Consider the following 63,396-nt stretch of genomic DNA (forward strand, 5'->3'; position numbering starts at 1 on the left):
CAGAGGTAAAAATGGCAGAGGTGAAAATGTCAGAGGTAATAATGGCAGAGGTAAATAATTAAGACAGTGGTACAAATGTCAGAGGTAAAGTTGTCAGTGGTCGAAATGTCAGTGGTCAAAATGCCAGAGATAAAAATGTCATTGATAAAAATTTAGTCGTAGAAATGCAAGATGACGAGGTAAAAGTGACAGAGATTTTATTTTCCTTCATGTTTCTGGCACCTTTCTAGCAATATGCGCTTTTCGTGCCTTCTCCTGAAATAAATAAAGCACGGGGGAGACCGGGGAGAAATGGGACACGGGGAGAAATATAAACTCATGTATATAAGTTGAAAAATGGTCGGCAAGTTGGGATCTTTTACTGTTTTTGTTATCACTGGGAGAAATTTAATAGGGCATAGTGTTACATTTCTCCCCGCAGCACATGTAAATCCTACTTTGGTCATGATGGTTATCTAATTTCTCTCCAGGTTGTCTCAGCGCTTGATGTCCCATTTCCCCCAAAATTAGGGGTTAAACAAATCATTAATTACACGAAAATGTTATATATATGAGTATATGAATATAAGAACGACCCAAGTCCAATTTTTGGCCAAATTCAGTTTGACATGGGAAATTGTAGCTTATGCATGGACTCATCTTGTATATAAATGATAAATCCTAATTACCCCCGGAAGTGCCTGAAATAAATGAGTTAAATCTTATATGAATGTAAGAATAAAGGACTTGGGTCATTCTTACATTCATATTATAGCGCCCTCTCTCGTGCTTCTCTCATCTCTATAGCAGAATTTCATGTATATGAATCAAAGAACGACCCAAGTCCATATGAATCAAAGAACGACCCAAGTCCATCACACAAAATGGCGTCTCCACAATTACTGTTAATGTCAATTGTCATAATGATATATGTTCTAATTTGTATATACAATGTTGCCTTCCCATCACAGTTAAATAGAATATTATTGGACAAACAAAAAAGATATGAAGTTTTTTTTTAGTTTACTCGAAATGGTCTTCCATGGACTTGGGTCGTTCTTATATTCATATACTCATATATATATATATATATATATATATATATATAGGGGTATCACAAAATGCTCTACTAATGTTCCTACACTCCTGTGCTACATACTCTCTCTAAAAAAATCGAGTGAAAATATTCACTCTTAAAGGAGTGAATACAAAAAAGAGTGAATTTAGAGTGAAATTGGAGTGAATTTTGAGTGAAAATGTTCATTTTCACTCATTTTGGAGTGACCTCAGGGATCACTCCTAAATCTTTGAACAATGTAATGAAATATTTTGCAAGAGCCTACTGATGTCTGCCGATACATCTAGCTGTAGTTTGTTTTTTGCGTTTTGTATTTTTACTTCTACATTATGTCGTGATCAGGGCTTGTGAGAAAGATATAGGCTCCTACGAAACCTGAATGTGAGAAAACAACATAGAACAGGTGAAAAATTAGCGGTTCACTTCGACAATGTCTCCTTCACTTCTTTACACTAAACAGTTCAAAAAATGAAAAATGATGACAATATACTAGTCTGGAAGTGAGCGGAATTCGTTTGTGTAAGAGTGTGTATGTGAGAGTAAATGTTGTATATCTGCGTATAGAAGTATATGTTTATACCAAAAGTGGGTTCGTGCGTGTGTGTGTGTTTGTGTGTTTGTGTGTGTGTGTGTGTGTGTGTGTGTGTTTGTGTGTGTGATAACTTCATTGGGCGAAACAACGTATAGGATTATACTGTTTAAGGGCTATGCAGCATTGTTGAAACCCCCTTTAGTAATAATAATAATAATGATAATAATAATGATAATTTACCATAGGCCTATACTAGGCTCTTTATTAGCTGCTTTATTATTCCTCTGAACAGGCAGATTACGCCACTGCACTTGAATCAAAATCAGAATAATGAGAGTGCTGTCATCTTTTTAAAACATAATTCAATAAATATTCTTCAAATCTGCAATTTGGATTTGATAATTTGATAAATACAGTTTGCTCTGGCTATAGGTCATTATTCAAAACCTCTTCATTATACGTTTACCTCTGACGAAATCGCTCTCATTACTTCTGCCATTTTTACCTCTGCCATTTTACTGAGACTAAGAAAAATGCACTTAGAGGATAAATGTGTCTGAAAGAGAGAGACTTTGATAGAGAAAAAAGTGGAAGAGAGGGAGAGAGAATGTGGCACAGACAGAATGAGTAGAATTTACATGTACACCAATTCGACTTTGCCATAGAAAATTGGTTAATGTACTTCGGGGGGGGGGGGAGTACAAATGGGATATACTGTAAAAAGTGGGGGAGAGGCATGCCCCCTCAATTTTTTTTTCTGGGGGATCCCCCCCCCCCCCTTTCAATTTATTAATATGACTGTAATGTTTGTATTTATTTAAATTTTAAATGACAAATTTATATCAATAATTTTCATTAACTTAAGGTTGAGTATATTTTGATGGCAAATGTTCACACACACACACACACACACACACAAATCAGCTCGCTCTCTCACATATCATTGAGTATCATGCATTGACCCTCTCCCCCAGTTCACAAGTAATCATGTATTTGTAGCCTGTTTGAAAAATTCCAGGATATTCTTGTAAATTCCAGGAGTTTTTAGTTGATTTCAGGAGGACTGATCTTGAAAAGTGGAAGCACTGATGATATGAAGCAATAGGACAGACGCAGGATCTTGCCTGCTTTTGATGAGCAACTGAAACTCTGGGCCTAACTTCTTTTAGTGGCGAGCATTATGCCTAAATTAAAGTGCTTATTAATGAAGAAACTTGATTTATTTACGGTGCATATGTAATTCTAGGTTTAATAAAGCAATCTAGAAATTCAACAGCAAGAAAAAAAGAACCGCCGCAAACATGTTAAAAGAACTAATGTGAGTCCTCCGCATAGCCGCCATACAGCCTACACACAGCGCCCGTGCACACATGATTTCGTCGAGCTCTGGACCCTTTTTATCGACTTTGTCAGACTGGCAAAAGATCGAGAAGTTTAACTCGAAGTTTTGCCAGTGTGACCGCAAACTTTCCACGTAACTTTCCGCCAGACTTCTCGATCTGTTTGCGGGCTATGTCTCCGAAGCGCAAGGCCATTGTCATGTACAAACGTGCATTGTTACGTAATAATCACTAGCCACTGGACGGCGTACTCTTGCTTGCGCGCGTACCAGTGGCCCAGTCTGACCGCGCCTAAGCGTGCACTCCATATAAGGAAAAATTGACCTAACAAGATGGCGACGCAACGCGGTAAATTTGGCTGCACGGTCTCGTGTATGTTGGGAATAGGGACACGCATTCCACTATGTTTTAGTTCGGTGGATCCGTCTGTCCGGAGGACTCTTTTATATTTTGCCATTAACGCTGTCGATTGATCCTCCGTACGGCCGGAGGGGATCCGTGAAGCCAGACGCAGTCTCCGCGGAACATTCCCCGACGGACAGATACAGACCGATCTTTCGGTCAAAGACTGTTCGCGCTCAATGTTACGAAAGACCATTAGTGCCACGGAGAAAAAAAAACTACTATTTCTACTAATCTGTTTAAACAGATTATAATCTGTAATAACAGATTACGGTATTTCTACTAATCTGTTTAAACAGATTGTAATCTGTAATAACAGATTACGGTATTTCTACTAATCTGTTTAAACAGATTACGGTATTTCTTCTAATCTGTTTAAACAGATTACGGTATTTCTTCTAATCTGTTTAAACAGATTATGGTATTTCTTCTAATCTGTTTAAACAGATTATAATCTGTTATAACAGATTACGGTATTTCTACTAATCTGTTTAAACAGATTACGGTATTTCTTCTAATCTGTTTAAACAGATTACATTACTTCAACTAATCTGTTTAAACAGATTATAATCTGTTATAACAGATTACGGTATTTCTACTAATCTGTTTAAACAGATTACGGTATTTCTTCTAATCTGTTTAAACAGATTATAATCTGTTATAACAGATTACGGTAATTCTACTAATCTGTTATAACAGATTATAATCTGTAATAACAGATTAGAAGAAATACCATAATCTGTTTAAACAGATTACAGTATTTCTTCTAATCTGTTTAAACAGATTACATTATTTCAACTAATCTGTTTAAACAGATTATAATCTGTTATAACAGATTACGGTATTTCTACTAATCTGTTTAAACAGATTACGGTATTTCTTCTAATCTGTTTAAACAGATTATAATCTGTTATAACAGATTACGGTATTTCTACTAATCTGTTTAAACAGATTACGGTATTTCTTCTAATCTGTTTAAACAGATTATAATCTGTTATAACAGATTACGGTAATTCTACTAATCTGTTATAACAGATTATAATCTGTAATAACAGATTAGAAGAAATACCATAATCTGTTTAAACAGATTACAGTATTTCTTCTAATCTGTTTAAACAGATTACGGTATTTCTTCTAATCTGTTTAAACAGATTACCGTAGTCTGCATGTTACGTTCTATTAACGAAAATCACGTTGTTACAAATACATAACCATTACTGATGGCCGGTCAAGCGTGCAGGACAGGACATCTGGAGCTGCATTATAGCTATACCTTTTTACATTTTCAATGTATCTCACGATCCTTTGGAAGAGGAACTTCTTGTGGTTGAATGGAATGTGCAGGCTTGGTTCGGAATTACTTTAATTTAGGATATAACTACAACGAAATCATTGCTTCTCTTTTGTTCAATCACAATGTAGCGATAAGCAAACGAACACTGAACAGAAAGTTGCGAGACCTTGGTCTTTATCGTCGTAAAAACCATACTGATGAGTTAGATGTAGCTTGCTTTATTCTACAGGAACTTCAGAGTTCAGGGAGCTTACATGGTTATCGGTGGATGCACCTGAAATGCATCCAAAATGGTATCAACATTGACAAAGAAACTGTTCGGCATCTACTCGGAGTGTTAGACCCAATAGGTCTTGAATACCGATCACGTAGAAGGCTACGAAGGCGTTTATATCGAGGACGGGGACCAAACTTTATATGGCATCTAGACTCCTATGACAAATTGAAACCTTTTGGAATCTGCATTAATGGATGTGTAGATGGCTATTCAAGGAAGGTAGTTTGGCTAGAAGCTTACACGACAAACAGTAATCCCAGAGTAATAGCTGGATACTACATGCAAACGGTTAGGAAAGAGATGGGATGTCCTCGTGTCATTCGATCAGATTTTGGAACAGAGAATAACACTGTCCGCCAAATGCAACAATTTCTGCGCAGAAATGGTGACGACCCACTTGCGTCTGAAAAGAGTTTTATGCAAGGAACGAGCCAGCATAACCAAAGAATAGAGAGTTGGTGGGGCGTCCTTAGAAAGCACTCTATACAGTTCTGGCTGAACATGTTTGGACAAGTGAAAGATCAAGGTCACTTTACTGGAGATCACCTGGACAAGTCACTGCTGCAGTTTTGTTTCATGAATCTAATTCAGGTAAATTGATATGTGTTCATGCTGTTAACGAGCTCTAGAAGTGTTGGTCGAGGTCGAGCGATCCCAATAGCTCACTTAAGCCTTTAATATTTGGATGGAGGTATGTTCTGCATTCATCCCAAAATAACAAAATAAAATAAATTTATATTTCATGGCTCAACTTTTACCAACATTGTGCACTAAACATAAAATTTGAAAAGGGCCCCTTTTTAAACCAATCACAATCAATCTTATGTCACGGGATAGCTGGAAAATAGCGCCTTGTATCCTCTTAGACCAGGAGCTGGCTGCTGGTCAATTTACCCCATCAAGCCCAAAAGGTTTGACCCCTCAAAGTTACTGGGGCCACCCCCCTCATTACAAAACTCCCCCCTGGGCCCCCCCTGGCGGGTGTAATTTACCCCACGCAGCCCATGCACCAAACTTGGTCCAATGAAAGTACTATGGGTGTACACAATGAAAATATAAAAACTGACACGATATCTGGTTGGGAAAGGGGTTGCCAGATCCCCTCACCCCCCCCCCCCCCCCCCACCACCACCGCCCATTACACCCCTTCGTGGGTTTAATTTAGCCAACAGCACCCATGGATCAAATTTGGCTGGGGGAAAGTAGGCCCCATTATGGGTGTGCAAAAAATAAAGATAAAAGCTGACAAAATATCTCACAAAGAGTAATCAAACATATCCCCTACCTTTGCTACCCCCCCCCCCCATTTTTTAGTGTGAAGGGCCTATACGGTTTGGAGAGGTATGAATGAGTGTGTCATAAAAAGTAATAAATGGAACTACTTGAATTAAGATGAAGTTATGACAACAGAAGCATTGTGTGTGACATATATCCACATGCCCCATCCCACTCCCTCCCCCAAAAGAATGGAGTTATCGATATCTACACTAGAAACATACTCAGACAGTGCAGACCTTTGCCAAGCAGCTCATTTCCACCCATCCACACAATCCCATGCTAAAAACTGCCAAATTTCCCATATAAAAGCCTTTTGCTTTTAAATGCCATCAACTTCCAGCTGTGTGGTAGTGCATTATTAGAGCACATGCCTTTACCTTTAGTGTGCATGTATGCAAACCTCAAATTCATGCAGCTTGAACTCCCAATTCCATTGATCTTATCTGCCGTAAGATAAAAATCATCAAAATTTCATAAAGATTCCCGGATCACTACCAAAATTTATATTTATCATCTGTTTTTAAAATGTAATTGTGTTATTATCATCTTTTCATACAAGTTTCATCCAATTATGTTCTCAACCTTTCAAGTTGTTTTGCATACAAACAATAATGCAGACAATACTATATATAAGTAACATAAAACCTCAAGTGGCAGAAATAATCACAACTGTATCCAACATCCTACAGTTCAACTGTGTTACCATGCATGTGGAGCAAGCTCATGTACAACAGTACAAGAAACTGTATACCTGTGATACAAAATTGTACATGCAGTGGGTGCATAGGCCATAGTGTGGTTAATTGCATGCATATATTTGTATGTTGTATACATTTTACTTGTTGCATGCAATTATACATTTCGAAGATTGGCAACATGTGTATCATCAGTCTGCAAACAATAAAAAGGCGGTGTTTTCCTGACCTTGGTAAGTGAACTGATGGGCTTTCCTATTGTAGGTACTATACTGGTAGGCCCCTATGACAGTAGTACATGTATTTCATCACTGGATGACAATTGGTGTCAGTAACAGAGCAAACAAAGAAAGGTCAAGAGTCTAGATCTTGGACTAGATCTAAGTCTCAAATATGCTATGATATGGCTAGTTATCTAACGTTAGACCTATATTTCCTATACATGCTATAGCTTGTAGAGTATACCTAGTACTATTTGGGGAAACCAAATGAACTGGAACAGGGGATGGATTTATATCAGCGAGATGTAGTGTATCATGAGTCATAACTGAAAAACCAATAAATAGAACATCAATGTTCTCAGCCTATATAGGTTAAAGTGTCAAAGGTGTGCATTGCTTTAAATTTGCATAGAACACTTAAACCCTGAATTTGTTAAAGTCACTGCACTTCCTATCATTCATAGCTAGAGTCAAAAAGGCAAAATACTACATTTCAATTTCTCTATCTAATAGACAACTTTGACTTTAGGATTAGAAATAGCCTTATTAATAGCTATATGTGTAAAGTGTTGAAGATGCAGATGTTTCAGTGAATGAATACTTGCAGAATTGGGTGTGAAGATTAGGCAAATAATCTGAAACTCTCTTTTAATATAGCAAAAGAAATAACAAACTGTCCCTGTGTTGTAGCCTCTCCCAGAAGAGGCTGCAGTGCCAGTGTGGTGCATGTAGTAGTCTTTGTGCAGACTCATTGACAACCAACAGAGGTTTATACCTGTAAACTATGAGAGCTGCACAAGGTATAGAAAACAAACAACTGAAGTGAAAGCAAGCTTATATGTACTTTCGCCTCATACATCAGTGTAAACAAACTCAGAGTTGAGCATAAATACTGTAGCAATGCACAATTATAGCTTTGGTTCTAACAGAGGTGTAAGTTAATGACCTTTGGTACAGATTCCTATATTTTTGCAGGTATTTAAAATATTATCTTACTACCAATGGTTTTGATTTGCAATTTAAGCAATTTGAGGCTTCATTTGGTCACAGCTCTTCATTAAGGCTCTCTGTCCATGTTTCTAGCATGGTAGACATGCTGCATGTACTGTTAGACTGTTATTGACATCACAATATTTGCAACTTTAGTCAGGCAGTTTGTTATTTCTTTTGCTATATTCAAAGAGAGTTTCAGATTATTTGCCTAATCTTCATACCCAATTCTGCAAGTATTCATTCACTGGAACATCTGCATCTTCAACACTTATGATACATATAGCTATTAATAAGGCTATTTCTAATCCTAAAGTCAAAGTTGTCTATTAGATAGAGAAATTGAAATGTAGTATAATTCTGCCTTTTTGACTCTAGCTATGAATGATAGGAAGTGCAGTGACTTTAACAAATTCAGGGTTTAAGTGTTCTATGCAAATTTAAAGCAATGCACACTTTTGACACTTAAACCTATATAGGCTGAGAACATTGATGTTCTATTTATTGGTTTTTCAGTTATGACTCATAATACACTACATCTCGCTGATAATCCATCCCCTGTTCCAGTTCATTTTGGTTTCGCCAAATAGTACTAGGTACTCTACAAGCTATAGCATGTATAGGAAATATAGGTCTAACGTTAGATATCTAGCCATATCATAGCATATTTGAGACTTAGATCTAGTCCAAGATCTAGACTCTTGACCTTTCTTTGTTGCTCTGTTACTGACACCAATTGTCATCCAGTGATGAAATACATGTACTACTGTCATAGGGGCCTACCAGTATAGTACCTACAATAGGAAAGCCCAGTTCACTTACCAAGGTCAGGAAAACACCGCCTTTTTATTGTTTGCAGACTGATGATACACATGTTGCCAATCTTCGAAATGTATAATTGCATGCAACAAGTAAAATGTATACAACATACAAATATATGCATGCAATTAACCACACTATGGCCTATGCACCCACTGCATGTACAATTTTGTATCACAGGTATACAGTTTCTTGTACTGTTGTACATGAGCTTGCTCCACATGCATGGTAACACAGTTGAACTGTAGGATGTTGGATACAGTTGTGATTATTTCTGCCACTTGAGGTTTTATGTTACTTTATTTAGTATTGTCTGCATTACAGTATTGTTTGTATGCAAAACAACTTGAAAGGTTGAGAACACATTTGGATGAAACTTGTATAAAAAGATGATAATAACACAATTACATTTTAAAAACAGATGATAAATATAAATTTTGGTAGTGATCCGGGAATCTTTATGAAATTTTGATGATTTTTATCTTACGGCAGATAAGATCAATGGAATTGGGAGTTCAAGCTGCATGAATTTGAGGTTTGCATACATGCACACTATAAGGTAAAGGCATGTGCTCAAGGTATAATGCACTACCACACAGCTGGAAGTTGATGGCATTTAAAAGCAAAAGGCTTTTATATGGGAAATTTGGCAGTTTTTATCATGACTTGTGTGGATGGGTGGAAATGAGCTGCTAGGCAAAGGTCTGCACTGTCTGAGTATGTTTCTAGTGTGGATATCGATAACTCCATTCTTTTGGGGGAGGGAGTGGGATGGGGCATGTGGATATATGTCACACACAATGCTTCTGTTGTCATAACTTCATCTTAATTCAAGAAGTTCCATTACTTTTTATGACACACTCATTTATACCTCTCCAAACCGTATAGGCCCTTCACCCTAAAAAATGGGGGGGGGGGGGGGGGGTAGCAAAGGTAGGGGATATGTTTGATTACTCTTTGTGAGATATTTTGTCAGCTTTTATCTTTATTTTTTGCACACCCATAATGGGGCCTACTTTCCCCCAGCCAAATTTGAACCATGGGTGCTGTTGGCTAAATTAAACCCACGAAGGGGTGTAATGGGCGGTGGTGGGGGGGGGGGGGTGAGGGGATCTGGCAACCCCTTTCCCAACCAGATATCGTGTCAGTTTTTATATTTTCATTGTGTACATGCACCCATAATACTTTCATTGGACCAAGTTTGGTGCATGGGCTGCGTGGGGTAAATTACACCCGCCAGGGGGGGCCCAGGGGGGGAGGGTCTGGCAACCCCTTTCCCGACCAGATATTTTGTCAGTTTTTATATTTTTATTATGTACACCCCTAGGCCATTCTTTTAGACCAGGTTTGGTCCATGGGCTCCATGGGGTAAATTACACCCGCCGGGGGCCATTTTTTTTTTTGGGGGGGGGGGGGTCCCTGGGGGACGACCCCGCCCTCAGGTATCAGGCTGACGCCCAGTTTTGTAATGAGGGGGGTGGCCCCAGTAACTTTGAGGGGTCAAACCTTTTGGGCTTGATGGGGTAAATTGACCAGCAGCCAGCTCCTGGTCTATCTGGAAAAGACGCCATAAAATCCAGTTGTTGTTATCATTACTATAATTATTATTATTATTATTATTGTGATTATGATTATTATCATTACGTTGCTTAATATAAAAACGCGAGAGTTAACCCCCCCCCCCCCCTCCCTGCAACCTCCCCCTAGGGCGCGCGGTATGTAATTTGCACGCTTCGCGTGCTCATCCTTACCGCCCCCCTGAAATGAAATCCTACCTACGCCATTGGAGGGTTTTGATATTTTCTCAGTACTTCACCATGGATAACCCACTCCATAACTGACGATACTTGTCAGCTGAAATCTCTTAAAATATGTTAGCGATAAATCCTTAAAGAAATGAAAAAGTATATTTTTATCAAATATTTATATATAATACTAATATTTATTATTTTCTTCTTCTTTGTATATGGAACAGGAAGAACTGGACAAGGTTGCTAAGGAATGGAACGCTCATAGAATCAGCCAATCAAGGAACCAGTGTGGACCATTTGGTCGCCCCAACGTGATGTACAGGACACCCCAGGTGTATGGAACACAGGATTTTCTTGTCCCGTTGGAAAACGATGAGGTTGAAGTATGCGAGGAAGAATGTACTTTCAAAAGTCAGTACCCTTGTGACAGAGACATATTTGACCTTTGCTCGATCCTGATGACTGAAGAACAACTACCTGTACCGCAGAATAGCGAAGAAGGACTGAACCTATATCATACTTTGAGAATGCACTTGCTGAGGATGATTTAATCAGAGTATTTTGCATTAATTGCATGTGTATTTTGATATTAGATGAAAAACACAAGTAGATATTTTTCTACAGTGCTTGGATCAGCAACCAAGACTTATTCATATCTTTCCCCATAATGACATCTTTTCTCTCTTCAAAGAAGACTAGAAGACTGAAGCGTCTGATCCGGTTATTTTTAATTCACATATTCACCACATTGCTTAAAATGATCTGCATATAAACACAACAAAAAAGTTTTTACCCCCTAAGGAAAGTGACATAACTTTTTAACGGGGAAGTGTCAAGTAACAAAATTTGCAGGTGATATTAATCAACTATATTGTTATCGTATGTGTAAAAATCAGCATAATCCTATATTCATGAATGAACAATGGTCAAGAAAAAATGTCACTTTTTAAAAGTCACAAGGGTATTTTTACGAGCACCATATGTACCAAAAATTATTAAAATTATGGTTCTCGTGTACAATAAAAGTAAAAATTTTGCTTTTATACCAATCTTCAGACTCCTATTCATCTGACCATTAGTTTTGCGCATGGATGGACATATTTTCAAGGAAAGCAACTCTTTTTAACGCCTTTTGGTGGGTTAAGCTTGATTTTCGTGAAAATATTGGGAAGTGCATTTTTCGCCAAAAAAAAAAGTCAATTTTGCAATCGGATCGTAAAAAGTGCCTAGATTAGTAGGATAGAGTGTGATAATTGATAACATAACAAAAAGACACTAATACACATCCATCCAAGTATAGGTTTTACCCATTATTTGTTCAGTTTTTATCCCCAAAATGGATTCATATGTGATTTTAAAAAAGTGGTATTTTTTTGTTTCATGTGTGACCATTCAGGCGTTACAATTAAAATCATGCTCATTTTTGCACACATGCTTTGAGAAGAGTTTATTAAGACTATCTGCAAATTTTGTTACTAAACACCGTTCAAAAGTTATGCTACTTTCATTTGGGGGTAAACATTTTTTGTTGTGTTTAGTATTATCCATATTTCTATTTCTTCATGAATAACAGAGGGTAGCAATAAGTGTTCCTATATTTGTATAAAGGACTTTATAATAACTTTGATAAAAAGTGATATCATATCACAATGCCAAACTGATGCTTACGTTTTTTACGGTAATGCTATTTGTTCATTATCCTGAGTTCTTGAATTAATTTCTTTCAAAGGCTACTATCTTACAATAAAAATATACTTTACTGAGACGGGAGTGTTCTTGTTTATTCGGTGTTAAATATGAACGACAGTTAATGACATAACAAGCTGAATGAAAATGTTTTATTTGAAGTGTTTTGATTGTGGCAAGTTCATGTACATATGCTTATATTTGAGTCCTCATATCTCACCCAAACTTATATAAGACAGTCCCGGAGAAATATTATTAATTGTTTTTTTATTTTTCTGCTTTAAATACATGTGTATACAATGGAAACTCAGTATAACGAGGTGCTAGGGACCATCAAAAATACATGTACCTTGTTATAGCAGTAATCTAGTTTATATAGCAGGTTTATTAAACAATAAGTTATAGAGAGCTGGGACCGAATTTTTACATCTTTTTTATCAGGAGTTTTGTTATATCAGATCTCTTTTTACCGAGTTTCCACTGTATAAACTACATGTAGATGTTTTATGAACACATTTTACCGCTTACACTAATATTGTGGGAAATGGTTGGTACAACCCTACTGAAACAACATTGCCATCCCTAACAATTACACCAATACTGAAATAACCCCAAAATGTGTCATATCTATTGGTGTAAATTGACTTCTGTGACCTTTGATTTTGAATCTTGGATCAAAGAATAAAGTTTACCAGTAATATATCATTCCATGCTCCATTGCAGTTAGTGTATAACATTTTCATGTTTTTTTTTTTTTTTTTCAAATTCCAGACGAAAGCTGCCACACAGTGTAACATGATTCAGGAAATAAGATGTTATCACCCGGTCTTGATGCATTCCCGACCACCAAGTCTCCGCCAAGGGAAGAACACAAGAGGACTTCTTCTGGCAACGGTTATCTCAGGAGGAGAGCATCCATACCATCAGCTTGACCAACGATTAAGTCTTCTCCAGGCCTCCATGAAGGGATCGGTTCGGGCAGTGCAACTCGAGGGCACACGGATGAGAATAGAGGTGAGTTCATTATAAAACATCTTCCACTGTGCAATGTTACTATTAAGAAATATTTGGTTTTATACATTTCAATAGTAATACATATAATTGGTCGTAGAGAAAGTATGAAATTATTTCAATTTACCGGTATATAATATTTAGTTGTATTGCTACCTTTCGATGATAATAAATGTTATTGCTATTTGAGACAATTCTTTAAACATTTTTTTCCAATCCAGGTGGTGCTCAAAGACCGTTTCACCAATATCGACCCAAGAGCCCTCATCCAAATGTGGATCCGCAGGGAGGTTCTAGTGTTGACTGACCCAATTGACCCGATGATCCTGGAGCACGTAGCGAACTTAACAGATGCCAGCGCAAGAGACGAGACATGCATCAACAAAAGGGCAGCTGCTCTAGCCTACGTGACGTACTTCATGGACGGAGCAGTCCAGCGCTTGGACTATTCACTGCTGAAAGAAGCCCTAGGCTCCACAATAGGGGACTCAGATGGGAACCCAAGAAGCTGGACCATGAACCATGTTAATCACAGCCTGAGACACCCAAATGCGGCGAAGACGCTAGCCAAAACGGTGGCAACCCATTTGGCGGTTGATTCATGGCCCATCGAGTGGGCTATCGAGAACATGGACCGATGTAAGTAAATTATCAATTTACCTTGCTTATAGCTAGTTTTATTCAATATATACAACATGTAATGTGTTTTATTTGATTATAATCCATTTATACTATTCTTACAGAATGATTAATTTTTTGGTTCAATCTCTGCTACAAATTAATATATTGTAACAAATATATACTACATAAAAATTTGATAGTAATATATATAATTCAGATTTATTGCAAACATAAATTTTTATTAACCAAATAGAACACAATCTTTATCAAATGATAACTTCATCTTTCTGTATTGCAGATTGCATAGAGTGTGGCGCATCAGCTGAATCCAGGATCAAGTTTCTGTTTCAACTTATGCTTCGAGTGGGGTGTAGCTGGGCAGGTGAGGCTACTTTCATCCAAGCCACATACTCTGCCGCCAACCAGAACATCATGGGAAGCACACAGAGAGCGATAGATGAGATTGAGCTGTCGCGGATGCTAATGCTGAAGAGAGAAAAGAAGGGACCTGCAGCCTTGATAGGTGCCATCTTCAAGAGCATTGTAGCTACGACAAACCAAAGGTAATTATTTTTTTTCTTATTGTTTCGTTGGCAATAAACAATTACTCTACAGTTAATTTTGTTTATCACTTAATGTTCTTTCCATTTTCTAATGCTTATTTTCTTTTATTTTACAGTCCCCCAGAAGTAGCACGTGCCTTCGTGACCGAAAACAACATAACGGCATTCCATCAAATGACCCCCATCTTCCAGACAACCAGAGGAAGTCGGTAAGTCATATCTTTATTATTGGTATAACAGTAACAAAAGAACAATTCAACAAGTTATAATAATTGTGAAATTCATAAGAAACAGTTATATCACTTCAACAAAATTGGATTAATGTAACATTTCTGGCGCAAAATTATGTTGTCATTCATTACAATCTTATTTACTTTTCTATTCCAGATTCACCCGTGTGGAAGGCAACACCATGGAAAGAAGAATTACACATGTCGTAGAAGACGTAGCATCGTGCAAAACAACAGTCAGGCAGATGCCTAGTCTCAGAAGCCTCAAACCATCAGATGTGGACACACAGATGGCGCTCGAAATAGCGAAGGCGTTGTCGGAAGACGAGGAAGGAGACGGCGAAGGATACGACTTGTTTGTCTGTCTGACACTACTCTGTCATAGGGAGCGGCAGAGGCGCCACCAGGGGGACTCTTGGCACCCATTTCTATCATGGAAGGATTACAGAGAACGCCGAGGTTAGTAAGAATTATTAAGATCCTAAAGAAGGATATATTACATGTATTTCATATATATTTGATGTTAATGGACATTTAAGCTCTATATATCATGTTATGGTTTCAAACATATAAAACTTATAAATGTTTTCTATTTATTCTAAACCCCCAGGAATTAACGTTGGAGCCAAGTGCGTGAAGCTGAAGGACTCCGGCCTCCTGGACAACCGGCCAGAAGATCATCACGACTACCCATTTTTCGGCATGTGGGTTGTGCCACAAGATTTCAGGCACAGGCTATCAACTACTCACGCCACACTGTGCACAGCTCAGCAAGGCGAGGAAAACGACGAGGAGCAGAATGACGGTGAACATGAGTCTAGTGAAGAGGAGGATCCAGAAGAGGATCCAGAACCTGATCGAGAACTTGTCAGCCGCCCAACCATCCAAACAAGAAGAATCCGAGGCATCCATGCTCTGCTCAGGGACAACCAAGAACTGTTGCTGTAAACAACAAGTAACACTAACACTCCACAGTTGATTAAGCAAAAACGTCAGTGTAATGCTTGATATCCTTTTCCCCATGATACTTAAAGCAAAGTCCATTTCTGAGGTAGTACTTAGACCCAGTATAAAACTGTAAAACTTTTCATTAAAATGAGCATTGATCTTTTAACTTTGATCCCTATATGGTAATAAAACCTTCCTCTAAAATAACCAATATAACATTAACTATGGCAAACTGTTACAGCCAAAACCTTAGATAAAAATATAAACATCAACACAAACCAAATACGCAACTAGAGTGCTGATTTTAAACAATGGTATGTGCAATCACCATAAGATCAAACCTACGAAACCTTTCGAAAAATACACATCATTCCAAAGCCTTTATTACTAAATCGTATACATACCATTCCCCTTGAAACATGAAATATGAAACAATGGCATATAAATCAATATTTCAAGATATCCTATTGACAACCCCTCCTATGGTTGAATTGTGCACAGTCATACATGTACATTAAAAACTACAGATACATAGGCCTCCGCCATCTGTGAAAACACTGTACCTGCACAAACAATTATGTTGCCAACAGCCTTGCCATTCCTAGCAATTACACCAATACTGAAATAGCCCCCAAACGTGTCATTTTTTTTTTTTTGGTGTAAATTGACTTTTGTGACCTTTGACTTTGAATCTTGGATCAAATAATAAAGTTTACCAGTAATTTATCATTCCATGATACTTAGATTAAAGTCCATTTCTGAGGTAATACTTAGACCCAGTATAAACATGTAGATATTTTCATTAAAAATGAGCATTGATCTTTTAACTTCGACCCCTAAATGGTAGTAAAACCTTCCTTTAAAATAACCACTATAACATTAACTTTGGCAAACTGTTACAGTCAAAACCCTCAACACAAACCAAATACACAACTAGAGCGCTGATCTTGAACAATGGTATGTTCAATCACCATAAGATGAAACCTACAAAGGCTTTGAAAATACATATCATTCCAAAGCCTTTATTACCATATACATACGATTCTGCTTCTTTCTCAGGTCACACGTAAAATTATAGTCCCCACTTCGTCTCCGAGCACAGAAGAGCTGTCAGATTACCGTGACAAAGGTAAAATAATTGTAACCATAACCCTAAAAAGGAGTCTGATATGAATATACCCTGTTTAATCAACAATGACCATGCAGTCTGATAAAAAAAGTCAATCATATTCAAACCTTATAAAACAAATATTACCCAGTGATAGGTTTTGTGAAACAATAAAAAGAGTATTTCATTCAAGATTATGTGACTCTCTTCCACATTCAACCTAGCAGTTTGTAATTCTGCACAACATTCTTGAGTATAGCTCCTTTCCTTGAAAAGTATTTAAAGAGCATCCATAACCCATAGACCACTATGTAGAATGTGATTAAACTCCTGTCTAAACTCTACGTAGTTATCATAGGTGGATGGCAATTCTATCACGTTACCACAAGTGTGGCCAATGGGCCTCCTCTGGAGACCATCCAAGGAACAGGCTGTTGTGAAACTGAACATTGTATTCTTTAGTGTTTAAAGTAAACCATAGTGTAATGCTTGAAACCTTTTCCCCACAGGGTGTTGTGAAACCTGACATTGTGTTCTTTAGTGTTTAAACCACAGTGTAATGCTTGAAACCTTTTACCCACAGGGTGTTGTGAAACCAGACATTGTGTCCTTTAGTGTTTAAGCCATAGTGTAATGCTTGATACCCTTTCCCCACAGGGTGTTATCTGAGTTAGAGAGAATATCTAATCCTGTACAGAACCTAAGAAATCTTCTCAGCATGCCTTGGTTTAGTGACCGCAAGTACTTCTTCAGGTACGTTGATACCGCCTGCTCATTGGGTGAGAGATCCCTTGAGAACTCCAACTTGTCAATCACTTTTTTCGATGTCGGATACAGTGAAGCATATATTTCACTTAAGCTTTCCTGGGTCAGCTCATTCTGAAGGTTTTGAAGGACTGGTCTCATGCAGTCAGCAATGTACATTGGCTTTTGGATGATTTCCTTATGGCCCAACTCTGAAAGGAGGCAGCTGAAGTTTTCGTTTGTTGGTACCTTTCGACAATCATAGCCACTCAGGATGTCAATGAGCTCTTCATTGTCTTCGGGGAAATTGCTAAGTGCTGATTTCACGACTTCCTTTTCTGATTCTGGGAGCAAACTTAGGAAGGCCTCCACCATGTCACCATTACAGAACGTGGATCCCCAGATTGCATTAACCATAAAGTCTTGTGCCAACCTGATGGGAAAGTACTTGTGGTCCAACCAGCCTTTTGTGATGATGCGTCCTAGTGCCTGCCATTCCTTCTCCCCATAATCATGTCTCAAGACAGGTATCCTTGAAGAGTCTCCACTTGTCATCTGTTCATACACCTCGTCCCAAAATTGGGTTATAGCATCCTTATATACTCCGTTACCCTGGCCCTTCTCTAGATCCCCATTTTGTAGAATCATATGGACAACAATATTAGCCTTCAGTATGCTTTCGTCCGAAAAAGCATTCATCATATCTGTTATTAAACAACTTCTTCGAATGAGGAGAACTTAAAATTGTGTTTGGTTAGTTGGAAAGTCATTTGTCTGTTCTTCAACCAGCTCTACATATACAGTTGGCTCATCAGTAATGACTTCAGCCAATATCTGTTCAGCTGGCAATGAGTTAACTGGGTCCCTAATCGTGACATCGAGCTGTTCCTGCACCGGAGTAGAGTGCGATGGCCCAAATGAAATAGTTGGTGAGTCTGCAAGTTCCTTCAATCCCGAAAATAAGGTGCTGGACTTGGTGATGTCATCTTCCAGACAACATACAGATGAAGATGAAGAGTGGGTGCTTGTAGAATGTTCACCAGAATTTAGCGAAATTTCAGGCAAATCAGCTTCACTACTACTTGTATCATATCCATGATCCCTCACATGAACCGTCCTCCTCTTCTTGACCTTTGACTTGCCCTTTGACTTGCCCTTAGATTTGCCATGCTCCTGTACTTTGGACACTGTGCGCAGGTAAAACCTAAGGGTTGGCATTTTTGATCTGCTGTAGAGTTGTCCAACATCTCCTTCAAGAGGCTGCTGTCGAAAGTCCACCAAGGAGCATTCAAAGTTTTCTTTTTCCCCTTTAGCTGAAATGCCATCCGGGAAGAAGAGGTCTTCTACAATTTGTAGCAGTTCAGCAGGCTTGCATAGCTTAGACACAGACAGAGATCTGATGCCTCCTCCGTTCGTCTTACGTACCTGCCTGTATCTGCCTAACATATGATCAAAGTCCATCCATCCGACATCTATTCTTCTGTCCAATCTTTCAGCATTTTTGTTCCCTAGCATTTTATGAGCTCTCCCATAGGAACAACTTGCAGAATCTTCATACCCACTACTATTTTCAGCAACCTCCCTATCTCTTTTCATCCCCAATTTCTGTCTAAGTTTACAAAGAAGCGAGTCTTTTTTGGAAGACTTTGATGAGCTGGTAGACACTTTCTGAGTGCTTTCTTCTGAAAATTTGCGCAGTGCTAGTCTATCCCCCAATAGTGGCACAAACTTCTTGAGCTCATCCTCATCCATCAATAGCAGAATGGAAGCATCAATCTGTAAATAACAAGAAGGTGAGAGAATACATATGAAAAAGAGTTAATTTTTTTTCAGCAAAAAAGAGCACAAGGCTAATTGAGGAAAGGCCAAAACGTAGAAGCATTCCATGTTAACCATGTGCAAAATGAACGTCACTGACAAAGGTGGGCAAGATTTGTCGAGTGCTGTCTTTTATATTTACTTGATTGCTGCATGTATACCGGTTAATAACTACACACTGTCTCAAGAAATGCATTCAAACTATGTATTCAAAGAAACATATTATAAAATTGAAACATCAAACCAGAAATGTCGCTAGGGCGACTGGTATGCCTCCGCAGTATCACATTTTTTCTCCCATAAGGTGCAGTACATACTGCCAATGTGAGACCACAAGTTAATGTAGTGGGCAAATAATCATTATCTGGTGATTATATGCCAAGTTTCAGGACAGTACACGGAGCCACTTTAAACATATGGAAAATGGGTGAAATTTGAGCATTTCACTAGACCTCTGAAATTTGACCTCTGGCCTAGTTCACTCAATATCTAATCAAGTGATTACCCTATCACACTTCATCATTTTGGACCAGGTTTGGGGAAATTTGTTCTTTCCAGTCTTAAGTTATTGCATTGACGGATAAATTTCATGATTTGACTTTGAACTTTGACCTTTGGCCATTAGCCGATTTCACCCAAAATCTAATCAAGTAATTGCCCCATCATAATTTATACTTGGACCAGGTTTGGTAAAAATCCAGCCAAAACTAGAGCACTCGGCCGGGGGACCCGATCGAGCACATGTATCCCCCGAACCCACCCCCCATACCCCATTTGGATGATTTTTTTAGGCTAAACTGTTGAATAATGTGGCAACTGGGAACCAATGTTTGCACTTTGGGTATTTTTCAGTTGTTGTCACAGAATTTACCTTGTGCCACTACAGGTTATTAGTAGGAGTCTTCAAATACACTGGGTCGTGATCACTGTAGTAGGTGTGTAGTACCCCTGATTGCAGTACAACACAGTCTCTGGTGTATATGTGGTCTAGGAGCTGCTGCCGGACCCGCTTCCTACAAGGCGTCTTTGTTTTACCATAATACACCTTCATGCCAAATTTGAAGATGATCTAAGAAGAACTGCAGCCAGCAGAGCGCTCACAAGAAAATCTCTGCGGCGGACGCGGCGGCGCAACGAGGCCAAATCCATATTGTCCTCATTTCTTCATAATGCACCATAATGCACCTTCTTGCCAAATTTGAAGAAAATCGGACAAGAAATGTGGCTGATAGAGCACATACAAGAAATGTGATCTGGCATCCAAGTCGGAACACTGAGGGCGCCCTCACCACAAACTGTTGTGTCCTACATGTTGAATGACCACCCATACACCTCCTTTACAAGTCTGAATAAAATCCATTGGGTAATAATCAAGTTATTGCATAAATAAGCACTTTTGCAAATTTTGACCTGAACAGGGTGACCTTTGTCCCTGTAAAAGCAGAACAGTGGGGGCAGCATTACCAATAGGTATAGGTGTGTAGAATTGACTATGACACATTTACATGTACATACCAAATTTGAAAAAAAATCGGTCAAGAAACACAGTCAGGATCGCGCACACAAGCAGACCCTGAAATATTTACCTTTTGGTGTATAGAGACGGAACAAGCGAGGGCGCCACCACTAAAAACAATAGGTGTCTTCATTTCACCATAATGCACCTACATGCCAAATTTGAAGAAAATCGGACAAGAAATGTGGCTGATAGAACACACATAAGAAATGTGATATGGCATCCAAGTCGGAACACTGAGGGCGCCCTCACCACAAACTGTTGTGTCCTACATGTAGAATGACCACCCACACGCCTCCTTAGCAAGTCTAAATAAAATCCATTGAGTAATAATCAAGTTATTGCATAAATAAGCACTTTTCCAAATTCTGACCTGATCAGGGTGACCTTTGACCCTGTAAAAGGTAGAACAGTGGGGGCAGCATTACCAATAGGTATAGGGCTCACACCCGTAAATACAAGGGAATGCCCCAGGCCCCTTCACAAATTCGTACCAAAGATACCAAAATAAATGAAGAAAAAAATTGATTAAAAATCAATGATGTAGTTTGGCAAAAAACTGAATAGCTGTAGATATTGAGTATGAATTCCTCTACAAGTTGCATTTTGGTTGGAAGATGAAAGATTTTCTGGTGGAATTTGAGGGGACTATATTTCATTGGGTACGTGTACGGAAAATGGGTGATTTTTTGAGTGATAAGAACTCGTAGTCTGGCTTTGCGGACCCCTGGACAGAATTTGAACTGAATTATCCACCCTGAGAATTTGATGGATGAAAGGGTATATCTAACTTATCCAGGTTAGTGAAGCTGAAACACCTCATTTCTCCCAGCTGTTTTACAGAATTTTTTGAAATTTGATTTTTAACACACATCCCTATGGGGAAATATTTATGGGTGTGAGCCCTATTGCACAAAAGCAGACCCTGAAAAATTTTACCTTTTCATGTATAAAGACGGAACAAGCAAGGGCGCCACCACCAAAAAACAATAGGCTTCTTTGTTTTACCATGATACACCTATATGCCAAATTTGAAGATGATCCGAAAAGAACTGCAGCCGGTAGAGCGCTCACAAGAAAATCTCTGCGGCGGAGACGGCGGCACAACGAGGCCAAATCCATAGTATCCTCCGAACTCTGTTCGGGGGATACAATTACTCAAGTTCTCACGTAAACGAATGTGGACGGATGTACGGACGGACGGACGGACGGACGGACAACCCGAAAACATAATGCCTCCGGCACCACTTCGTGGCGGAGGCATAAAAAGCTTTACCTTTATGCTTTATACGATTTCCTTAGCTATACCACGGCTTGATATCAGCAGGCACCCGGAACACATGGGCGCCTAAAATTTCAGGTCTGGAAGCCCAAAAGTGAACAATTTCAATACAGAGCCCAATACAAGGGGAGCCTGGGATGTCTGGACCTCTAACCAAAAGAGTTAGTGTGGAGCCCTGGCTATACAAATGCAAATGTTTCATGTTTATTTCATGGATAAGATATATCATACCACTCTCATAATAACTGCCCCTATACAAGCCTTAGGGACACTATCCCCCCCCCCCCCCCCCGGGGGGGGGGGGGGGGGGGGGGGGCACTTCCATTACAAGGCGGACACCATGCTCGTACAGAAAAGAACATAAAAGGGGTTGTGTTTCACAGATGATGTATGCGCATACAGTGAAAAGGATATCAAACTTGACAAAATCGGGGAAAAGGTATACTTTTACAACAGCTAATTTACTTGTTTAGAGTGGGAAAAACCTGACAAAATTAATACTTGTTTGGGTATTCTGAGATGAAGTCTAATTACTTGTTTAGGGTCCATTTTGAAAGTTCATGTACGAGCATGGTGTCCAACTTGTAATGACAGTGCCCCCCCCCCCCAACTATTTCAAAAATTGATCTCACCTTTTCTTCTCTCATCCGTTCTATAACACTTCTGTCCATGCCTCTTTCCTCCATAAATGCACACAAATCCATCTTGATAAACCTACAATAAACAACAAAAAAGTGTTAATTAGACATTAATCTAATAATCATGGAGGTGCTTGTAAAAATTAGATGATTATACATGTAGGCCTATGTTGCCAAGTTATTCTACCAAATCACACAGAAATGTGTATTTCGAAATCAAAGTAATATATATGCGAAAGAATGAGATAAGGGAACTGACGTAGCGCTTAATTCCTTTCTTTATTTTATACAAGCTTTCGGCCCCTGGCCTTCATCGACTCTGTACAATCAAGAAATGACAAAAATAGACACCAAATGGATGATAATGAACACAAACTAAGGTGAACAAGTGTTCTGTGGATGACAGCTGCTATGTCAAAAGAAATTAAGTTCAGATATAGATAAACACAATAATAAACACAAACTAAGGTGAACAAGTGTTGTGTGGATGACAGCTGTTATGTCAAGAGAAACTAAGTACAGATATGTCTATATAGCTATCTACATTGCTTGAGTGTACTTTGAGGACAAGTAACATTTTTTTTTTTATAGCTAGAAGGTGGAATTTTCAGCTGGCTTGCCTCACTTGCTCGCAAAATAAAAAAACGAAATATGGTTCATACTCTGAGTAAAGGTTCAAATCGCCTAAAGTTTTCATTCAAGTAATGAGGATGTACCTCTGTGGTATTGTTTGAAAACATTTTTTGTGGTTAACTGGCAGCAAAAAAAACAGGTCCTACATCCCCCCCCCCCCCCCGCTTATTTAGTCTATCCTTCATGTTGGAACCTCCCAAACCCTTTCCCTGCTCAGTCCTTTACTCCGTGGCCGAGGATATTCGGCATCACTCAACCCCCCATAATGAAACTTTGCCTAAATGGTTAGGCCTATTCAACAGAGTGATAAGTTGCCTAAGTGGATATTAGCCAAAGTGGGTTTAGCTCAAATGTGAATTAGACATAAAGGTAATTAGAAACTTACAAGAGACCCGCGGGTCTAGCGCTCACCTGAGTATCGCAAGTTTACCTTTCACGCAGTCACTAATCTAAATTATTCACAGCTCTACTAAAATTTGACCAGGCATTCTCAAGTAGAAGATGAAAATGTACAATAAGGGCCCAAATTTTTTTAAGATTCCTTAATTTGGGGATTGGGGCCCCCTGGGGCCCTCTGGGTGGGGCATGGTGCCCATTTTGATAAATTGAGATCCTGACCCCCTAGGGATGCTACCTGCCAAGTTTGACGAAATCCATCATGAGGTTTTCAGGAAGAAGATGAAAATGTACAATTCAGGCCCCCATTTGGACCTTCCCAACCCCCCACCCCCCCTCGTCCCCAAAGAGGGGCACCCCTGGATCTGCTATGAACAAACTTGAAACTACAGTCATTAATGTACTCACTTATAGTATTATCTTAGCTCTATAACTTCTGATTCTACAGAAGATTTTTTTAAAGATTCCTTCATTTGGGGTTTGGGCCCCCCTGGGGGCCCCTGGGTTGGGTATGGTGCCCATTTGTAAACAAATTGAGATCCTAACCGTTGGGATGCTACCTGCCAAGTTTGGTGAAAATTGGTCATGGGGGTTCTCAAGAAGAAGATGAAAATGTACAATTTAGGCCCCATTAGGACCCCTCCCCACCCCCTCCCCTGGGTCCCAAGGGGGGCACCCCTGATTCTGTCATGAACAAACTTGAAACTACAGTCATCAATGTACTAACTCATAGTATTAACTTAGCTCTATCACTTCTGGTTCTAGAGAAGAAGATTTTTACAGATTTCTTTAATTTGGGGGGTTTGGGCCCCCCTGGGGGCCCCCTGGGTGGGGCATGGTGCCCATTTTAAGAAATTAAGTTCCTAACCCCCTAGGGATGCTACCTGCCAAGTTTGATGAAAATCGGTCCTAGGGTTTTCAAGAAGAAGATGAAAATGTAAAAAGTTTACACACGACGGACGACGCACGACGGACGCCGGACGAAGGGCGATCGCAATAGTTCACTTTTAAGAGCCTTTGGCTCAGGTGAGCTAAAAATGAATAATAGACAGAATGATGATTAGACGAATCAAATATTAGACAAGCTGGTGACTAGACCAACTGGCAAACAGACTAAGTGGTGTTAGACTTGATTGAATGGACAGACCAATTAGACGTTAGACTGAATGGTCATTAGACCAAATGGTCATAGAGTTTAGACCAAATGGCCATTACACCAAATGTACTTTAGACTTTAGACTAACTGGTCAGTAGACTAATTGATAAGTAGCCTAAGTGGTTATCACTTAAGACAAAATGAAACTTTGCCTAAATGCGATTTACCCGTGATACATACACTATTACTACGTTTGAAGACCATATTAAATGTCAAACCCCATGCATAATATATTATTATTAGCTGCTCCATTCATTAACCCTTAATAATAATATAAGTCCTAGCACGTTTTAGCCGACCGGTTCTCAAAGACCAGACTTAAGCACCACATGCTTTGGCCTGGAAATATTGTGCCTAAGCCCCCATATTGACGATGGAAGCTAGATTTTTAAATGTTGACATTGTTTTGGAATTTCACTACTGAACTTAGATCACCGTCAGTGACTTTTTCTCTGTGTGTAATGCAGGCGCGCCGGAAGCAATTCTGGATTGGGGGGGGGGGGGGGCAAACATCCCAGGGGGGCTCCCTTTTTTGAAGGGGAGGGGGCTCAGTGGCATACACAGGGGGCGATACGACGCGTAAAAATTTTCAAAGAAATTTGAAAGCGAGGGAGCGAAGTGAATGAGCTGGTTGCGAGCACTGGCATAAATTACACATATAATCTTTCATTTTGTGAGCAAGCAAAGGGAGCGAGCAAAAAAAAATAACACATTTTTCTAAGTTACAATGTACATTAATACAACATTTTCTTTCCAACTCTTCTCCTTTTTCTTCCTCTTCCTGTCCCCCCCCCCCCCCCCCCCCCCCCGCTTCCGGCACCAATGATGTGATGTGTTGATTTGCATGTGTTTTTTGATACTTAAGTGCCCTTGCGTGTGAAAATGTGAAGTTATTATTTGCGGTCGAATGACGGGCACTTCCAGTTTGATGGAAATATCGCTAAAAAATCAAAGTTATTTTGTTGTTTTTGTTGCTGTTCCTATTCTCTTATCTCAAGTCAAGAGGAGCAACAAAACTGAGTGATCCATTTGCTGTTGTTGTTGTTGCTTTTTTTTTAAAGAGTAGGCCTAATAAAACTCGTTTAGTAAGGTTTTAGGGATTTTGTTTTGCAGTTTAACTTAAGAATAAATGAAATAATATGCAGTTCCCAGACCCAGTGCGATCTGATAATTAACGTTTGCACAAAATAGCACTGGCAGCAGAGACCATCCAGAGTCATGAGACCCCCTACTGGCCCTAGGCGGCCCTATTCCATAAGGGGTGTCTTGCAATCGGACTAAGTTAGGTCTATATACAGTCAGCTTATAAACACACACACACACAAATCAATATAGAACTAGACCCTGGCCTAGACTAGGGTGATTTCATTCGGCGATAGTCTACAGTATAGATCTAACTAGACCTAGACTCTAGATCTAACTATTAGATTTACAGACTAACGTTAATAGACCCTAGACCACTTTCTATATCTGCTCCACTGAGACTAGATTCTACATCTGGCTTCGCCGTATTCTTCTCGAAGAGAGCTTAAAAATAAAATGTTCAAAGACTCATCCAACCTGACAGATTTTTTTCTGATTAGGTCCAGATGTAATGAAGTTAGACCCCAGCCTAGGTCTCTAGGTCTAATTTAGACTAGTCTATTTAGTCTAGTCTATTTAGATCTACATCTGAGTTGCTGTTACTAGTGTCACTGATAGTGTTAGACCCCAGTCCCCTATCTTGATTCTTATCTAATTCAGACGTAGACATAGACCCAACAGTTGTTAGATCTAGTCTAAATTCTAGAGCTACAGTCCTAGTTAGTCCCAATGTTAGTCCCCTAAAACTAAAGGCTAAAGTTTAGGGAACTAACTTTAGGACTAACGTAAAGTTTAGGGAACTAACGTTAGGACTAACTTCAGATCATCTAGGTCTAGAATCTAGACTAGATCGATCTAGGTCTATTTCTACGCCTGCATTAGATAAGAATTAAGATATATCAAACTTTAACTGTTAGTGTAAGATCGTGGTTTCTGTCACCACTCACGAGCGCGCACGTCTTCACTGTGTGCAAAGCGGTGGGAGTTAATCACCAGCAGCGACGAAATGAACGGTAATGAATGGAGTATGAAATGCGTGGTGAGAGAAACCACGATAATGCCAATATTATTGTTATCATTCAATCATTGATTAATTGGGGGGAGTAATCTTACACAATGAAAAGCAGGCATATCTACGATATGACAGACTACGAATCTTCGATGATGTCCTACCCGAAACTCAGGGCAAGCTGTCCAGTCCAAGTTCTCACAAGACATGAGCTATGCCACGGGCATGCCCCTCGCCAGCTAAATGTGCGGGTGACGTGATCACAGCCACTATAAAACGCGCATGCAGCGCAGGGGAAGTGACAAAAGTAGGATCCGTAATCTGTTTTTACAGATTATAATCTGTTTAAACAGATTAGTAGAAATACTGTAATCTGTTATAACAGATTATAATCTGTTTAAACAAATTGGTTGAATTACTGTAATCTGTTTAAACAGATTAGTAGAAATACCGTAATCTGTTTAAACAGATTAGAAGAAATACCGTAATCTGTTATAACAGATTATAATCTGTTTGAACAGATTAGTTGAATTACTATAATCTGTTTAAACAGATTAGTAGAATTACCGTAATCTGTTATTACAGATTATAATCTGTTTAAACAGATTAGAAGAAATACCGTAATCTGTTTAAACAGATTAGTAGAAATACCGTAATCTGTTATAACAGATTATAATCTGTTTAAACAGATTAGTTGAAGTAATGTAATCTGTTTAAACAGATTAGAAGAAATACCGTAATCTGTTTAAACAGATTAGTAGAAATACCGTAATCTGTTATAACAGATTATAATCTGTTTAAACAGATTAGAAGAAATACTGTAATCTGTTTAAACAGATTAGTAGAAATACCGTAATCTGTTATAACAGATTATAATCTGTTTAAACAGATTAGTTGAAGTAATGTAATCTGTTTAAACAGATTAGAAGAAATACCGTAATCTGTTTAAACAGATTAGTAGAAATACCGTAATCTGTTATAACAGATTATAATCTGTTTAAACAGATTAGAAGAAATACCGTAATCTGTTTAAACAGATTAGTAGAAATACCGTAATCTGTTATAACAGATTATAATCTGTTTAAACAGATTAGTTGAAATAATGTAATCTGTTTAAACAGATTAGAAGAAATACCGTAATCTGTTATAACAGATTATAATCTGTTTAAACAGATTAGAAGAAATACCGTAATCTGTTTAAACAGATTAGTAGAAATACCGTAATCTGTTATAACAGATTATAATCTGTTTAAACAGATTAGTTGAAGTAATGTAATCTGTTTAAACAGATTAGTTGAAGTAATGTAATCTGTTTAAACAGATTAGAAGAAATACCGTAATCTGTTTAAACAGATTAGTAGAAATACCGTAATCTGTTATAACAGATTATAATCTGTTTAAACAGATTAGAAGAAATACCGTAATCTGTTTAAACAGATTAGTAGAAATACCGTAATCTGTTATAACAGATTATAATCTGTTTAAACAGATTAGTTGAAGTAATGTAATCTGTTTAAACAGATTAGAAGAAATACCGTAATCTGTTTAAACAGATTAGTAGAAATACCGTAATCTGTTATAACAGATTATAATCTGTTTAAACAGATTAGTTGAAGTAATGTAATCTGTTTAAACAGATTAGTAGAAATACCGTAATCTGTTATTACAGATTATAATCTGTTTAAACAGATTAGTAGAAATAGTAGTTTTTTTTTCTCCGTGGCACTAATGGTCTTTCGTACAATGTTGCCAGACTTGACATAATATGCTTTCTGGCTAATTGAACGCAATGAAGCACCTGGCATTATGCTAGGTATGATTTGGCTGTTTTTAGCATAATTCTGGCATAATTTCCACAGAAAGGAATTATATCCAGGCTGTTTTTTGTACATGTACTGTGGTACCTCTTTTTGGTTGGTTTAATTGTTTCGTTAAGGTGCCGATTTTTGGACGCTCCTTGACGCTAAAAAGTGGTGAAGACGTACTTTGTTGTTGTTGTTTGTTTGTTTGTTTGTTTGTTTGTTTGTTTGTTTTGTTTTGTTTTGGCGATTGAGAGCCACAGTTCAGTTGGGAACATAAAAGTTGAGGCACCGCGTTTTGTAGTAGAAAGAAATGTGATGACCTTTTGTTTTTGTTTTGTTTGTTTGTTTGTTTGCTTTGATGTGACATATTTTCATCGCATTTTAGCATAATTTTAGGCCGCTTCAATTCACCCCATCCCGTGTTTTTTTGCTGGTCACTCACTCGACACAGTCTGTTCACACTGCGGGCATGCGCTGCGTGCACAAGCACGAAGCACACGCAAGCGAAGCAGTGTATCAACGGTTCGTAAGTATTTTTTATCCTATTGATTTGTAACTATTCTTGAGCTCCTAGAGTTAAAGACAGTAAAATAAATTTATCATCACATCTGTCCCCAACAAATAGTTCGAAAGACAAGGCGTTCTAAACCAACTATAACAGATCGATTCATTGACTTTCGATAATCGGATCCCCCATGTATGCACCATCGCCTTCATTCAGTGGATCAACGTCAGGCAGAGACATAGTGGATCCCAGCCATCCCGCGGCGGCGCGCAGGCCCGGCGGCCCATTACTGTATATTGCTCAGGGCTCCTGGCGCCTTCGTCAGGATGTACCCTAACTGCGACAGCCGCCACACGCAGTGTGTGTGCGTGTGGCGGCGCGGTCTCCGGGGCTAGATGTACCCGTACCCGTAGTGTGGTAAAGCGGGGACCGGGGCCTTCACACAGTAAGGGCTAGTTATAGCACCGCAATTAATCAATTTTACAAATATTTTGTTTGCTGTGAATAGCAGAATATTATGCCAAAACCAGAAGGAAAGGGATATGCCGATGAACAGCTATTGCAGAGGCAGAGATGTGTTTAGAAACTTTACTTTTAATACGTTAGGCATAGAGTCTACACTGTAGGCCCCAGGCCCTAGGCTATATAGGCACCTTTTCATCTACTCATGTAGGCCTACTCTAGTTACCAGTATTCATGGTAACAGTGGTGGGCTCCCAGTGGTGTTTCATGAAGTTGAATTTAATTTAAGATTGACTAAAAATCATGGTTTTTGCCGCTGGTTTCTCTGTTCAATTCCATTTGCCTTATCACCACCCACTTAAAATCATCATTTTAATGTTTACAGAATAATTCCATGGCATTGTTATCTAGACGTCTATTCATTTTTATCTTGTACAGTTGTAGACTAAGCTAGTCTATTATTTATCAATGGCTACATCAAAAGTGTCAAAAATCTTTTCATTTGCCAAAACAAAGGGCAGGAACATTGAAGACACACACAGTAGCACAGCATACCATATTTTTTTTACAGTCATTTAAAGTTTGACTTAATTCTTTGTGAACCCCCCACCCCAGCAATGTCAAGTGACAGAACGTTGTGATCTGTTGGCAATAGCAATATGAACAGTAGACAAGTATTAATGGTAATACATACATTTGTACAAAAGTAGGTTAGGAATATTGCATGAGTCACATCTTAGTCTCACTCTCACATTTTTAGAATTTAAATCATTACAAATGATTGTGGAGATGTGTGTGGTAAAGGTGAGTTGATGGAGCTAATGACAATGTGCCATGACACTTTCTTTCTTTCTTTCTTTCTTTTCCATTTGACACACATCTGAGTCTGAATAGCTTACATAGATTTGACTCAGTTGACTAATTTGACTCAACTTTCATTTAGAATGCATAGATTTGATATGAAATTTGATTATTTATGATAAAGTGCAGAGCCATAGGCCTGTATTCTGATAATCACATTATTATGAACAGTAGCAATCCATGTTATTAATGTCAAATGGAAGCTTGTGCAATTAAAAGACCATGTGTGACGAATCTCTCTGTGATATAAATGATGAGGAAAGATGAAAGGGCTCAAATAAAAAGTTTATAGAAACTACCAAGTACCACTGGGACATTCATTTATCATAGTCTGATGTGTGGGTTTAAAATACACTATAACTTGTTGGTAATGCTTTACATTTAGCTCCTGTTTGAAATAGTTTTGATACGGGTGGCTCCACACGGAAAAAAGATGGATAACCTCAAATACATCTTGAGTTCTACAGTGTAGAGTCATGGTCTAGACCTCAAGATCTAAATGTTTCCTGTCCATGGCATGGTTGTAATGAGAAGAGTTCAAAGGACTCGATTGTAAAATGTTACTGGAAATTACGACTAGAGAAACAGTATGCTCTATATGTGGGTGTAATATTTAACTTATAGTTGAATGGTTTAAATTTAACTCCTGTTATCAATGGTTTTGATACACAGCTGTAGGCCTAATGGAAAAAAACAGCAACAACAAAACATGGATAATCTCCACTGAGCCTACATCTTGAGTTCTAGAGTCTAATCTAGACCTCTACATCTTGAGCCTTAACCCGTTGAGGACGGTTTGATTTTGATACAACACGCAATTTCCATAGACATCTGCCCGAGTATACTCGGGACTCGTCCTCAACGGGTTAAAGTAATAATGTTTTCCTATCCACGGCATGATTAGGACTTATTACTGCAGCCTATTTAGGACCTATCTATAGACTATAGACAGGAATGCAAGTAGAGTCTATATTGTATAGGCCTATGATTGAAGTAAACGAGCTTGTACACAAACCAACAAATAATAAAATTGTGCAGTGGAGTACCAAGTTCTTATCAATGAAAAGATTATCTCAAAGATTATAAAGCAAGAGTGACACATTTGATCGTAAAATGTGCTGTTATTATACTGGTAACTTTTTTTTTTCAGTCTACTCCTGTGTTACAAGCGAGTGCCCCCACCTCCCCTGACAATAAAAGGATAAGCTGGTTGTCGATCCATGAAAAGAACAGTAAACTGAGCTTCACAATAGCGGACCACAACAAACGATGTCTAAATGTGCTAGTGCCCTAGGGCAATATATCCCCCCCCCCCCCCAGCTCCGCCAGCTGTGATGGGCAGTGGTGTAAGACTAAAAGTGACAATTGATTTTCCTTTAACCCGTTTAGGATGGACTAATTTTACTATAACATGCATTTCCCATAGGCACCTGCCCAAGCATTCTTGGAACTGGTCTTCAACAGGTTAAAGTGTCTTCTTTTATTTGGCGCCTGAGATCTCAGGAAATGAAATCCTACTGCGGTACCGGTACAAACTTAATTTTTTCAGTTGCAAATTTTCTGTGGTACCAGCACATTTGATATGTGATCATAGTCTAGGAAGATTAAAACCTGTCATTGAAGCCTATTTTATAACTGCCATAATGACTTATTTGTGTTGCTTTTAATAGAGGGAACATGACCCTGATTTTTCATTTTTTTTCTTTAATCGTGGATCACACATAGTCCTACTGCCTGCTACTTTACCTGGCAAGCAAACAAAAGAGAACAGAAAGAAAGTAAAGAATGTCATATTGCTAATTCTGTACCGCTACTCATTTTCAGTGAAATTCCCAGCAATTAAATGCATGGAAAGGTGGCTGATACAGTGCTGTATTTGAAATGTCAAAACATCTTTGGAATTGATTTTCTATTTGTTTTTCTTTTAATAGTATGCTTAAAAGGCCCTACACTGGGGGTCACAATCTTTACTCCCCCCCTTTTTTTTTTCCCTGTAGGCTGTCATTGCAGCCAATATTCATGTGGATCTTGTACAACATACAAACATACACTTTGTATGTAGTGGCTACTGAGGTCAGGATATAAGCAAGTTCCCAAGGGAGCATTTGTATACAAAGTTTTAAAAGTAGCAACAATTAATCCCTCAAGCAAGATTGTAACACCACATGAATACCCTTTGCCCATCATTTATTTTTACACATTTAGACAGTGCAATTGAATGCAACACTTGTCTACAGGTACCAGTATCCTGACTGGAGGTGAATATCTACATGTATAGACATAAATAGTTCCTGACCTGACCATGCGAATAAAAAAAGGTACCAGTCAGCCGACCAGTCCAAGTTTAGAAGATCATACGACAGAAATTCTTTTTCGTACAATAAATCAAGAACCCCTTGTTCAAGAAGGTTGTTGCAATAAGTAATTATATTCAATGTTTTTTACCCTTCTTTCATTTCATAACACATTTTGACAATGCCAATGAATGCAACCTTGTCCTTATGTACCAGTATCAAGTGTTATCCAGCGGATATAAATATTCTCTTGGCAGACCAAATTAGTACCAGTACCAGTACCACTACCAGTCTAAGATCCTATTCTAGGCCACTAGTCCTCTACAGTAGCTTCCTGGGAGTTGTTCTTGATAGCCTCGGGGCATGCGCTACATACACTGTATTGCTTTTTTACTCTGCCGATCTTGCTTTTTCTCAGTCACAACAGAAAGCCAAAAATCCATACTGGAACAAAGGATGAACATCTTATACAAGTCTGTGCCAGAACTAAAGTCCTGTCATTATTGCACACTCCGAGCTTTCTTTAGGACGGTCAATACTGCTGCCCTCGTCTATCTAGGTAAGTTCTCACGCTGTGTTGTTTACATACCGTTTATGTATCAAGTGTGACCAATGCTGGATTGTGGTTGCTGCTGAAATCATTTTCATTTTCTTCTTGTGTTTCTTGCTTCTTTCTATTGTTGTGGTTTTTGTACCGTGGTCCTTTTCTGGTACATGTAAATGGGTCTGATACAGGCACTCATTATGTAGAGATGATTAAATCCCATTTCTTAATCGTGTGAAGTTTAGAGAATTTGTCTCCTCCCCCCCCCCCCCCCAAAAAAAAAAAAGAAGAAGATATACTAGTAAATGAAGAAGAATGGCAAGATTGAGACTACCAGAGACATATTGTTTGTAGTTTGTTGTTTGCAGTTTATTGTGTATGACTTGTTTGCATGCACTCGGTAACTTCTAATGTAATCTTGTTTTTTTCCTTCTTTTGACCAGGTCAATTAGTGAAGATTTCTCAAAACAGAATTTCATATCTCCACAAATGTAGCCACCATAAGCCTACATGACAGTGTGATGACTGGACAAGATTTGTATTCACTTCTTTAGATTGAAAATGTTGTTTTAGAAGTACTGTACAGTTGTATTTGGGTTTATTAGACAGATCTTGAACAGAGCATTTGTACATTTAATACAAATCACATCAACTTGTGCCATTTTAAACACTTAAAGGTCCCTGCAATCCGAATGTACCGGTATGTTGACTTCTATTGACACCCTTTGGTCTATACATGACAGTGTGATGACTGGACAAGATATTGTATTCACTTCCTGATATTGAAAATGTTGTTGTAGAAATATTTGAGTGAGACAGATATAATTGAACAGAGCATTTGTACACTTCATACAAAACACATTAACTTGTGCCATTTTAAGCACTTAAAAGGTCCTGCAATCCAAATGTATGTTGACTTCTATTGATGCCCTTTGGTCTATACAAAGGCAAATCACTATTGAAATACATGAACTTCATAGCCATCATATATTTTTAATCATGTTTTCTTATCATTTTTTTTTTTTTTGAACTAGGGCTGTTAAGCCTCACCTCTTGAAAACAACAATGCAGATAACAACAACAATCCTCTAGAGTATCTTTATTCATATTCCCGCTGCACATCCTCCTCATGTGACTTGAGCTGAACAATAGGCACACATGCATCTATCTGCCTAACCATTCATTGGTTACTATGTCGAATATTTCTCAGAAACATTTTCATTTTGCATTTGTGGGTATTAGTGCAGTGTACACGCTAGTAATGAATGGTTTAGCACATACCACCAAACAGTGTCTACTTGTATTGCTCAGCTCGGGTGTTACAGGAGCATTATGTGCAGTGAGAATATGAATGAATTGAATGATTGAATAAAGATGTTCTGGAGGATTTTTTTTTTTTCCACAGAAGGGGCTTAACAGGGTGCAGAAGTACAATATTTAATATGAATGCATGTTTTCATTAAGTGTTGATTTGGTTATTAAAATGTATGAACTAAAAGGCATCAATAGAGGTCAAACACATTTGGATTGCATGGACCCTTTAATCTGTTGAGGAAGGGATAATTTAGTGAATTTCTACCTTTGATTCCATTTCTCCCCATATTTTTACTTGTGACATTTGTTGTTTGTTTGTTGTTTTTTGTTTGTTTTGTTTTGTTTTGTTTGTTTTGTTTTGTTTTGTTTAATTTTTTTACCACAGGCAATAACTTGGCTCTATTAACTCTATCTTTATTTGTGACATTTTTTGTTTGTTTGTTGTTCTTTTTTCTTCGTTTGTTTGTTTTTACCCGGCAGGCAATAACTTGACTCTATTAACTCTTTATGTGCCGTAGTGTAAACTCCCAGTGTGCCACATTATTCTGATTGGGAACAGTAACGCAGTCGTGCTTTGAGAGAGCATTCTGTTCTTCAAATCTATATACTAGTAGTAACTTTTATAGATTTGTGTTACCCTGGAAATGTAATGCACCAAATTGTAGAGAAAATGTCAAGCTTGCTTTATGTAAATTGTATGACAAATCTGCACATGATTTTTCTTTCTTTCAAGTGACCTGTAGCTACATAATCGTAGAGGCATGACTTCTGCACAAAAGACAGTGACAGGAACTTTAATAATTACTTGCAAATCCCCGGGCTGCCAACACTGGAAACTAGTTGAGAATGAGACTCCCATAGGCCAATGCTATAATTTAGGGGTCAAAATGAGTGAGATCAATAGAAATGCATGCAAATGAAAAAGAATAAAGTTTTAGAGCACTTGAGAAAAGACCAAAATGTGTGAGTCTCACGCTCAATGCGTGAGAGTTGGCAGCCCTGAAAACCAGTAGGGGAGCATTGCTTGATAGTCAATCACCAAATAAAAAGCAAGATACATGTGACAGCAATGGAATATTAACCCATTGAGGACGAGTCCCGAGTATACTCGGGCAGGTGTCTATGGGAAATGCGTGTTGTAGCGAAATCAGTCCGTCCTCGACGGGTTAAGAAACACTTCCATGGTACTGTGGCATTTGGCAATTTACACTACAGAGTATACATATGTATCTATTGGTGTGATAGGGCTCGTGCATTTGAGCAGAATTATGCAAACTAATTGGCACGCCGTCAACTGAGCCGGGCAAGCAAACGTGGCACATAAAACTCAAGAAAAACAAAACAAACCAAAGACATGTCACGGTATCAACCGTGCATCCTCAAAGTAACTTTGAAAACGGGCTACCCTCTACATTGATCTTCATGCATGCTTTTATGAATGGATCCAGAAATGAGGGTAGCTCACAAGCATTTGTGAGGGTACCCTTTGGTTGAAAGCTCTTGTCATTTCATGGAGAGCCCTTCACTGCTTCAGTTTGTGGTTAATTTTATCTAACCGGTAATACCTAAGTATAACTCCAGCATTCTTATTTCACTGTCTATGTCAGGGCCTGTGCGAACATACAGAGACTTGCATAAGTGGTGACCGGTGCTGCTGTTGTGAGAACACTGCATTCTACATTTAAGATTTGTGTGCGGGTGGTACAAATTTAAAGTCAGCAATGAGCTGGGATAAACATTGGACTTCCATGAAGAAAATCATCTGCTATTAAAGACTACTGTTCCTGAGAGAAGAATCTTGTTTTAAAGGTACAGTATTAGTGCTGAAAGAGATTTATATCACTTTCAGTTTATTGACATTTTCTTCTTTTTTTCTGCAATTTATAATTCACTTTGCATTGCCAAGTAAGTTTTGAAAAGCATTGTTTTTCTTTGTAGTTTAGCTCATTTATTCCGTAGACCAACTTTTATCATTCCTCTTGTGAAAGAGGTGAGTGCAGAGTTCTATGTTTTGTTTTGCTTTGTTCTTTATACAAAGTTACTGTGTTGAATTGCAGGCTTCTTTACAAGTGGAAGTTTTTGTATTCTTCATTTGGACAAGGTCACTTTACTGCCTACCAAGCTTAGAATAATTATTGCCTTTATTGTGTCCATTTTGTGTGGAGTTTTGTAACTTTAAACTCATCTAGAGTAATTATGATTTTCATGTATCTGCTTCCATGCAGCCATTGGTATTCTTTTACTTTTTGTTTCAGTTTCCCCAAGGATATGTGTATGTCTGCCTTTTCAGAACTTTCACAAGTTTTTGTCAATTTGATATTAGAATGGACCTTGATTTGCCATTCAGTGCATAAGAAAATTTACATCTGTGAAATTTGATAAAGCTAGACCCTTTCTTCCATCAGCATAAATGCTCTTGAAACACAAACTTAGATCTTTTCTTTTTAAAACATGTTGTGATAGTCTTTTGGACGACAGTAGAGTGCCGGTCTAAATGCGTTTGATTATTATTATAGTGCTTAGGTTGATAAAAGAAATTTTTCCATTCACAAAATCATTGTCCCATTTCAACAAGACAGATATCATGGTCTCACATAAATTGACCTTTATTAAAAACAGTTTTAATACTAAGGGGAATATTTCGAATACTCATAAAATTTGTGATAGTTTGGTACCATACTTCGGCCCTTGCTCATGCACTGTCAATTTGGAGATAGCTACCTATGAAACTTTTGCCTTCATCGTAATGTATACTCACCACCTCAAATATTCCCATTCATGTCTAGTCAATTCATGGCCAAGTGAAGAAGGAGAACTATAGACTAATTATAAATGTTGTGTAACTCTAACCCATGCGCTAACACTCAGTATTCCATGGGAATTCTTTCACCTGGCCTTCTGCCTACCAGGTCGGCAGACGCAGGCATCTGTGTTTACTCAAAATAATTAGACAGGGCCAGCATGTTATTTGCGTGCCAAATCAGGCCAAACTACTCGTAGCCAGAAATGTACACACGCAAACACACACAAAAACACGCACACTCATGTTCCAGTGTGTAGAGGTGGTGAATGAGGAACAGATGTTTTAAATACTCTGGCAGTCTTTGAGCTGTTTAGTTTCAGTTGATTTCATCTGATGATGTTTCATCAATAATCGTTTTTGTGAACTTGCAGGGCAGGAAAAGATTGCAGTGTAAGGCTCCAAGTCCATACAGTCTTCAGAAATTAAGGTGAGTCTGTAAAATCCAAATACACATCAATTAAATGCGTAATTCATGTAAGTTTTTGAATCATCTTGATTGTCTTATCTGTATTTATACATAAAATACAAAATACAAAAATGTACGAGTATGTGGTTCATAACATGAGTATCTCAGAATTCAGAAAATTGTTCATTTGTGATTGTTTTATGCTTTTATACAAGGTGTATTTGTCAGAATTGTGTAAAATTACTGCATTGTGGGTGAATGTTGTTCTCATAAACTAAATTATGTAAAAATCTTTCTACATCATGTCTTTACTAGATTGATATTTTTAGTGCATAAAATACTTCTCATGCAATCTCAATAAAATAAGGCCCAGTGTCTATCTGTCATTAATTGTTTTGATAATGAAATTATACTTCCAGATGAGCAGGATATAAATGTGTAATTACACAAAGTACCGCATAATCCGGATTGTGTGGAATAAGAATAGAGTTCAAATTTATGAAATTCTTCCGTCGAGGTGTTTCCATGTATGACACATCAGTGACAGTTTGAGGAAAATTGACAAATTTATGCCAAAGTCATGCATTTTTTAAAAAATCTTTCAGTGCTGCCATTGCTGGATGAGAAGACTACAGCTTGTAATGTCACATACATTAAAAATATAAAGAAAATTAGCATTTGTACACTTTTATCGGATATTATAAGAGCAGTTGAATTTCTCTCAAAAGGTAAAGGGAATTATATCACCCTTTAGCATGTCAGTAACAAGTCAAGGGAATTGGATGTACATTTGTACTTTTTAACCCCTCCCCCCAAAAAAAAAAAATTAAAAAAATGCGGAATTTTCTTTACATTTTCCTTATTTAGTGATTACAAGGTGATATTAAATAAAAGAGTATTTTGATGCTAGAGAGCAAAAGTAGGTACATACACATAGTATATTCTTTCTCAATGATAAACAGATTGCTTTCCCACATGGTGCAATGTATCTCTGTATTGGAGTATTTTTGGGATAACCAGGACATATTGAATGAACATTGCCCTGATTTAAAAACAAAATATGTTGTCTAGTGAATGAATGAATTTATGCAAATGATTTCATGTGGTTTGTTCTTCATTGCAGCAGCTCGTCTTGTCTGACCGAGTGAAAGCTAATTGTACTGTGTCATCATGAATAGCAATAATAACGCTACCAGCAAGGATGCGGTCTGTTTGGAACAGATACCGTTCACCAATTCCAGCGTTCCCCAGTACTACTCCTCCTGCGCTGACTCTGGTGAGAAAAATTCCAACGGAGGAACACCAAGCACCCGTGACATGGGGGAAGGTAAGGCTTTATTAGTTTTAAGTTATTACATTTTTCCTGTTCAGTCCAGAGCAATAATGATATTATGACGGAAGATGTACGATCACTGTCAGACCACGCAATAGTGTAGAAGAATTTTGCTCTTTCAGAAAATATGAAAAAACTCAAAATTGATGAAGTCAACCAGTTTCACCTATTTTGATTTGTGACATGGGGGAAGGTAAGGCTTTGTTAGTTTAAGTTACTAAATTTTTCCTGTTCAGTCCAGAGCAATAATGTTATTATGAAGGACGATGTACGATCACTTTCAGACCACGCAATAGTGTAAAAGAATTTTGCTCTTTCAGAAAATATGAAAAAAAAAACCCCTCAAATTAACTAGGCGAACCAGTTTCTCTTATTTGGTTTGTCACACAAGTTTGTGTGAATTTTTGTCTATTGTATGATGCATGGTCAAATATACTGGCCTTAGGACTTTACATGCAATGACTGATGATCTGGTTTCCATAGACAGGTGAGTAACCATTGACATTTTTGTCGCTAAACACAAGAATCTCATCATTTCAAGAGCTGATGGGTGTGTGACATTCTGAAAGAAAGGTGTATCACTTTGAAATGTGAGATGCAAATATAAAAGAAATCAAAATCATTATATTTTGGCTTCGTGAATCAATTTGCTTAGTTGTGATGCCAAAATATGCATTAATTTGACTTTTAAAAGCAAGATTCATGTTGAATTTTGCCCCAAATTAGCTGTGGCTGTGGTATAACCTGTTTGATGCGACGTTCATGATCATACCCATTACAGTCAACAGTTGGTTGTTGGAATGCTAATTCTGTACTGTAACTTGGGGGGTGGTAGTTTCGTGAAGGTATTTAATTAGTATAGTGTTAACAACTAAATGTAGTACTTAATAGTGGTGGTAGTGTGGTAGGAGCAGTGGGAATAATGTTGGTGGAAATGGTTTAATAGCGTATATAGTAATGGTGATAGTAATGAATGACAGTGTAAGTATTGGCAGGTATTGAGTGTCAGGGATAATGTTGGCTGTACTTAATGTACAGTATAGTGTGTGTCAATAAAAATAGTGATATTGTCATTAACATTATTGGAAGAGGTAATATTGTGATTAAGAAGTAGGAAAAGTTGCCTCTTTACAGCTAGTACCTGAAAGTTTACCACAAGTTCCGCTTTCATCATTGGAACCATTAGCCTTAACGTCCCTATCTACTCAAGCTAAATTAGCAGGCTAAATAGGTGCAGTGTACGAATTGTACTACATTGTTGTGTACATTCATCGAGGCCATACTACATTGTATGTATTCTCATGGAGAAACAAATTAAAATTATGCGCAATATTGAACAGTCTCATTATCAATTTTTGAACATCAGTATAGGAAATTCAAATTGAAATGGAGATGGATAGGGCCTAATGCTTTTTTTCCCTGAGATGTTTAGAATACCAGTGATAAAATAAACCCACACTCACACTCACACAATAATGTTGTTTGAAAAAACAGAAGTCATTCAGGTGCAAGTTTCTTCACTTTGTCTCTCCTCCTACAAATTAAATTTGTTAAGATTGCAACTGCTGATCTGTAAATTTACAAGCATGTCAGAAAACTTCTTTCAGAAGTCATTCAGTTTTCACTGTTTTGTGTTTTTTTTGGTGTTTTTTTTTACAGTAGAGCCATTTCGCAGTCTTTTGGGTGCAGCCAAGCCATGATGCTATATATATATATAAATATACACATCAAACATGTTTACTTGGAAAATATGAAGTGCAAATAGATGAAAAAGAAATTCCAGTATTTGTGATAAAGAGATGGTGTAAAGAAGTCAGGCAATTATGTTTATATTTGTTTGATTTGTGAAGTTGCATGACATTTCACAGATTAATGTGATGTGTCTGATGGGAACTGAACAGCTGTTGTCTGTCACTGTGAAGGCCATCAATGCATCTGGGGGAGGTAGTTTAGAGAACATTTCAATTTTGTGCTGTATGTTTCATGCACATACAAATTGAGATTGCTGGAACAGAGTAAATGCACCAGTCAGCTGCATTAGAAATTCCATGCCCAGATGACAAAGAGCAAATATGGCCTTTGGAAAAGTGACTTTGTGGGAGGAAATATGAAGTATGCCTGTGTTTGAAACGGCTTGTTTATGCCAACGATTGCAATCCAAACTTGGACTGTTTGTTTGAGATGAGTGTTTGCACGATCGACTATTATGAACATAACATGTAGGTCTACGGTTTATATAGGCTTTCAACAAACTGCTTTGTACAAAGTTTGTATTAGTCTTCTCAGAACCTTTAAAGTATTATAGACAATTTAACATCAATCCACCAATGTCATTGGCAGATTAACCTTGACAATTGTGAAGTATACATTAATTCTTATATCATTCTCTATGAATTCAATTCTGACTCCTTGTTTTTGATTGTATGCTCTCAGAAGTGAATATTGTGCATAAAACATTGTTATGCATTTTATTAATGAAGTCCATATACACTGCAGCGCATGCATTATGGAGAAAAGAATGCACACACACATTAAAAAAAAAAGAATGTAAATCCCTCTTCATCTTTTCACTCATTCATTTCATCTACATTTGTAACACACATCTTGAGAAATGATGGATAGTAACAAATATTTTAACATTCTGTGTATTCAGATTTTAGGTGATATTTTGTGATACATATGCTGTAACAGATCTAAGTCATTCTAGTGTATGTCACATTCATATTGGATTTAAAGATAATGTGGTGGGGGGGGGGGAACCTACAGAAAAGCAGATGTCTGTTAGGGTAGGTCATCAGAAAGAATATCAAACACAATCACTCACACATGCATGCAAGTACACCTGGGCAAACAGCCTAGATGGAAAGTATCCCCCCTTTTTTTTTTCTTTGCGTAGTTCTTCCATCTTAATCTTTCACACTGCCATGAATGAAATACACTTTGGAGGAGCCAGAAGAGAGAGAAATGTGATGATTATGAAGGCAAATTGACAAGTTGAATAATGTGTGGTGGTTTATTGTTTGTTTGTTTGTTTGTTTTTTGCTTTTTTTTTTTTGGTTCTCTTTTCCTTTACTGTATATCTTATTATTCTTACTTGTAGTCATTGGTTCTTGGTAACACTCTTTCTCTTCATACATGCGTATGTCGCGCGATTTTTCTTTTATCTTTTTGTATTTTTATAAACATCTCTTTAAGTAGTTTTGAAAGAAAATCATGATCATGTCCACCATAAGTTTAGTAATCTGTATTAATCTTTGAATTATATTCTAGTGGCACAATCTGATATAATGTCAATGCATCTTCAGTGTTTTCAACCCCACCCCCTCTCTCTCTTCTTGTGATCTCTCTATCTTTATCTTTCTTTGATCCTCGCTGCTCAGGTTTACTCGAAGAAGAGGAGATGAGCATGCGCGAAACATCTCGATGGAGAAATGCCGCTCTGGCTGTCTCCTGGATTTCTGTTGTTGGCCTCTTCATCATTGGAGTATGCAGCTTTGGTAGGTTCTCAAAAGATATTATTAGGAAATTACCTTGTTGGAAAACTGGGATGTTTGGTTGTTGTTCTTTTTGTATTTTTTTTTTCATTTGAAGACCTCAAGACATGGGCAACCACATTTGAAACTGAGCTACTGTCAAGGAGTAGAACATAAACCTACAGATGTATTAATCCCCCTGATCATTATTGTGTCACTGTATACCTGGATGAACTTCCCATCTGATGGGGTAATCTTCAGGTCATCAAGTTCATGGGGGGGGGGGGGGGACTGCTAGTAAAAATCTTTTTAAAATTGGGCACCTTTCAATATTCTACAAGTGCATGTACATGTACAAATTGTGCTATAAATGCTATTCATCATCATTATCAAATTAAGCCAAAGTGATTGCAGCTGTATGTGCACATAAGGAAGTTGAGAGTGACATTGAAATGAAACCAGGTGTACACAGAGATTTTCAATCCCCATAATCTCTGTTGTCATGGTACTGTAAGTGTGTGTTAATTGTCCTTTTCTTCTCTCTTGCATTTGCATGATACCCCTGTCAATATGTATGGTGCAGTGCACATTTAGTGAAATAATTGCAGGTCATTGGTATTGCAAATTTGTGTGGCTGAAACAGCCAACTTTATTGATTCTTTGCTTGCTTGTGTATTTGTCAAGTCATTATTTGAAAGTTGAATAACCAAGTTCAGAACTATTATGTTTCTTACAAGAGGATGATGTGCTGCAAAACTATAAATGAGATGTTCATACGATTTCATTGCAGTTGTCTCTGGCTCTACGAACAGCTCGGCAGCATTTGGATTTGGGGTATGTAATCCATTGCACTATCTAGAAAACTGCAAGTGATTGTGAATGCGTGATAATTTTTGCAAGGCTTGTGTTCTTCTGAACTGGCATGAATAATGAGAACAGATGAATGCCTTTCAGAGAAACTGATCATGTGAATGTGTGCAGAAATGCATTATTCCACTGAAATTATTGTAAACTATTCATAATGTTGACTAAAATAGCCCCAGTATGAAATACTAGTCGCATGAAAGTTTCTGCTTTACTGTATTATGTTTGATTGTTGTGGTGTGGTGTCACTGTGTATGATTTTTGTGGCTTGGTCATCTCCTTCTATTTGAAGGATGAAATATTAAATATTTCATCCTTCAATTTTACAATGTCTGAAGAACCCACCCTAGAAAGCTCCTTGGGATATTTGCAACATGTATGAGTATGAAATACAGGCAAAAAGTTCCAGTGCATAATTTGAAAAAGTTCCTCATAATCTTAACTTGATATCTTCTTGTTAACTCTTTATGTGCCACGTTCGCACGTTCGGCTCAGTCAACGGCGTGCCAACTTCGCATATTCTGCTCAACAAACAAAGCCGGCAAAACCGATCGATAAATCGCTAATCCCGCGGTACAATCAAACAGTTTCTCGCGCTTTTGTTCCTCTGACATACGGTTTGCATTCTATGTGGTGATTGACTATCAAGCAGTGTTCCCAACTAGATTTGCGTGTACATTCTAAGTTTCTATCACTATTTGTGACCGTGCACCTCAAAACGAACATAAAGTCGCACACACTGATTTTGCGTGAGGACTGAACATAAGTGAAATGGGTCAACCTAGACGAACTTGTTTTTTTCATATTTTCTGAAAGAGCGGGTCTTCTTTTACATTGTGCTAAAATTTGGTATCATAAAACGGGCAGGAAAGTGTGTTTTTTTAGCAGTTTATCTCGAACATTTTTGGTAGAATAGTGTGATTAGGTGTGTCTTTAGAATCCCTTTTCCATTTCTGAAAAACCTTGTCCACACTCTTCACTTTCAACTCAAATAACTTTTGAAAGGATAGTGCTAGTGCTTTGAAAGTTGGCATTAATTATGGAAAGAATGTGTTAATGAGGCATGCTTAATTTCAGTTTAATTTGATCATCCCTTCATTGTTGTTACTCTGGTGGTTTACTTCCTGTTTTTTGTCCTATTCATCGCACAGCCAGCAAGGTTTGGTATAAAGATTAAGCGCTTGAATAGACACTGTACTTCAGAGCCTCTTTTCTCAGTTCACACTTTTCCTGAGTTTGTGCTTTCTTTCCAATATTTAGATAGGTTAGGAGAGTCCATTTGATTTGAGTTATACATCATTTTAAAGCTTAAAGTCTGCTCTTTCAGAATATGGTCTTAACTAAAAATTTATATCTGGCGACTTTTTCTTTGTTTTGAGGTGCAGGGTCACATTTTGTGTGCAAAAGTCATGCCTTTACAGTAATGTAGCAACTGGTAATTCAAAAGAAAAATTGAAAAATAGAATTGTTATACATTGCATATACGTAGAAGCAAAGTTTGGCATTGCTCTTTAACTTTACTCACTATTATGTCCAGCTTGACAGAAATTTGTAGAAGTTATACAAATTGGAAAAACAGAATTCTTTCTCAAAGCGTGACTACCTTCGTGTCTCAGAATATCATGGCACACAGGGGGTTTCCACCATGGCACATAAAGAGTTAACCAGTTGATGATGAGCTATTGTTGCTCTATATACATTTCAAAAAGATGCTTGCAAGAGTATACTAGGGGTTTGTCTTCAGTTCGATGGATTGAATTTGCACAACTCATTTTAGTATTTAGTGAGTGTGTTTATGTGTCTGTGTCTCTAAAAGATGATCAAATTAGCTACATGTATGACATTCAACAAAATGTTGAATGTCTAAGAAATTCAAGCATGTAGGTCCTCATTAGATATCATTGCAGGTAGAGGTAGTTTGATTGAAAAAAACAGACATGTTACCAGCATTCATCTCGTCAGTGAATTTAATGGGAGATGGGAAAGCTACATGCTTATAAATTACCTTAAAAAAAAAAAGGTCCAGAAATGATAATGATGTCGGCATTAACAAAAAAAAAAAAAATGATTTTGCTTTATGTACAACCAGACTGTACAAGCATATATTGCAGTTTGCAAATTTTTATGTGATGTACACTATTGTAGGATGGAAACTGAGTTTGTGTGCCAGTAAATTTCAAATTTATGAAATAGTTTGGTTGATAACCCAGTGCTTAACATCCATTTATGAGGTCAAAGATTCTTTATCTATACACTGTATGTCGGAAATCTCAAATAACAGCTTAAACAGGAAGAAAGTTTAATTGGTACCCAGTCAGTGTAGTATTTAGCTTTCAAGTCACCTTTGTCCTACTTGGAGTTTCCTTTGTTCTTCTGGAAAATTTTGCAATTTGCATCATTCAGCTGTTTTCTTATAAAAACCAGAAGTTCAGGCTGAATCTGATTTTTCTTGTACCCTCCATTAGAGACATTGATTCAGTGTGATGTACTTGAAGAGAATTTAAAAAAAACGAAAAAGTGGAAAGTCAGGCAATATACGCTTAAAAAAAAAATGACCCAAAAAGTCCACTTCAATGCCAGCTTAGAGTCTCTATTTAATGTATTCAGTTGGCATCTATAGAAGAAAAAATACAAAACAAAACAATAAAAACAAATGCACACACACACAACACACACATACACACACACACACACACACACACACACACACACACACACACACACATACACACACACAAACACACATTTTGGAACATATTGCTATGAGCAGAAGTCATGTTTGTTAAATTCAATCATCTAGATTACCAATGCATTGTCATAGCCAAATACACTGTACACTATCTATATTTATATGCTACATGTACCACAGTTTGACTGCCTCCTTGACGTTGGAACATCAGCTGTGGTTCTCTGGAGGTTCATGGGCTCTGTAGGAACAGTACACTCTCCAGAAAAAGAGAGAATGTGAGTATATATGGCCTATGATAGATCATCATCACATTTCCACCCAAGAGAGTGTGAGAGGCATTATAACTTACAAGTACATGTAAAGGTAATGTTTTATATTAAACTGTTTGTTATCAGTAGCAATCATACATACAGTAAATTTGAAGAGTTTGTTCGCAAAATCCAATAAGTCCATATTTGCCAAACGGAGATATTTGCGATTAAAGGTAAAAAAAAATAAGGAGAATAATTAGAAAATTTTTGCTTCTTTTGACCATAACCTCAAAAATGTAACTTTATATGTAGTGACCAATATATAATCTAAGAGGTATTATTTTGTACTTTATGACAGAGATGGTACTTCAAAATCTTCAAAAATGGACTTATCGGTTTTTGCGAACATTACTCTTCATTTGTATCTGAACTGTTTTAGTATTTACTACTCTAAGGGTATGCTGTAGAAAAAAGACAGAATACAAAATAAAAGACCGAAGAGTAACATCAAACAATGATTTGGCAGAAAACAATACAAGTGATTATATCCCTTATGAAGTTATGTGAAGTTGTTTCATACTTGAGATGTTTGGTATATTACGACTCTGTTCAATGTGACCCTAATAATTTTATAAACCAGTGGGCTACTACTCTTGACTGCTACAAAGGTCAGAGTCAAAGTCATTTACTCAACCAAGGAAGACTCTCATACATTATAAGTCTGCAGCAGCCCTTGGACAGCATTCATCTTGCTTCGAGCTTCTTCTGAACATTTGAATGTAATCAAAACAAATTGGGCAGAGCAGACAAAAACAAACAAACAAACAAAACCTCTAAGGGTACCTGGCTTGAAATAGAAATTTCCCCTGAAAGAATCTGTAGTGTGTTTTGAACAATCAATGAACAGAAATCCATCTTTGAGCTGATGAAGTTGGTGAGAGTGAAAAAGGCTACAGTTAATTCCTTGATGGCACCTTCTCTTGCATATCTACAATCTATTGATATCTTGGAAAAAGATACATCGCCCAAACTTTCTGGAATTTGTATGAATGAATCTTTTTACTTTGTCTTAGTATGTGCCAACCCATTTTCTCCATTGCATCTTCAATACGCCCATGATAAAACAAAATTTATCAACTTAACTCTTTAGAGGGAGTGATTTTTTTTTTTTTTTTAATGCACAAATCATGTCGGTATTTAGCGCAATTGTGCATTCTTGACATTAGATGATTCATGAAATAGGTGTAATTTCATGCACAAAGCACATATCTTATTAAAGCAGTTGATATCAAGCCATTCATATGTTGATGATAATAAAAAACAAATTTATGAAAATGGCACAGTTTCTTTATGGCTAATCAGCAGGAGAGGTTTTTTTGTTTTGTTTTGCTTTGTTTTTTCCAGTGATCTCTTGTGCTCAGTTTCTGTCTGTGATTTCCAAACATTTTTAATTTTTTTGTTTATTTATGTTGGTTTTGATTATTAGTGTAAACTGGATGCACAATAAACGTTTCTCCCCTGTATGTCGTACTGATGCTAGTTTTGGCAGATTGAAAAAATTGTCAATGTGTAGTATACACACCCTTGGATGACACTGCATTTTTTTTTTCTTCTTCTGCTTTTGTAGGTGTCACATGATAACTTTTAAGTATGCTGCCTGTCAGACTTTACGTGTAACCGTACCCATGAATTTATTTCTTCTCCTAAAAACATCCTGAAGGCCACATACACTGTACATAGCCTTCATGCAATTAACACCCATCAAGCTTTTGTGGGGCATGGGTCAAAGTTAAAAAAAAAGTGCACGTTCTCTGTTATGAAACAAAGGTGATCATGTACAGTCTCTCAAAGTGTGTCTTTAAAGGGAAGGCAAACCCAAAGAGCAATATGGATTGAGTGAAAGTAGCAACATTAGTAGAACACATCAGTGAAAGTTCGAAGAAAATCGGACAATCAATGCAAATTTTATGAATCTTTAAAAATTTGGTGTTGGAACCCCTGGATGAGGAGACTACTAGAGGTTATGACATATGAGTGGACCACAATATAAAGAAAATATAAAGAAAATTCCACAAAAATTCATTTTCATGAAAATTATAAAAATTCCATCAACTTTATAATGACATATGTTAAGGGTGGCAATTATTCCCCCTGCTTTCTGAAAGCGGTTAGTCAAGTGCTCTTTCATAATGCTAGAAAAGTGAATTTTTTGTGGAATTTCCTTTATGTTTTCTTTGTATTGTTGTCCACTCATACGTCATTACCTCTAGTAGTCTCCTCATCCAGCGGTTCCAACACCAAAACTTTAAACATTCATAACTTTTGAATCTATTGTCCGATTTTCCTCAAACTTTCACTGATGTGTTCTATTATAAATGCTGTTGCTTTCACTTAATCCACATTGCTCTTTGGGTTTGCGTTCCCTTTAACCTCGTAAAGATGCAGTATCATAAATTTTTGCAAGTCATCAACTTTAGTTTTGTAATGTGATACATGAAGTGCAAGCTCTGCCTTGAATCACACACGGATATCAGTACCAGTAAACCTATACTTGAGTAATTTGTGGAGGGCATACCAGGTACGTTGTACATTTGATGATGCATGGATCTGGTATGCAATAGTAATTCATAGCACACATACACCAGACATATGTAATTAAGAGGGCGATATGCATAGAATTGATGTTCAAATATCATGTTGGCCTTGCTACACTTGTAAAGCCACAATACACTGTGGCTTCGTTGTTTATTGTCTACATACAGCAGTACTGAGTACTGACACTGCCGGTAAAGATTGAGCTCATCGTGAAAATGCATTTGACTCTAGCTGGTATGTTCTAATGCTGGTATGGTCTCACACACTGCACACGTGATCTTGCATCACAAAACCAACAAAAGGTTGCCAGACATGGATATTTCAATAGTTAGGGTGAATTCTGGAAGAGCAGACTTTAAGCTTTAAAATGACATATAACTCAATACAAATGAAGAGTTTGTTCGCAAAAACCGATAAGTCCATATTTGCCAAATGGAGATATTTGCGATTAAAGGTCAAGAAAAATAAGGAGAATGATAAAAAAAATTTTGTTTCTTTTGACCATAACTTCAAAAATATACCTTTAAATGTAGTGACCAATATATCATTTAAATGGTATTATTTTGTACTTTATGACAGAAACCGTACTTCAAAATCTTCAAAAATGGACTTATCGGTTTTTGCGAACAAACTCTTCAAATGGACACTCCTAACCTACAGTGTATATCTGAATATTGGAAAGAATTTACAGCACCCTCTAGAAAGTGAAGTTTAGGGCCTACAAGTATGCATGTGCTGAATCTCACCCTGTGGTGCTCTATAAAATGAATGAAAAAAAGGATATAAAACTTTGTAGCAATGTACAACAACAGAGGGATTGTTATGCTGACTTTTCCCATGGTAATGCTGTAAACCATTTTCTTACTACGCGTAGCTGCCCTGAAACTACTAGAGTGCAGGTGTGGCATTGACATTGAAGTCAAAATTAGCACCATTGCAATGTCAGTAAAGACAGACCACCGTCTTTTCTTTTTCGTAGCTGTCCTCAGAGATAAACCAAACATGTCAGAAAATGCCAAAGCCCAGTGATTCCATGTACATGATTGTGAAAAATTGATAGTTTTATGATTGGCTCAATTTTTTTTTTTTAAAGTTAAGTAGTAAGTAAGGACTTGGATCTGAAAGAGAAAGAGAAAAAGAAAAATACAAAGAAAAATCTTAACATGATCTTCTCCATAAAGGAAAGCCAGCATCTATGTTGTGTGTTGATATACGTGCGTCACTTGATTTATTACCCAGCAGTATGCACCTCACCCACTAAAGGAAAAACTAGACCCAGATACTAGTATATCTGAAAAGAGGGAATGTGTCCTACATTGATAGAAAACATTTAGCAAAGTTTGAAGGAAATAGACAATCCATTCAAATGTTTAGCCTTTTTTGAAAGTTTTGCCATAGTAGAGTCATTGCGGGATGAGAAGATTACAACTGTTTCCGACATGACGTATGTATGTATGATGAAGCAAAGAAAATATGGAAAATTCAAAATAAATTTTAACTGTTCTATCATAATGAAAGAACCCGTTAACATGGTACTACTGCTTTCAGGAAGCAGGGGGAACAATGTTACCTATAAACATGGAGTGCATGTGTTAGTAAAAAGTCAAGGGGTGCATATTTTTCATTAAGAATGAAGTTTTGTGGAACTATCTTTATATTTTTTTTCTATCATTGTACATAATGTGACTGAATAGTCTTTGCATCCAGCAATTATGGCTGCACCGAAACTGTAAAAATGTGTAGCTTTTCAATTGATTTTTTTGCCCTTTGCCAATTTACACAATTCAAATGTATTATTCAGGTTCCATTCCACTTTTAACTTTTTATATGCCCAGTCACTAGTAGAGTAGCTTATCTAGCTAACAGTTTTTTTTTTTTTTTTTCAGCATTCATCAGTAATTCATCCAGTCATAGAGGCTTATATCAAGCCTACTCATGTGTGGCTATGTGCCTCATTCCAACAGGAATGCCATAATGACACAATGGAAATTAAGAGTATTAAGGTAATCTCTATTCATTGACGATTAGTTTCCGGACATCTTGGCCCATTGATTAAGAAAGCACTCCAATTTGCATTGCTGGACAAGGTGCGGCCAGTGAGGGTACACTATTAAGAGAAAAGCAACCATGTACATTATCACCAAATGCCAAAAGCTTTCAATGTATCTGTTGAATATTCAACCTGGCATTATTAATACACTTACCAATAAATTACTACCAGTCTTTGAATTAAAAAAAAAAATGTGCTCTGTCAGCCATGTCCTGTGACCATTCTACCCCCTACCCCCCCCCCAAAAAAAAAAACATGCTTATTATTGCAGAGTTTCCTACAACCAATAGATGTTATAGCATGTTGCCAATTTACAAAATGTACAAAAAGAAAGTAATGGTTGATACCAATACGCTACTAGCAGTCGAAACAAGGTATGTTCTACGGGCTCCTTGTTGGAATAGTTGGCAAATATTTTTGATTATGATTGGGGCACTAGTGTACGCTGCATACCTTTGACAAAAAATTTCCTGTCATAACTGTAGATGTGTATAAAAAGTACTACTAATCAGCATGAAATCTGCTTCATCGACAGTATGTTGTCATTATTTCAACAACAAAAGCAAATTTATCACTAAGAGGAAACCTAAACCCAAGAGAAATGTGTATTGGGTGAAAGCAGCAACGTATAGTAGAACACATCAGTGAAAGTTTGAGAAAAATTGGATAATCGATGCAAAAGTTATGAATTTTTTAAAGTTTTCTTGTTGGAACCGCCAGATGAGGAGACTACTTGAGTTTATTACATCATGCGTGGATAACAATCAAAGAAAATATAAAGAAAATTCAACTTGCTTTCACTTTTCTTGCATAATGAAGGAGCACTTGAATAAGTGTTTTCAGAAAGCAGGGGGAGTGATTACTACCCTTGCAGTATCAAGTTAATGGAATAAGTGATTTTCATGAAAAATGAATTTTTTGTAGGATTCCCTTTATATTTTCTTTATATCGTTGTCCTCACATACTTATGTCATAACCTCCAGTAGTCTCCTCATCCAGTGGTTCCAACACCAAAACTTTAAAAATTCATAACTTTTGCATCGATTGTCCGATTTTCCTCAAACTTTCACTGATGTGTTCTACTAATGTTGCTGATTTTCCTCAATCCACATTTCTCTTTGGGTTTTGTTTTCCCTTTTTTTTTGGATAATCACCAATATGCTGCTGCTGGTCTGCGTTTAAAGAATGCTTACGTACAATTTTTGTACATGTGTGCTCTGATCAAGTGGTGAAATGTGTGCCACTTTGTACCTGTTGGCTGCTAAAAATAATTGGACAGAAAGTACCTGCATTGTTCTGACTTATTTTCTTCTTTCCGGAAGAGTTGTTGCTTCATCATTTGCACACATCTATCGTGCTCTGATATCACGCAGGCCTCCAGTGACCCATGACTACACTTTTCGTTGTTTACACAAGAGTGCAATAAACGTTGCACCTGAAAAGAAGAAAACAAAAGATATGCCCTACGTCATAAGATATACAAAGTACCAGCATAATATGATATACTTCAAGAGAATGCTTTTGCGCATGATGCCATTCATTGACGTGTGCCAAAAGCTCGCAGCAACCTTTAATGAAAGTGAAACCACCTTCTTAAATTCACTCACTGTTCCCTGAATAGATCTAGCCTGACATGTGAGATGCACCATAAAACTATATTTGTCGCTGCATGTGTTGTGTCACAGCAAGGGCTTCTAAGAATCCCAGAGTGTGCTTTATAACCCATATTTAGATAATTGTTGAGATTTGTTTGTAATTTCAAAACACACTGTTGTACATGTAGTAATAGGTTATATTTTGCGATTTGGAGATGAATATCTCTTGTTGAAAGCATTTCATATTTTTTTTTTATTTCTCATTCTTTTACTATTTCTTTCCTTTTTTTGCTTTTGGTTCTTTTTCTTTTCAGGCCGGGCTGAATTTTAAAGTTGTCAGCGTGCACTTGTGCATACTCTAAAAGTTTAAAGATACTGCACATGAAACCACCATTTTGCATTATTGTGTTTACTGCAATTTTGAGTGCTGGACAGATAATATATGTGTACAGACTGTAGCTCTTTTTACCATGAAGCATTACCTCATATGTACATTTCTTTCTTTGATCATTAACTTTTCTTCATCTTTTTTTTTATTCCTTTGTATTCTCTTCATGATACGATTCACCCTGCAGTAAAGGCTTTTTCCCCACTTTGATTTATCATTTGACTCAACATAAAAGATAATTCTAAAATCCAGATGATGAAAAGTAAAAGCAACATTTTGTGTGCCACCTCCATTCTCCCTTTTACAGTGCACTGCTCTTTCTTGGGGCTCTGTTTGTGATTGCTGCAATATCAATATTTGCCAGATCCATCCCAGATCTTATATCTTCTACGGAGACAAGTAATGTAAGTATAGCAGGAAGATGATGGGGAGAATATACAAAAGCAAAGTGTTTAATTTTTACTTCAATTATCCAGAAAGTCTAATTGAAAACATGACCATCTTTGCATGTTCTTATGCAAGCAATAATCATATTTCCAGCAAGTTTTCATAACAGATGTCCTTTTCCCATCTTCGCAAGTCTTTCCCAGAATTTGATGTGAGCATCCATTTCAAACCACAATTTGAAAAACAAAGGTGGAGACTGTGATACACGTACATACAATTTTGGTGGCTACAAGGTTAGTTGTGTGTCATTGAAAATTGCATTCATTTTTGTTTCATTCAATTAGAAGCCTGCCTTTAAGATGTTATTAGTCAGTTTTGCATGACTTTTATATTGATAATGAGAAAAGACCTAGGCATTACTATACCAGAGTCAGTTGAATTTTGAATCAAGGTCAAGTTTTAGGAAGATGATGATGCTGATGCTGATGACTTCTTGTATAGTGTCCATATCAGCCTTGGAAGGGTGCTCATTGAATTTGATTTAATGTCTGAACTTCAGCTGCTCAGTTAGTAGGCCTGCACGCATATCAAGATGTGCAGTGATGATCATGATTCTAATAGCAAGCTATTATACAATTTGTAAGTGAATAATGATGAAGGACCAAACTTCAATTTATCAGAATTAATCCTAGAAGGGTGATAGTGTTTTATGTTATAAGAAGGTTAGTGTGGTGTGATATAAAATTTAATAGTAATACATACCATATCTCAAGGATATACACTTTCATCTAATGCTCTTGAAACTAGCGCCAAGTGCTAACATCCTCAGAGTTTTGTGGAAATGGATATTGAGTAGGTCCTTCACAAAGTCTGTGGTATGATTATTGTGAGTTTGTATTAAAGGGAACGGCTTAACACATCTATATCTTGGGTAGATAAATTTGTGATTTAATTCAGGCTCTTATAATTCTTGTTTTCCCTGCCACTGAATTGTTTCTCTGGATGATAGTGACCATGAAGAGGAACCCAATTGTTTTGGCTTTCTGATCTATGTGTTCTAAATATTGATTTCACAAACCCGTGCTACAAGTCATGCAATAGACTTTTGTGTGTGGAGAGTGGCGGAGGACAATGTTCTAAAGGTTAATCACATTTGAGAGCTGTTCAGTTTCAATTCAGTGTCGTTGACGCTGTCTGTCTCGTGATCGCTACATAGAATAATTCTATGATCAGTTCATAGGTGATCTGAGCAAGAGTTACAGCCGTATGTAAGAAACTATGTACACTTCTGTTGATATGTCTTCTTAAAATTCTGACTAGGTGATGGAGTAAGTGTACCGTATGTCCCAAAAAAAATTACAATGGGACCCTCCGCAATGATATCTTTAAAAATATTGAATCAATCTAAATACAAATTCAGGGTATGAAACTATAACTCATTGCCCACATCTTACAGAAAACCCCATTTGATTTGCTTCAGTGATCAAAGAGAAATGAGGAATTTTGTAGAGGATGTCAGGAATCTCTTCCCTCCATGTTCGTCTATTGTTTTCACACACAAGAGCATCGAAATGCTAAACTTGGAAGAATCAGACTCATGACATGCTTTACAACAATCCACATTTCTCTGTGACTGCTAAACCAAATCAAATGGGGTTTTCTGTAAAATAGAGCTAAAATGTTATATTCTAAGACTCTGAAGTAGCATTTCGACAATTTAATCATATTGGGTGTTATCAATGCGAAAACCTGATTGTAATTTTTTGGGGGACATACTGTACATTGACAGAAATGATGTAATTCCATTAACATTTCTTCTTCAAACTTCTGACTGCAGGGTTTTTGGCTTATTCTTCTTGCTGGCATCAGCATGACAATCTGCATTCTTCTGGCTGTATCAAAGTTTATCATCGCTCGTAAACTAGACAGCAAAAGTATTCTTTCAGATGGTAAGTTCAGAGAGACAGAGAGAGGGGGGGGGGGGGGACGAACGAACAGATAAACCGAAAGCAATTCCAATATCATAATTACAATTGAGAGCAAGCGGCAGTGTTTATTGATTTCATATCAAAACAAAATGTACATGAATCTACATGTATTTTTGTAATGGATAGAGCCTTTTACCAAAATGAGAAAAATACATATTTATACATATATTGTGCTCCAGAAATATTTCTATATTGACTCATTTCACAATTAGTCCATGGGCCAAGACCCGAAAAATAGGTGGTTGGTACCATCTGAGGTGGCACAACCTTTTTGGTGTCAGTTTGTTTGTCGGGCATAGATATGCTTATCAAGCTATGATAGCATTTCCAAATGAGTAGCTTAGTCATAATAAATTAATTTTTAACCAATTTGGTCTCGTTTTTATATCCCTATACTTCTGAATCGAAACTAAACCGCTATACAAAGAAGAGCACTGCCTTCTGTATGTCCACAGGTGTTCTGTTGAAACGCGGTGCGCTTAGTCTTTATTCAAGGCAGCGAAGGGAATATCCAACGGGTTATGACGTCCACAGCTGTCACACAGTGCGCTTAGTCTTTATCTAGACCAATGTACCGTTATCATATCTAAAGTTCCTCATAAAAGGGATTATCTATACTGTTTTTACACCACCCTAGCAACAAATACATCAGTTTTAAACAAAAATCACTCTGTTCATTTACAATATCATTCATTGTAATGTATCATAGTGTACCGGTACATTGTTTTTGCATTATCTTATATTGTTGGAGGGAAATAAAGCGACATTGGCGTGGTATCAGCGTTTTCATCGTAGCGTTTTCGCCGGAAAATGATAAATAATTGAAAGATACGGTAAAATTCACGAGAAATTGCTTTTGTTGTTGTTGTTGTTTTTAGATAAAAGGATATACACTGTATCATACGCTTTGGATATTCCCTTCGCTGTCTAGAATAAAGACTAAGCGCTGTGGACATCATAACCTTTGGATATTCCCTTCGCTGCCTTGAATAAAGACTAAGCGCACCGCGTTTACAACAGAACACCTGTGAACATACCATAGAGCTGCATTTTACAGCTCTATGGAACATACAGAAGGCAGTGCTCTTCTTTGTAAAGCGGTTAGTTTTGATTCAGAAGTATAGGGATATTACAACGAGACCAAGTTGGTTAAAAATTCATTTACTATGACTAAGCTACTCATTTGGAAATGCTATCATAGCTTGATAAGCATATCTATGCCCGACAAACAAAATGACACCAAAAAGGTTTTGCCACCTCAGATGGTACCAATATCTGGCCTGGCCCATGGACTAAATACATTTGATATCATTGCTTCCTTGTATGTCAGCCACATCAAATAAAGAAAACAACAACAACAAAAAAACAACAACTGCAGAATATTAAAGAGATATGGTACATGAGGGTAATTCCGTGAAGTTGGGGCACAAAGTGTGACATTTTGGCATAACTCAATACTAATTATGCTATACATATATTCTTTATAGGCTTTACATTTGTATTGAGACCATACATTTTCCTGGAAATTTTGTGCCATTCAGACTCAATTTTGATGAAGTTATTAAAAAAAATGTAACGGTGTCCTGTAGCATCGTGACGTGTCCATGTAGCATCGTGATACAAGGTACATATGTTAAAATCTGGTCCTAAAAGACAAATTAATGCAATTAGCTTGACCAAAATTTGATATAATATGCATAATTACTAGATTAGTCAGATAGCTAAATATCTTAACTCTCTTTTCCACAGTTTTACTTTTACAAGAAAATTACACAATGTGTCACTATGCTACGCGGTGTCCACCAAATGTCACAAAAAAGGACACCGCGTAGCATCGTGATACATTTTGTAATTTTCTTTTAAAATTAAAACTGTGTACAGGAAATTTGAGATATTTGAATATCTGACTAATCTAGTAAATATGCATATTGCATCAAATTTTGGTCAAGCTAATTGCCATAATTTGTCTCTTAGGACCAAATCTTAAAATATCACGATGCTACATGGACACGTCACGATGCTACAGGATACCGTTACATATTGTTTTTTTCAAAATTGAGTCTGAATGGCACAAAATTTCCAGGAAAATGTGTGGCCTCAATGCAAATGTAAAGCCTACAAACAATAAATGTATAGTGTGATTAATATTGAGTTATGCTGAAATGTATTTTTCAAATATCACTATGCTACATGGACACTGCCCCAACTTCATGGAATTACCCATGTACATTGTACTTGGCAATCAATTGCAAGCATTTTACACAAATTAAAGTTGTTTCTTTGATATGAAGAAGACATTTGTACAAGTACTAAAATGATAACTTTTAGATTATATGTGACAGTGCACCTCAAAACGAACATAAAGTCGCACACACTGATTTTGCGTGAGGACTGAAAATAAGTGAAATGGGTCAACCTAGCCGAACTTGACTTTTTCATATTTTCTGAAAGAGCGGGTCTCCTTTTACATTAAGCTAAAATTTGGTATCATAAAACGGGCAGGAAAGTGTGTTTTTTTTAGCAGTTTATCTCGAATATTTTTGGTAGAATACTGTGATCAGGTGTGTCTTTAGAATCCCTTTTTCCTTTCTGAAAAACCTTGTCCACACTCTTCACTTTCAACTCTAATAACTTTTGAAGGGATAGAGCTACTGCTTTGAAAGTTGGCATTAAGTATGGACAGAATGTGTTAATGAGGCATGGCTAATTTCAGTTAAATCTAATAATCCCTTCATTGTTGTTACTCTGGTGGTTTACTTCCTGTTTTTTGTCCCATTCATCGCACAGCCAGCACGGTTTGGTAAAGATTAAGCGCTTGAATAGACACTGTACTTCAGAGCCTCTTTTCTCAGTTCACACTTTTCCTGAGTTTGTGCTCTCTTTCCAATATTTAGATAGGTTAGGAGAGTCCATTTGATTTGAGTTATACATCATTTTAAAGCTTAAAGTCTGCTCTTTCAGAATATGGTCTTAACTTAAAATTCATGTCTGGCGACTTTTTGTTTGTTTTGAGGTGCAGGGTCACATATTCAACATTTTGTGTCTGTGAACTTAGCTGAGCATGATGTCTCATTCTTACAATTAATCATGTATCAAGAGTGTGATACCCATATACATCATGTAATAAATATGTATTCACAGATCTGTTCGATTACTTATGGAATCATGTCTGAAAGATTACATCAAGACTTGGTATAAAATGATTTGACTGGAATTTTTTCCATTTACAAAAAAAAAAAAAAATAGCTGTAGTTTACATGCACATTAAAGTACCATGACAAGCATCATACTGAATGTTAAAATATATGTTTACAGACAAAAAGTTCAAAGAAAAAAAATAGTGCATGGTTGGCATGGTTACAGCTTTGCTTTGCCCCTTCAGGTTACAGCTCCCTCGCTGGAGCCATCACGACTCTAAGCATGCTTATTAGTAGCATTGTCATCAGTGAACAACCGTCCGTCTGGTATTTGGATGAAGTCATTGGCCTCATCGTTGGTCTCCTGCTCTGCTTCTACGGCATCAAGTATGCACTATGATTATGTAGAGTCTTAAAGGCATAATTCACCATTTGCAGATAAAACAACACCTCAGCATTAGTGCTTCAAAATAATTCTAAAATGTAAGATACACTATAGGAATAGAAACCAATGTAAACAATGCAATCAGTATAATCGATGTTAAATGTTGTTAGATATAGAAAATGTAAGCAACAGTTATAATAAAAATGTTTCCTGACTATTGAAAACCATCTACAGTTATGGTTTATTGAGAAAAATGGTGATATCTTATTATATTTTAGGCTTTTTTGCAAAATTTTTATATGGTAGGATGTTTTGCGATAAAACTGACCTACACATACATGTACATGTATATGCATCAAATGTGATATCTTGAACATTTTTTTAAAATCACTGCTCCCAAAGGTAAACAGGACCTTTAAAGTACAATTCTGAACCAGAAATAATGTGATTTCGAGAAAAAAAATGGCACAGACAATTTGTAATTGAAACGTTACTTGCATTGGACAACAAAGAAGAAAGTTATGAAAAGTTGAAGATAAGCTTATTTTTGCAAAACAGTTCTCAGACAGGGCTTTCCATATGCAAATGAGTGAGTTGATAATGTCATATCAAGTCACAGTTTCCCATTGGTCATGTACGCAACAATAAAAAAACAGTTTCAAAGTCTAACACATAATGTAACTTCAAAACAGCGATCCAGTCAAAATTATTTGTAGATGGGGATGTATTGAATAATTTGTAAATGTGCCACTGGTTTGGTCAAAAGAAAGAAAGAAAAGAATAATCGCATATTCCATAGTCTTCATATAGGATGGTTCACAATTTACAGTCTCTCCCCCCCCCCCCCCCCCCCCCCCGTCTTCCTATAATTACACTGTCCATCCAAATTCTTGCTGATGTCTGGATCCCTTTTGTCCACCCTGTTTCATTTTGATAGGCTGCTTGTCGACGTGTTGCAATATGCAGACATGAAGGGCGCCCTCATTGACTGTCTGAGACCGGCAAAATGAGAGGAGCATCCTTGACAAGGGGCTGTAAAAGATCGAAGAAGAAAAGTGTCCTGCCATAATGGTGATGCACCCATCAATGAAATGTCTTCCACTTCTCTATTGGTATCGTCAACAAACCATCTGGAGCAATTAATCTTTATATTGTGGACCCAGTTGCCATGACAACCCCACTGTCTTCTTCCCATATCCTGTGCCAATTGTACTACAGTAAAACGAGATAATCATTTTCGCGGCACGAAATTTTCGCGAATTGGAGCTGACGGCCTTTTTCGTGGCATGAAATTTTCGCGAGTTGCCTGTAATATTCAATGCATATAGTGTAGACAAGAACTTTTGCGTGCATTTTAATTCTGCAAATCTTGGCTCTCGCAAAACTCGCGAAATTAAAATGCATGCGAAAATTCCGCAATTACAGTATCAGTTGTATTTTTTGTAAAGTCTAGAGAACAGTTCTGTAACAGCCATGTCAGCTGGTATCTATTATATAATTGAGTGTGCTGTTATCTGGTCACAAGCTGCCTGAACTTTTGCAACTTGTTCTCCTGTAAATCAAATCAGCATGAGCATGTACTGCATACCTGTGAGCAGGTATACTACTAAAGCTGTTAATGAACATCCGTACCCCCAAAATTTATGTTGCAAAGATGCAAGCCTAATCGCATGCATGTCAAATGGTTTACCACCAGTGAAGTTACAAAAGTAACTGTCCAGCTCTTCCACTGAGACTTTTGTCCATGAAGTTAATAATTTGTAGCATCTTAGCATATGAGGGATTCAGGAGTAATTAGTAGAGATGTTTGCAGATGCAAGTCTTTCCATTTTGCTTGCATGTATATAGTTTAAAAATGCAATGACCAAACACTTTTAAGACGTTCCCTCATACACACACAAACACACACACTTACACGTGTGTACAGGTGTGTGATTGTCCTTATGTTAAAATGTGTGCATAAATATTTATGTCTATATACTCGTATGTATAATACAAGAGCAATACATTATTACGGTACATGCATGCAAATATGAAGAGGTATGTGTGTGTAATTTGTCATCACATAAATGGAAAAAAAAATAGTAATGTATGTATATGTATTTTTTCCCCATATGGGCCTATCTAATCAGGAGCATCATGTTTTGACAGGCCCTTCTATTTTCCAACGAAGTGTCTGCATACCATGTGGAAAAATGTGGCTCTACCTATAGACATGCTTTATAAAACATTCACACTCACTTTTCCAAACAAAGTCAATGTTTTCCGCCATTACCTTTTGCTGAAAGGGTATAGTTCATCAGTTAAACTTGTCAGCTATTTCACTCTTGTGATTATGTAGTCAAACCTTAGCTGTCAATAATTTAGATTCCCAGTTGGTGCTATTTATAAATCAAATAATACATGTCCTGGTACTTCTGTTGACAAGGAAAACAAAGGCCTTCTTGGAAAAAGAAAACAACAACAACAACAGCTTGTAAATGGTGTCATGTTTGCTGATTTGATCCTACAAATAGAAAACATTAGATTATTGCTCTTGTACTTTGTAGCAACGTGTTATTAACATTCTCAAAATGATTTTGTAGGAAAAAGTGGAAATGATGGTACCAGCAACAGCAATAGCTGTATGTCATTTTGTGTGAATACCCTGTTAAAATTAAGACAATCAATTTTATGTTGGTACACATGTGTCTTCAGACTTGAGAATATAATGGTATGTCTTTAAGCCAAAGTCTTTTTACATGTAATTATCTTTGGCCCCACCTAATATGTTTGATGATCCAAATCTTGATTTTAAGACCTTGTTCGGAAGTGCTTGGGTTGAGTGTGGGGACAAATGATTCCTTGTTCCATTCTCATAGTTATTACTCGGCTTGCTTCTGAAGTTCTTCTTATTTAATAGCATTATTGTTTTAATAGCCTGATAACCTATGTAATTGCTATGTGCAATTTCTTATCCACCATGAGAGTTTTTATTGCCATGTCATGTTGTATATGGATATATTGGTTTCTGAAAGACTTCAAAGCATATTTTCAAAATGTATTCTTATTAATTTGTACTCTAAAAATCATTGGTTTTTTTAATGATTTTGCTTTTTTTTCTTTGTGGTGGTAATGTTGGTATACCACCTGTTCGTGGAAAGGTTCTATTGAAATATTTTGAGCGTTTATCAATGTATGATAATTATGTTGTAAATATTTTTGAATGAATTTTACGAACTTGTGTCTTCCTGCTTGAAATATATCTCTTATTTAAAAAACAAAATGATGCAAATAACATAATATATTCACCGATTTCTCAGTGTGGGGTCAGTGTGAGAGAAGAGAATGAGCTGTGAAGAAATCAGTATGAAGTTCTGGTTGTGTGTTCTAAATTGCAACCTATTTTTATATGATCATGTGGCTCGTGCAGCACCTTAAAGGGGAAATCCATTCCAAATATAAGTTAGTCTGATAAAAAAGAGTAAATTCTTACTAGTTCAACGGTGGAAATTTGATTGATGATGTACACACACACACGCACACACACACACACACAAATTCAATGTTTCTGTCATTGAAGTCTGAAACATGATGTTATTCCTGGTTGAATAACATCAGAATAGTGATTGGTTAGATATACAGTGCGTATTAAAAAAAAAACGCAACAAGATTTAACTTCGAATTTGTGAAGATTGTGTTAACTTTACACGAAAGTGAGCAGCAACATCTTAAAGCCACATACCTCCTCTTTCCAATGATATCTTATATATTCTTATACGGTCATGGATGGCTGAGTAATCATTCTTTTTGGACAATGGGTCAAATTGGACTTGGAACCAAGTTTCAGTTAAAAGTAAGACCAGCATAAATCCTTTTCAGTTCTCCTTCTTTTGCTTTTTTCCTTTTTTTTTTTTTTTTTTTTTTTTTTTTTTTTTTGAAAGCTGAATGTGTGGACTGGACTTTGTGGAAGCGGTTTGCTCCTAGGGCCCTTCTTCTTTGAAAACAACATGAACGGAAATGGATACTTACACATTTTAAATGAACATCTGATTCCTGAATTAATGGAAAATTTTCCTGTGCAACAAAGGAGTGTGTTCAGACGCCTATGGTGGGCACAGGATGGCGCACCAACCCATCAACGAGTTGCAGTAAGAAACAGATTGGCTGAGGTGTTTGGAAATCGGGTGATT

The 63,396-nt window shown here is 37.2% G+C and overlaps 2 protein-coding genes and 1 pseudogene across 2 annotated transcripts; 2 read left to right on the forward strand and 1 right to left on the reverse strand.

Annotated features, from left to right (window-relative positions):
• Window positions 1-4,432: 4,432 nt before the first annotated feature.
• Window positions 4,433-12,887, forward strand: LOC139744361 (uncharacterized). Its single transcript, XM_071654803.1, has 2 exons — window positions 4,433-5,493; window positions 10,881-12,887. The coding sequence occupies exons 1-2, from the start codon at window positions 4,663-4,665 to the stop codon at window positions 11,205-11,207; spliced, it is 1,158 nt and encodes a 385-aa protein (XP_071510904.1). The 5' UTR covers window positions 4,433-4,662; the 3' UTR covers window positions 11,208-12,887.
• Window positions 12,888-15,811: 2,924 nt separating this feature from the next.
• Window positions 15,812-23,128, reverse strand: LOC139744363 (uncharacterized; annotated as a pseudogene).
• A 6,243-nt stretch (window positions 23,129-29,371) lies between these two features.
• LOC139744355 (transmembrane protein 163a-like) lies at window positions 29,372-60,544 on the forward strand. The gene is made up of 12 exons (XM_071654796.1): window positions 29,372-29,426; window positions 33,441-33,581; window positions 36,488-36,689; window positions 38,055-38,110; window positions 39,213-39,416; window positions 42,803-42,919; window positions 43,686-43,729; window positions 46,629-46,723; window positions 53,635-53,731; window positions 55,552-55,663; window positions 59,085-59,226; window positions 60,162-60,544. Exons 5-12 carry the CDS (start codon window positions 39,260-39,262, stop codon window positions 60,232-60,234), a joined length of 837 nt encoding a protein of 278 aa, XP_071510897.1. The 5' UTR covers window positions 29,372-29,426; window positions 33,441-33,581; window positions 36,488-36,689; window positions 38,055-38,110; window positions 39,213-39,259; the 3' UTR covers window positions 60,235-60,544.
• The last annotated feature ends 2,852 nt before the right edge of the window (window positions 60,545-63,396 follow it).

The sequence above is a fragment of the Diadema antillarum genome, unplaced genomic scaffold (genome assembly GCF_040938485.1).
Source record: "Diadema antillarum isolate AM-2024a unplaced genomic scaffold, OU_Dant_1.0 seq00001162_RagTag, whole genome shotgun sequence".
In the NCBI taxonomy this organism is placed as follows: Eukaryota; Metazoa; Echinodermata; class Echinoidea; order Diadematoida; family Diadematidae; genus Diadema; species Diadema antillarum.

What these genes read in the sequence shown, in the direction of transcription:
- LOC139744355 (XM_071654796.1), top strand. Translation starts at nt 39,260, where the DNA reads ATGAATAGCAATAATAACGCTACCAGCAAGGATGCGGTCTGTTTGGAA. An exon ending in CACCCGTGACATGGGGGAAG is followed by an intron (nt 39,417 to 42,802) that starts GTAAGGCTTTAT and finishes CTCGCTGCTCAG; the next exon opens with GTTTACTCGAAGAAGAGGAG. An exon ending in TCTCCAGAAAAAGAGAGAAT is followed by an intron (nt 46,724 to 53,634) that starts GTGAGTATATAT and finishes TCCCTTTTACAG; the next exon opens with TGCACTGCTCTTTCTTGGGG.
- LOC139744361 (XM_071654803.1), top strand. Translation starts at nt 4,663, where the DNA reads ATGGAATGTGCAGGCTTGGTTCGGAATTACTTTAATTTAGGATATAAC. An exon ending in GTTTCATGAATCTAATTCAG is followed by an intron (nt 5,494 to 10,880) that starts GTAAATTGATAT and finishes TATATGGAACAG; the next exon opens with GAAGAACTGGACAAGGTTGC.